The sequence below is a fragment of the Helianthus annuus genome, chromosome 9 (genome assembly GCF_002127325.2).
Source record: "Helianthus annuus cultivar XRQ/B chromosome 9, HanXRQr2.0-SUNRISE, whole genome shotgun sequence".
Taxonomy (NCBI): domain Eukaryota; kingdom Viridiplantae; phylum Streptophyta; class Magnoliopsida; order Asterales; family Asteraceae; genus Helianthus; species Helianthus annuus.
Genome location: NC_035441.2, coordinates 4,184,265 through 4,256,353, shown reverse-complemented (window position 1 = coordinate 4,256,353; position 72,089 = coordinate 4,184,265). Strand labels below are relative to the sequence as shown.

Below are 72,089 nucleotides of genomic sequence, written 5' to 3'. Positions count from 1 at the left end.
GTTATAGTGTTATATTTGTCTAATAGCATGTCTATGATAGATGTATAGTGTTATCTATTGTTATATAGTGTTACATGGTGTTTTATGGTGTTATATGGTGTTATATAATGTTATATGATAGATGTATAGTGTTATATATTTCTTGTAGCAGTTACACATTTCTGGATTTTTTAGATTGTTCGAATTTTAAAATAAGTTTAAAATTGATCGCTAGAATTTAGGAGTGAATCGCTAGAATTTAGGAGGAGTTACCTAATTTGAAACATATACAAAGACACTATTACCCCTACAATTTTCAAATCAGTACAAATATATAATTAAAACACAATTTACAATTTGGTCCCTATTGATCTCAACCATTAGATCAAAGATCTAATGGTTTAAAACACTTCTCACACTTTTGAATTAATGTACACTATCCCTACCCTATATATAGTGGAAGGTTCAAATGAGAAGAACTTTTTTGTAAGAAGAAAAAAGAATAAGTTTCAACCAATAAAAATGTTTTATTTTACTTCATTTAATATTTGCATTTAATTTTAATGTTAGGGTATATTTGTAAACTTACATAGATCATTAATTTCTAGTCTTCCTTTTTAATAGCTAACTACATTAATTTTGTAATTTATTTTCAATATATATATATATATTTTTTCAAAAACTAAAAAAAAATAAGAGTTAATTGCTCGGATGGTCCCTGTGGTTTCAACTTTTTTCACGTTTAGTCCCCACCTTTTGAAAATAGCAGGTATGCTCCCTATGGTTTGTCATTTTGTTACTCGGATAGTCCCTGAGTAGATGTCAGTTAGTTTGAAAATAGCAGGTATGCTCCCTATGGTTTGTCATTTTGTTACTCGGATAGTCCCCAGAGTAAATGTTGGGGGACTATCCGAGTAACAAAATGATAAACCATAGGGAGCATACATGCTATTTTCAAAATGTGGGGACTAAACGTGAAAAAACGTGAAACCACAGGGACCATCCGAGCAATTAACTCAAAAAATAATTTAGAGTGTAAGACAAATTACTAGGTGTATAGGATAAATTATGAGTTGTGTAGGATAAATTTAAGTATGTGTAGGATAATTTTCGAAATGTGTAGCATAACTTTTTATGTGTGTAGGCAATGAAAATTAGTGTAGAGAATAATAGTCTTTATGAGTAATTAATTACTTAAAGATTGTAATAAATGAGATGAAAGAATAACTACTTAATATTTTACAATTATACCCTTTGTTTCTTTTTCATCTCAATTAAATTTTCTTCTCAAATGAATGTCCCTCTATATATATATATATATATATATATATATATATATATATATATATATATATATATATATATATATAATAATAATAATAATAATAATAATAATAATAATAATAATAATAATAATAATAATAATAATAATAATAATAATAATAATAATAATAATACCAATACCAACATAATGAAGTTGGGTTTTATATTTATCTAGGAGACTATTTAAAAGGATAGTTTTCCAAATTAGAAAAAAATAGTAAAGTACAAGTTTTGTCTTTTGTCGTAAAAGTTCACAAGTGTTGTACTTAATGTTTCAAAATATTGCTTGTTAATAGTTCAATCGCAAAATTTGTCGCAAACAGATTCGGTGAATACTTGTGGTCACGATTGTGGTCGCTAACAGTTCGGTCGAAAAACTGGTTGCAAAAAGTTCGGTCACAATCCCAATCGCTAAATGTTCGGTCACAAAATTGGTCGCAAAAATGATTCCGTCACAACCTTTGTCACAAATTTGCCACCAAATGTCTAGTCGCAAAATCGGTCACAACAATATTTCGGTCGCAAAAGATGGTCACAAAATAATTACCGACCAAGTATAACGAACCACCGAAACCAGTCGCAAAGCGGTCGTAAAAGGGCATTTGTGACCATTTTGCAACCATTTTGACAGTCGCAAATGGTCTTTTTTGTAGTAGTGACGAGTCATATGTACCTTCAATATATAACCTATAGGTTTTCTGCCATCAAAATCTTTTCATGAGGAGGAATATCTACCGAGATATCACAAATATATTTACTTCTTCTTCTTATGAATTTTGGTTAAATTAAAGTGAAAACTTATTTTTCTTAATTGTTTTGTTTTAAAAAGACAATATTTGTTTCAGTTTCGTGAATCAATACATATTTGCTTCCTTAATTTGTATTGGTTATATTACTTTTGATCTCAGGTATAAGTGTTTTTACATTATATATATAGCTTATCTCTTAGTTATATAACGTTTCTATTTAATGTCTTTGTGAAATATACAGAGTATGTATTTTATGTTTCGTATACAATATTTCTTGCAAACGTACTTAAAAAAACTGGAGTTTCACCGATGCATTATTCCGTCGGAAAACAAACGGTGAATGCCATCACTAATCAGCAAAATTTCATCGGTGAAGGTCATAGGTAATGCTACCAGTGGAAAACTGGCTGATAATTTCGACGGAATCATACGGCAGAAATTTATGCTCTCCAACCAACGGCATAAATTTATGCTTTCCAACCAATGGTTGACTCTTACCAATGAACAATTCTCCAACCATGTAATGATTATCGACGGGTTTCCCATCCGTAATTCATCGGTAAGTATCTTTTTACCTATAAAATTAAATACAAATAATTTAGAATTACAAATCGTGGAATATTATTACTGACTCTTAAATTACATATTACAAATTAGAAATTACAAACTACATACCATGAAATTACATATTACAATATAATGTTACAAATCACGGAATTACAACCACATTATTGTGGGCCTAAATTGTTTGATCAAAGTTTGATTAGAAGATACGGGTCAAAAGTGTAAATAGTTTAAAGTTAGTTTAGATGGCGGTTACAAAATACGGGGACTAAAGGTGGCAAACCAGAAGATGATAACCACCACCCCAAGGGTTGCGAAACCCCTTGGGTCGCACCTGTTGGATCGGGGATAAGGAGGAGACACAACGGTTTGAACTTGTGGACAAGAGTCAACAAACTCCTTCATATTCAATTACAACCGCAAGATCCTAGAGACGCGACTATTCGAGAAAGGACACCTCTCTACACTCACACCTATTGAAGTCTATAAATAGATTAGGTCTTCAGTTTGTATATTGTATCTTGAAACAATCAGATTCAATTGTTCAGTTTATTAATACAATCGTGTATTAGGGTTAATCCCTCTCTTCTTGATCTTGTTATTTTTGTTCTTGATTGATGGGTTGAATTATAGAGCCAAGGCTCAAAGAATCAAGATCATGGGTTTAATTCTTCAATCAAGGCAAGGGTTTTACGGTTCAGAAGAATCATCTGAGGGAAGGCAGGAAATCGTACACGCAGGGGGAGACATCCTTCGTTCATGGAAATAACCACTTAACAAGTCTCCTGAGAAGTGATTCCAAATTCGCATATAGTTAAAGACATTGGGTTCAGAGATTGCCCAAGAAGGAGAAAAAGATACAAAGAAGGAAGGGAGGATAACATCACAAAGGTCAATCGCAAGAAATGGTGTTCGCGTTGGAATCGCCTAAGGACTTGCAGGGTTGAAGATTGTTGATGGAATCATATAGGGAACATAATGGTTTGCATAGTCATATGCAGACATGGATGAGGCCGCACAGTTTTTGGTGTAGTGTATGACGAAGGTTGAAGACACCAGGATTATAGTTTGCCTAGCAAGAAGCATTCAATGTTCAAGACTCAAATTTGGATCAACAATTAGGGGGGGGGGGTGAATGTTGGCCTTAATTGTTTGATCAAAGTTTGACTAGTTGATACGAGTCAGAAGTGTAAATAGTTTAAAGTTAGTTTAGATGGCGGTTACAAAAAATACAGGGACTAAAGGTGGCAAACTAGAAGATGATAATCACCACCCCAAGGGTTGTGAAACTCCTTGGGTCGCACCTGTGGGATTGTCAGCTTCAAGGGGAAAAGGAAGAGACACGTCGGTTTGAACTTGTGGACAAGAATCAACATACCTCTTCATATTCAATTACACCACAAGATCCTAGAGACGCGACTATTCGTGAAAGGACACATCTCTACAATCACACCCATTGAAGTCTATAAATAGATTAGGTTTTCAGTTTGTATATTGTATCTTGAAACAATCAGATTCAGTTGTTCAGTTTATTAATACAATCATGTATTAGGGTTAATCCCTCTCTTCTTGTTCTTGTTATTTTATTCTTGATTGATGGGTTGAATTCATGGTCTCATGGGATCTATAATTATCACATTCTTTATGGTATATGTAATGTAGAGACTTCATACCCATCACCCCAATCTTGTAGAAAATAAGCCGGTCATTATAGTTGAACAAGATGTTGTAGGCTCTTGTCATCATTCAGTGTCTTTGATTCCATAATTGGAAGCTCTATCTGTGAAAAAAAATTCTCACTGAGAACCGTTTAGCTTCTTCATATGGCTCATAAAGATACCTTGACTAGGTTGTGTATACCCCCCAATACTAAACCTTAGAATCATTGTAGAAATCTATTAAAGAAAGGTTTAAGTTGGATAATTAAATTATTAAACAATGACTTGTAATAATTAAATGAAACTAGATATACTACCCGTCGCGATGCGGCGGGATGCGACGTTAATTACATTTGTATTTAGGGTTATTGGATTTTATCACCCTCAATTATCGGCCTTTGGTCGTTGCCACCCGCAACTAACACTTTGACACACGGCACCCCCAACTTGACTTTTTGTTTGCACTGGAACCACTCAGTTAAATCTGCTCTAACTTGGTTAGTCTTTTGTTTGACGTGGCACCATTTCGCTGATGTGTACATGATGATGTGGCTGATGATGTGTTATATCTCACCTCCCTTCTCTCGTTTTTGACACAGACACCCAAAAAAACCCTATCTAATTGTGTCTAACAAAACCCAAATTTTCAACATAAAAATTCAATCTTTTCACAATATTATCATTAGAAACATCAAGAAAGTATAAAAAAATTAATAATAATAATCTTTACGCTTCAAGTTCTTGAACTTGTTGAGGAGTATGACGGTGGTATCTTTTTTTTCTCGGTGGTTTTCCGTCATCACCGTCAGGATCGTCATCGGAGCAACCACCGTCCATGTTATCACTACCGGATTTACTCTCATGCTCCTCTTCACGGCTCCGTCTACCGCCGCCACCATCGCCGGTCTCGTAACTTTCCGGCATTCTTCCAAGCTCACCAGAGCAAGTGAAAGACCTGGGGAAGAGAACATTGATTTGGAGAACATGTTATAGGGAATATCGGCGACGATTCTGGCACCGGAACCACCGCCGTTGCCGCCGTGACTGTTATCAAGAAAACCCCCAAAACTCATGAAATTTCACTTTACTATTTTTTTTTAAATAAAGGAACTGAGTGTATGATTCAAGAACCTAAACCCACTTCAAAGATTGAATCTTTTTTTGAAATTGTTGAACAGATGCATCAAAAAGATGATCTAGGGTTTTCAAGATATGAAGTGAAAGCAAGAAAAATGACAAGAAAATTAGATATAACACATCATCACCACCTAATCATGTACACATCAGCGAAATGGTGCCACGTCGGACAAAAGACTAACCAAGTTAGAGCAGATTTAACTGAGTGGTGCCAGTGCAAACAAAAAATCAAGTTGGGGGTGCCGGGTGTCAAAGTGTTAGTTGCGGGTGGCAACGGCCAAAGGCCGAAAGTTGGGGGTGATAAGATCCAATAACCCTTCCCTTGTATTTATACAAAACTAGATGTTTGGCGTGTCATAGTTACATTCACATCTAAAACTCGAAATCCCCCTCCAGGAATTACATTCACATCTAAAACCATGTCATATATAAAAACAATCGCGTCATATATCAAATAAACCATGGCAAAGTTACATTCACATCTAATACCGTGTCATATATCAAATAAACCAGGAGGTGAGAACATACTTACACAACAACAGTAACATGAGCTTTGGCTATATCAGTCTTGAAATCCGTATCAGCGGGCGTGCCGAATAGGACTACGCGTGCCCCGAGCAGAGTCCAAAAGTTGAACTTGTACCCTACATCAAAACCAAATTACCACTAATTGCAAAAAAACTGTAAAAAATTCACTTTTTTATAGTTGCTCATAAAATTCATCATAAAATCACTTTCTATTCATGTCATCATATTTTGGGCATCTCTATAGCCTATATGTCATCATATCTCATGTCGTTCAAACGCCAACAAATGGTATGTCAGCCGATGTAGACATATCACCCAAAGAAGCACAGATTTAAAGCAACACAAACCTTCATTTACACTACATCACAATATGATGTATTTTAAGATAAACAAATACCCATTAAAATATCAGACTTAAAGTACATAAACTGAATATTAATCTAACCGCTACAAAGAATTAGATCTATGGAGATGGAAAAAATACCTCTATATATAGCGACGGCATGTCGTGGCTATAGGCTGTGCCGAACAGTAATCTAACGTATACTTGGGCACACCACAGATGACAGATGATAATCTAATTTATACTAAGGTCAAGTCAGCTATATAAGTCTAAGTAATGAGAAAGATCGTGGATAATAATATAATAAATAACTGAAATACTATATCATGGAGTTCAAATAGCTTATTAGGAGCTCAAAGAGCAAAATGAAGATGCGAACATGTTAAAATATATTTCTAGGGGTTTTTTACATGTATTAGGCTCCATCACCGATCAATTTTCCAACACCATTGTCACAAATGACAAAGTCGCTGCACTAATTCCATGACAGTCTTACATCTCAATCAAACTCATACTCACAAACAAACACTAGTTACGTGACGGGCTTTCCAACATCTTCATTGTCCAGTTCAAGAGATTTCACAATTTCACAGTTTTTATTTCTGGGCAGCTTATCTTTGCATTCGTTGAACTGAACCATGAAGCTGTCATAAAGTATCTCATGGAATTAGTGCTTATTTGTGATTATGAGTCTGTTTGAGATCTAAGTACAAATAAATTATCAGCAACCTAACATTTAGATTTAGTAACAAAACGAAGACTATAAAAAGCCACTTTTGTGTTCTAAATAAATCTTGAAATTTATACCAACATCTATTTACTTTGGTTTTGTTCTCCTATGCACTAATGATGGGTGTCTAATCCAGCAAATAAATTTATAATTGTGAACTTAGTACGTTACACACTAATATGGATAGTATGAGTGGAAGTAAGGTTCGTGTCCACAGGGAATGCAGATTAACAGTCTTATAGTCAAGGACGATTTAGAACGGGTATTCGTAACAGGAGGGGGGGGGGTTGATTAATTAACTAAAAATTAAGTAAGTGCAAACTAATTAGCAGTAACATAAATAATTGAACAACATAAATAATTGACGATGTATTAAGAAATAAAGCGATAAATGTAAGGAAATTAGATTTAGTAAAATAGTTTCAACACATAGGATGTTTCGTATTTTAATTCGATTTAGGATCAATAATAATTATGGTGCAATGATTCTTTTTATTAAAAGGTTTGTATCAATACTAAACGTCACGTCGTTCGGACGTTCCCTCCATCTATGTCTAACCAATCGCAGTTCGTTGATTAGAGCCAACTCGCTACTTTTAGCTCACGCCGTTCGGATCTTAATGTGCGAGTTGCATGTGATGAAAGTATTAGTTATGATTTACTATTCACGGTGTTTGGAATACTAAAACACATTGTATAATTTCTTTAACGAAATTGAATTCATACACAAACACAAAACCGTTAATTGTTCCTCTGGTATCAAGATTAAAATTATAGACACATTTTTATTTTGAAGAACGTCATTAGTGTATTAACAAAATGATCAAGTTCATTAACAAACTAATTTGAATCATTGACAAAGTCTCAGATTTAAAGTACGAGAAATTATACAAACGAAACCGTTCAACAATAAAATCACATAATTATTTCACAATATTCGAATCAAAGGTACAAAACAGAGCCTAAGCGTTGAAACTAATATTTAATTAGCCTAACATACAAATTAACATAACAAACATAATGAAAGTAAACTTACAAAGTTGAGTCATAAGACTCGTACGTCGTTCGGGAAGTATTTCGGAACTCCCGAGGTGTGTTAGAACATCCACAAGACTCTTAGGACATCCCTAATGACTTATTAAGTGAAAGGAGGCAGAAAATTAAGAAAAAAAATGAAGAGATCGTGTGCTTTTTGCTGAAATCCGGGGCTGCTATTTATAGGCAAACATCTGGTATCCTTTACGGGTCGTAAGTATTTTTTACAACCCATAAAGGTTGCTTTTTCAGAGATCTTGACTTTTTTCCGGATTTTAAGGGGATTTGCCTGCCACCGACAACCTTTATGGGTTGTAAGTATTAGTTACGCCCCCGTAAAGGTTATTTTATTCAGATTTTGTCATCTTGAGTCCAGGTTTTTCGGGAGTTGTTGGCGTCGACAAAGACTTTTTGTCCACCGACAAACTTTTATGGGTCGTAAGTTTTCTTTGTGACCCGTAAGGATCTAGTCTATGCTCCATAGGTGTCAGGCCTACTCTGATTCTTGTGTCGATTCATTAATGACTTTGTCTGGCTGTTTTTATGGGCTGTAAGTGTTGTTTACGACCCACAAGGTTTGTCAGGATCTTTTAATTCTTTTTATTTTCTTGTCTTGTCTTGGCTTTTGACCCGTACTCTTTTCTTCTTCGTTTTTCTTTTGTTCACTTCACATTTCTTTTTCGGACCTTGTTACTTCATTCCCTTATCGAACCTCGTTGCTTCATCCCTTTATTGGACCTGGTGCTTCATTCCAGTTTTGTTTGGATTCTGAATTGTGCATGTTTTGTCGGCATTTTTCGTTTGTTTGGACCAATTCATCGTTCAAACCTACAAATCCATATTAAGAATAATTAAGTATCAAACCGAATGGATTTGTTATAAAAATTGTATTAAGTTGAGGATAATTGATTTAAATAATGTGTATAATTTTGCACGCATCAAATATCCTCACACTTAAACATTTGCTTGTCCTCAAGCAATGCTTTCAACTGTAAAAACTGACATTTGAATGGTTATCTGAAACGGACAAATTATTAACAAACATGAAGATTAATGTACATACATGATTTAAAATTAGCTAATAATGATATAAATGAGTAAACAAATGTGAGTTGTTTGTTTCAAAATGGAGCTTTATCACCAATTACTCACTTACTTGTATCTCTGATTCTCACAATTGGCTTGCTTGAATAAACTAGCAAAATGTGTGCTAGTATTTTTTTCTATTATCGCACAGAAGCCGGGCCGTAATGTAACTTTATCATAAGCTTGTAAAGGAATCTCATCTCTACCGGTTAACATGTAAAAATCATATAAATCAAGAGGACTTTGTTATAGGTTGTAATGGGGCTAGGGGTTAAGGGTAGGGATACATGGGAATTTACTGGCTAAAGTGTTGTAATCTGCTCTAGCTAATTATCCTAACAATCCTTACACTAAATGGAAATAAACGACTAAATCCTTTTTTTTTTTACAAACCAAGTGACTCTTTTAAGGTCAGATCGTCAAGACCAGTTTTCTCCAAGATGTGAATTAAGTCTTCCTCAATCCTATAGTGAACATTACTTCCAACTCTAATGGACTGTTCGGCATCGAGCGTAATAGCCCCCAAGCGTATACTCATATTGGGATTCAGTTTGACCTCTTTTACACCTTCCTGTATGAGACCCATTTCCACAGCCCATGCATTTTTCATATCGTTTTGCTCTTCTTTTCATAGCACTTTTGGATGTCCCACAAAATGGTGGCTTTTGTTCTTGCTGGCGCCACTTTTTTCTCACCTTATTGCTTAGGAGAAAAATTTTCTCCCTAAGTTCTGTAGGCAATCTTGGTTTCACGAATTGTAGACAGCAAAGTAAATTGAAATCGAAGGAATGCATTTCCAGTTCTTTAGGGTCTGCCGGTAAAAGACCATAACTGAATTTTCATGAAAGGAAAATTAACCTAAACCAGATTTCACACGTGGGTTGAAATAGGTTAAAAAGGCTTGCAGGGTTAAACAGTGTGGGTTAAAACAAATGAAGTGGGAAAAGGCTCAACTTGGTTTACTAATGGATAACATTTAGGTTTGGAATTTAAACAGAAAGGTGAAACAATTAGGTGTATGCTATTACCTCTATCATTTTTATATAATTTTACAGTTTATGATTTTGACGAGTATATCTGTGACAAGTTCTGAATTGTGTACAATTTACGGCACACTCATAATCAAACGAAGTCTTAAGCACAATATGATGAATGCTCAAGAAAGGCTCAAAACTCACAAAGGTTTTAGGTGGGTGTTTTAGATGCAAATTTATGAATAATTGGTAAATATTTCCATTTATGACAAATACTTTCTGATTTTCTCATCTGTAACATTATTGGATAAAAATAATTCATCTATGTATAAAAATCTATAAGTTGCAAAAATTTGTCCTTTTTTTCATGTTTTTCTATTCCCTGTTTCCCATCCCCACACTTAAAATACACATTGTCCTCAATGTGTGAGAATGACGGTAATATCGAGTTGAAAGGAACTGAAAAACTCCCCTGATTGGACTGTCTAGGATTCGTATGGATTTGGGTGGTTGAGATTGTTACAATTTGCTCTTGCTAGTCGAGTGTTTCCAAGGCATTCAATTACAAGCCTAAGCCTAAAATCTACTTCGTAGGTATAACCTGTATGGATCAGTGTCTAGAAAACCAAATTAGCAAGAGTTACGAGTCGTAAACCTCAAAGCTTCGAAGTATACGACCCGTAAGTATACATGACCGTTGTATAACGGTTATGTACAACGGTTATATAACCATTGTAAAACGGTTATATTTCACCCATATAAATAACCAATCAACAATCTCATTTTATTCACAACAAAACACTCTTCCTTCTTACTTTCTTCAAGGTTTCTGAAAATAATATTTAGGAAGATGCATCTGGTTCTGGTGTTTGCTGGTATGATGCTCGTGATATTGCTCTTTTTAATTTTTAGCCTTCCACCAGAAGATATTGGTCATTTCTTATTCCTGTATTGTTTTGTTGCTTTACCGTTGTATTTTATTTCAATTGCTATGAGTGTATAATTTATCGCGTTTATTGTACTCATTTCAGAAATAAAATTTTAATGTCTTGCAAAGTGTATCGTGTTATCAAAAGAATGAGTAAAACAATTTAAGATACCGTTCGCGAGTTTCCATGAGTACTTCCCTTTCTTGCGGTATTTTCTATTTCTGCCATACTCAATGAATTCATAAGTAAAAGCAACCAAACACAACCAAATAACCATAAGTATCAAAACATAAACCAAGGTTAGGACAGTAATGATGCATACGAGAAAAAGCAAATAAGTTTAAACATCCAAATAACAAAACATAATAATAACCAACTGGTGTTTACTCGGTAGCATCACCTGCATCTGATGGTAGACTGTCACTAGGCTGTTGTCCCTACCTCTGTGGATCTTGCTCAGGAGCGGTTGCAGTGTGGCTCGGTGGAGGAGTGGTTAATGGTGGAACTGGGGGTGCCTCAATCTGGATGTTGGCCTGTTGTGCCAACCTTGTCATAACCTGACCCATCCACTGAGAATATTGCTCTAGGTATATCAAACGTGCATCCATTCATGTAAGAACGTCGTCTGCTGGGGACTGTGGACGAGGTGGCTGCCTGATAACAAAACGGGTGGATCGTTGCTGATCTAATGTAGCCGGCGGTAGTGTGCGGTGCTGGCGTGGTTGTATCTCTGGTGGTGGCTGCTGATTGAGCTGTCATGGGAGGTGCAGTTGTCCGTGAGAGGCCGTAAGTCGTAACCTACCATTAACTTTAGATGCCATACCCATGGCTACGGCTGATTGTCTGCTCAAGATATCCGCCTGAACCCTGCCGGTTAGCCCGGTTGCGGTGTCTTCTGTAGGAATGCCAAAAGACTCTGCAAGTCTGGTAATATAAGCTCCACCGAAGATGCTAGTGGCATCTCTACGGGTCCTATAGGAGTCGAAGTATCTAGGTAATGTGTTATCTGGCAAATACCGGGACCAAGAATACAGTACAAAAAGAGAAGGTTGTGTCTCATCACTCGCTCGGTGCTCTCGCCTCGGGCAGCAATTGTTCCTGACACCATCCGATGTATGTACCTGTGGAGTGGGTCGCGGAGGTGGGACTCGCGACTCGTGATGGTAAAACGTATGTATGCGACTGTGCTCCACCAAGCATCCAAACCCTCGACATGGTGAGGCTCAGCAGTGGTAGCCTCAAGGAATATGTCAGGCTCAACTTGAGCATCTGTGTAAATGCCCAATCGTGTGGCGAATTGTGCCATTGTCAATGACCGGTCCACGCACCCAAGCCGAAAGTGTATGCATGGCTCGGAGGGGTCCTCGAGTACTGTATAGCGAAAAGTGATGAGGAACTCCAGAGTTAATTCCTTATAACTAGGAAGTAAGATATCGAAATATTTACGCCAAGGAGTACCAGCACCCAGATATGCCTCTGCTCTATCCTTTTCCCTTACGTTAGTTAGGAAAGTCCAGCTAATGGTGCAGATGGGGTTAATAGGCATACCTTTCAATCTCTCAAACCGCTCAATGTATACTTGCTCTGTGAAGTGAAGGAACAGGTGTAGCTGGGCTCATCGGTTTCTGAGGTGTTTCGATCAGCCTGTTCTTTTTGTATTTCATCCTCTTCATGTGGTGGCAAAGGGTTTTGAGACGAGCTCTAATGTGCACAAAATGCAACATATAAATTACATCAATTGTGGCATAAAACTAACCCTTTCCTAAGCAAAACAAGAAGACAGAAGACTGAACACCCCCTGTGCTCAGTGAGCACGGGGGCGTGCCCAAGTGTCAGCAGAAAAGACAAAGTGGTAGAAGCTTCTATTGCCCACCACGGGGCCGTGCTCAGCGGACACGGGGCTGTGGTCAACTATAAGATTCGCAACATCCAGGCAAATCTTGATAGTACAGATATGCTTCTGCACACGGGGTCGTGCTCAGCGGACACGGGGGCGTGGTCAACTAATGCAGACAAAAATGCATTTAATGAAATTGCATTTAATGAAGAAAGAGAGTAGGATGGGCACGGGGCCATGCCCGAGCTTATGTTCAGCTTATAAATAGGAGTGCTTGAAGCTCTTGCAACTCATCCCTTGGCACACCACCTCTCTCACACTTCACCCACCACCCATCACAACATCATCATCCACCACCATCATCCATTGTCCATCATAGAGTGTGTGAGTCGTCTCGGGATCCAAGATTGATCGTAAGAGTTCTTGACAATCAAAAGCCATGTTTGCCTAAGTCTCTTACATCACTTGGTGAAGACAAGTGTTTAGTGTAATACTTTTTATTTTTAATCTTTTGCACTTTTTAATTGGTTTTGTATTAATGACTTTAATTACTAGTTTCTTATGTTAAAGGTGATTCTTCCTTATCGTTTATCCGTGGTGTCTTGGCATTATTTTACTGTCTATATAAAATAAAAGATTTTCACCATTCATATCTCCACGGTCTATATGGAGGTATGTTGGCTACCTGATCGGGGGTTAAGGGAACGGTTTGGTAAGAGTCTTGCCATTGTTCAGTGTATTGATCTTGCAAAGGACCTTGGTCAAATTTAGTAGGACCTCCTTCAATGCCCAACGATATTGGATGGCGGGGGTCCAAACTCTTCGATCCCCTCATAAGTTAAACTACTATTAAAACTTTAACCCGGCTACTTAGGACTGTATCCCTGCTGACTCAGACTACTTAGCCGAGGGTAACGTCGCCTTCAAAAGAGGGGCCTACCACATTATGCATTAATAGCTTAATTAATTATCTTTCAATAATCCGACCCTTTAGTATTGTATCCTTGCTGACTCAAACTACTGGGTTAAGGGTAACGTCGCCTTCAAAAGAGGGGCCTACTACAATAACTAAGATAATCTCTTAAACAAGTGCAAAAGTGCGAAAATAATCAAAGGTTACACTACACACGAGTCGGATCCAAGTGATTCATCTTGTCTATCTGTTTTTATTTTTATTTTATTTTCAGCATTTTAGTTAGTTTTATTTTTCTAGTTTAAACACCTTTTTCTAACATTTTGATTTGATTACACGTTGAGGATAAACCGGTACTAAAAGCTCTTGTGTCCTTGGACGACCTCGGTATCTTACCAACACTATACTACGTCCACGACGGGTGCACTTGCCCATATGTGTGTTTAGTGTTAGTGAATATCGTGTTTATAAATTTAAAACTTGGCTAAAAAGTGTAAAAATGGCTTAAAATATACACTTAAAATATATTACACTACACACGCATCAAGTTTTTGGCGCCGTTGCCGGGGACACATGGATTTTAAGAAAGTTAGGAATCAGCGGCCTAATCATTTTTTCTATTATATTTTTATTTTTTTAGGATTTTCTTAATTGTTCAGCTTCTGCAGAACTCAGCACGGGTCGTGCCCGCTGAACATGCCCCGTGCCCAATCATTGGAACTGCCAATCCTGTTTTAAGTCAGACGGTACGCTGAACACGGGGTCGTGCCCACTAAACACGCCCCCGTGCCTAAGATTCAGCTACTGAAAACAGAACCGTAAGATCCCGACGGTTGGTAATTTCTGACACAAACATGAGTGATAATGATACTTTTTACTTTCGGCACTCTTATGGTACGTGGTGTCAATTATGTGGTGGCCGTCATAAGGAATTAGAATGTTATTTTCTAAATTATTAGCCCCATTATATCGACCCATCGTTTTCCGGTAGCCTTAAGAGGGGCGAACGTAAATATAATCCCTATCTCTCCCCCGAATACGCCCAACCAGATATCCTAGGAGAAATGCTCCTCGACGAACTATTTCAATTAGAAGATCTAGTTCTTAATTGGTTAAAAGAACTTAAGATGGATTTTCTTAATTCATCTCAAGACAATGACCAAGAAGAATGTTGGGGTTGTATTCAAATGAAAACAACCTCGTTGTTCCCGACCTTACCTTCAACTCTAGCGAAGACTTGGACGATAGTCGTCCCTGTGCCGATTGTGCCGTGAAGGACTCTCCATCGACTTCGTTCGATGCATACATAGACCTGAGCGATTCGGCATACACCTTCTGTAACGAGAGCCCGGAAAAGGGTTGGACTTGTCCACCTACATTTAGCATAGGAATCACCCTCACCGACAACCTCTTGCGTTCTCGTCTTAATCTAGAGCATTTAAGGTATCTTAGGCACTTTGGGGTTGTTCCATCCAGTAAGGAACCGCCCGATCCGGATAAGTTCCTTGAAAATAGACAATCTTCATAATCAGCCTTTCGACACGGGGCCGTGCCCAGCCAACACGCCCCCGTGTCCACCAAAAGATTCCCTTTTGACTTTACGTCAGAATATGGTCAAAATGTGTCAGGATCTTGCCTGCACACGGGGCCGTGTCCAGCATGCTGTTGTTTTCTATAAATGCAGCCAAGAATCCTGCACATTTGGACCATCCAGGGACAGAGATTTGAAGGGATCTTCTCTCCTACTATCCTAGGTATGTTCTAAAAGAAGGTTCCAACAACCATCTTGTCCTTTCCTCTTTTATCCATTTCCTTCTTCTTCATCTTTCTCCCAAAACCTCCATTAAAGCTTGAGATATCAAGCTTTATTGAAAGGATTATTGAGTTTTGTTCAAGGAATCCTGTTAAAAATAAGTTGCACAACGTTGTTTTAAGTTATTGTTACTCAAAAAGGCTTCACAAAATGGAAAAATAACTTAAAACTTCGAGATTCCTTGATCCAAAATTCTGCAGAAAGGTGAACACGGGGCCGTGCTCATTGAGCACGGGGCCGTGTCCAAGGTACTGTTTCATTAAAATAAGTTATTTTCGGTTTGTTTTCGTAGAATGTCAAGTCAAAATAGTGGGACATCTTCTGTGCATTCAAGAAACAGTCGAAGAGGGAGAAGGCCTTCCATTGAAGCTACCATTGTACACTACGTCATGGCACTAAGGGAAGCTCTTAATGAAATGACCTCGGTGGAGGAGGTCCTAATAGACCGTATAAATTATCTTACGGTGGGGCTGGAAAATAGTTTTCAAGAAATTAACCTCTTGCACCAGAGATTAAATATTCTTGTAACACCTCCCGTGGAACCAATCCTCCCTCAAGAGGATTGGAACCTAGCACTTGGAGTCAACAACCCTACCGGATGGGATGACATTCCAGCGGATCCTCCCCTTGAAGATCTACAAGAAGTCCCGGTGGAAGTTATACCTCCTCAAACCGACGCCAACGAGCCCGCCTTCCTCCTCCCAAGGGAGATAGAGGAGTGGCTCGCCGACGTGTGAGGAACCCATGCCCAGAGAAAAGGAGTTCTTTGAAGCCACATCTAACCGAGAGAATTATCTCTTCGGAAATTTTGCTAATTAGAATAACTTTTAGGCTAGAACTCCTTGGTTTAGGCTTCTTGTGCTCACTTATCTAAAATATTAACTACCTAGGATTATGTATTTCTCTCTATGACTTCAATGAAATGATGGTTTTAATGTTTGGATGGTGTTGTAATGAATAAAACACACTCGGGATGGTAAAGGATAACAAGGGAAACGAGAAACATCACCCCATGCACGAAAACAGGGTCATCCGACAAAAATTTCTTCATTATAGCAAGTTCAGCACGGGCCGTGTCCGCCCAACACGGCCCCGTGCTCCACAATCTGCAGAAAACGCCCAGTTCAGGTAACTGGACACGGGCCGTGTTCACTGAACACGCCCCCGTGTCCAGGCTTCTGTTTCTCTTTACTAAATCTTGTTACTGGCACCTGAACACGGGGCCGTACCTGGTCACCACGGGACCGTGTCCAAAATGCCAGTAACATAAAATTTTGTTGTTTAACACCCTATTACACATTCAATCAACCTAAAAACTTATTTTTGGGACACATTGTGGACAATGTGTAATTTAAGTGTGTGGGGGGGGGGATGCTAAAACTTTGAATCTTGCAAGTCCTAATTAACAAGCCTTACACAAAACTCTATTGGAACCGCTAATCACCCCAAATTTTTTTCAAAAATTTTGATTTTCTTTTTACTTGTCTAGGTTTAAGTTGGGAATTTCAAGTTCTAACAAGGTTATATTTTTACAAGTTTACAACCGATAGCGTCGTGATAAAAAGAACCAACATAAGAAAATTATGAAACGGCATGACAAGCTTAGTTAAAATTTGATTATATATACTTGATCACATAAAAACCCATTCCCACAAAAGTGAGTTTTGAGCCTTTATTGAGCATATAAATACATATCTTTACACTAAATGCTCATTTTTCGTTTCTTGTGTGAATAGCCGTTTGGTTCTTACGACTCTAGAACTTGCCAGTTGCCACAACGATGCATTCCCGGTCCTTACCAACTTAAACCCGAGTAAGTAAATGATGGAGGCATTAGGACTAATCCTTTTTCTTTCTACACCATTATTTTTCATTTTTTTACCACCTACCCAAAATCCCCCTAGTTAACCCCTTTGAGCCTACACCTTTTCATTTCTTAACCCAAAACAATCACCCCTTTTATCACCTAAATATTTTTATTTTAACCCTTTCTTTTAGCAACAAAGCTCGGTTTTTCTTATGACTTCCAAAAAAAAATGATGACGACGAAACCAAATAAACAAACAAGTTCATCAAAAAATAACTTTGTTTGAAAGAAATGGTTCATCAAAATAAAATAAATTGTGGAAAATAAAAAGTCTTTCAAAAAACCGATGCTTTTTACGCTTTTCGCCCTTTTACAAACCACTAACCCAACCACCCACCTTTAGCCCAAGCCTAACCCTTCACCCAAAAAGTCCTCTTGATAATTGCTATGGTATATAGTTAAAAAGGAGGAGGATTGATTGCTTGGCAAGCTTATGGTAGGAGTAAGTTCCATGCCGCTCTCGAGTGATTCACTAAAAAAATACACCTTCGGCCGAGTGTTGAGTGATCCCCCGTGAGGTATGTGAACTTGTATATAAATGTAATTTTAAAAAGGTGTGTTATGCCCTAATAAGTAATTTATCTTATGAAACGTTTTTAATAAATCATGACGAATAGGATTGTAAATAAATAAAAATAAAACTTAATAAAGAATCTTGGAAATCCCGACACTTTATGACAAGCCCAAAAACCTTCTCTTCTACCCATTTCTTTTGGGAGTGAAAAAGCCACATTATAAAGAATTTTGCTTGAGGACAAGCAAAGATTCAAGTGTGGGGGTATTTGATGTGCACAAAATGCAACATATAAATTCATCAATTGTGGCATAAAACTAACCATTTTTTAGTACTAATATTGGAAAAGGTGTGCTTTTGTCTTCCTTTTGTAGTTTCAGGATTAAATGAGCTCAAATAAACAAAAGAAGCAAAAAGACAACTAAATCTAACATAAATACAAGAAAAGGAACAAACGTGGCATGCCCGACCTCCCGAAAACATCTTCCCAAGCAAAACAAGAAGACAGAAGACTGAACACGCCCCGTGCTCAGTGAGCACGGGGGCGTGCCCAAGTGTCAGCAGAAAAGACAAAGTGGTAGAAGCTTCTATTGCCCACCACGGGGCCGTGCTCAGCGGACACGGGGCCGTGGTCAACTATAAGATTCGCAAAATCCAGGCAAATCTTGATAGTACAGATATGCTTCTTCACACGGGGTCGTGCTCAGTGGACAGGGGGCGTGGTCAACTAATGCAGACAAAAGTGCATTTAATGAAGAAAGAGAGTAGGATGGGCACGGGGCCGTGCCCGAGCTTCTGTTCAGCCTATATATAGGAGTGCTTACAGCTCTTGCAACTCATCCCTTGGCACACCACCTCTCTCACACTTCACCCACCACCCACACCCACCACCATCACAACACCATCATCCACCACCATCATCCATTGTCCATCATAGAGTGTGTGAGTCGTCTCGGGATCCAAGATTGATCCTAAGAGTTCTTGACAATCAAAGGCCATGTTTGCCTAAGTCTCTTACATCACTTGGTGAAGACAAGTGTTTAGTGTAATACTTTTTATTTTTAATCTTTTGCACTTTTTAATTGGTTTTGTATTAATGACTTTAATTATTAGTTTCTTATGTTGAAGATGATTCTTCCTTATCGTTTGTCCGTGGTGTCTTGGCATTATTTTACTGTCTATATAAAATAAAAGATTTTCACCATTCATATCTCCACGGTCTATATGGAGGTATGTTGGCTACCTGATCGGGGGTTAAGGGAACGGTTTGGTAAGAGTCTTGCCATTGTTCAGTGTATAGATCCTGCAAAGGACCAGGGTCAAATTTAGTAGGACCTCCTTCAATGCCCAACGGTATTGGATGGCGGGGTCCAAAATCTTTGATCCCCTCATAAGTTAAACTACTATTAAAACTTTAACCCGACTACTTAGGACTGTATCCCTGCTGACTCAGACTACTTAGCCGAGGGTAACGTCGCCTTCAAAAGAGGGGCCTACCACATTATGCATTAATAACTTAATTAATTATCTTTCAATTATCCGACCCTTTAGGATTGTATCCCTGCTGACTGAAACTACTGGGTTGAGGGTAACATCGCCTTCAAAAGAGGGGTCTACTACAATAACTAAGATAATCTCTTAAACAAGTGCAAAAGTGCGAAAATAATCAAAGGTTACACTACACACGAGTCGGATCCAAGTGATTCATCTTGTCTATCTGTTTTTTTATTTTATTTTCAGCATTTTAGTTAGTTTTATTTTTCTAGTTTAAAAACCTTTTTCTAACATTTTGATTTGATTAGACGTTGAGGATAAACCGGTACTAAAAGCTCTTGTGTCCTTGGACGACCTCGGTATCTTACCAACTCTATACTACGTCTACGATCGGTGCACTTGCCCATATGTGTGTTTAGTGTTAGTGAATATCGTGTTTATAAATTTAAAACTTGGCTAAAAAGTGTAAAAAGGGCTTAAAATATACACCTAAAATAAATTACACACATACACGCATCAAGCTCCCTCGTCTACGTGATCCAACCCTTCCCCTTTTCGATGGTCTCTCGTTATTTCTCCGTGAAGACATCTCTGCCGTGAAGTGAGAAATTAGTCCGTCTTTTTTTTTATTATCAGCATGAAAAAAAGAAAAGAAAGAAAAAAAATGAATTGAAATCGAAATCTAAACAAAATTTGACAGATACCATCCAGGGAATTCTTACGGGTCGTAACAATAGAGTTGCCAATACTTACAACCTATAAAGTTTGACAGAATACCATCCAGGGAACTCTTACGGGTCGTAACAATAGAGATGCCAATACTTACGGCGCCCGACCCGGTTTGACCCGTTTTAGGAGCCGCGGGACAGAAATCCCGTGATATTTATTTATTTGGGTTTAGCAGCGGAATTTTAACATCAGGATCGTTTTAAAGCTAAAAAAAACTTTTCCCGATTATTTTATTTCACAATTCGGGATAAAACCCCGATAATTTACAATACATAAGATTTTACTGATAAATCTTTATTTCAAAACATATTTCTTTATTTTAAACTGAGCCACTATCGTAAGCTTGAAATGCTCCTCGGCACTTTTCCTGAATTACAGTAGATCACCTGAAACATGTTTGAAAAAGTTTTGTTAGCGGGGAAATACTCAGTGAATCATTCTATTTACTGAAAATGACACATTTGTTATAATTCACAGTACTAAGAGTTTTTACATATGTTTATTATCTACCAACTACCCACAGTATTTGTCACTCGACCGGATCTGTGACTGTGGTCATATCACCATTGGCTGCCCCAATGAATGACGTATATCACTTAATTTTAGGTTCGCCCACCTAATGTGATTAAAACAGTAGTAATGTGCACAATACCCCACATACTGGCTGTAATTTGGTGATTACATAAACTTAATCACTGTAATTATAACTTTTGGAAAATAATTTGGAGTATTGTAAAACAGTTGATAAAAAGAAGAATGACTCACAACTGTGAGAAAAGAGTTTATAAAAGGAGAATGACTCACATTGCAGATTTAATACGGACAGAATATGATTTAGCCTTGTTAACCTAATTTCAATAATAATGCACACAAAACCGGGTTAGTGATCAATACAGCAGTCACGATAACTCACGAGATCAAATTCTCACAACGAACGACAAAGTGCAATACTTAAACATTCATCGATTTAACGACGAACGACAAAGTATAACCCTATGTGGGCGGCACTTAAACATCCATTGGATATATTGATCTCGGAAAATGAATCGTAATAGCGATCGAGTGATTACCCTGTTTTGCGGCAGCAATTCGAAAGCAGTGTGTGTGTTTAATTATAGTATAAGTGTGATAACTCGATGTACAGAAAGCGTTTGGCCGTCGTTTCAACTTCCAGATTCAAGTCCCAAGGCCCTCTATTTATACTGAAAATTTGCATCTCCCGCGTATCGCGGAAGAATTCGTGGCACCTCCCGCGTATCGCCTGGGATGTCAATTTAGGGTAGGGTAGGTTTCGTGTCCAGTAGCTTGGGTGAGTTGACAGTTTTGTTTAATTCAATTCAGACAACGAATTCAGAGGATAATATCGATTAGGGTTTAACCCCCCTGAGTTTTAGGGGCCCTGATCATGATTCCGATTGTTTCGAAAATTTTAGGGTTAGTGCAGATTTACTTGGGTGTCTCAATTAGGATTTCCTTATTGAGTAATCATTATTCTAATTACGGATTTTAATGAGAGTTGTTACAAAGAGTGCTAACAAAGTTAGACCCATAAAGTTTGACAGCCAGGGAACTCTTACGGGTCGTAACTATAGAGATGCCAATACTTACGACCCATAAAGTTCCCCTGTTGACAAATACTGCTAACAGAAACCCTAGATGGCTTATTTCAGCAAAACCGACTCATCAGATTACGTGGAAAATCACATATTATAGATAAAAACATGATAGACAACCTTTGATTAAGTGCTGGTAGTTGGAATCGAATTTTGGAAGAGGGTTTTATGCTTGGTTCAGTTGAATGTGTGTGAAATAGGGTGCAAAGTGGTGCTGAAAGAAAACCCTTCACTTATGTGAAGGCTTTCTCTATTATTTTTCTCTTTTGTTTTTATAGGTCATAAATTGTCAAGTAACCTGTTGTAAATCCCATTACTTTTTTTTATTTTTTTTGAAATCTCATTATATTGGTTAAGGTCTGCAATCCATCATCCCCACATTTATATTTGACGACCCATGTTTTTTAAAAATCTAAAATGTTGCTGGCCTATTTCCTGACACATTTGACGCTTTTCGATTCTCAACTTTGGAACTAATGGATAAAGGTTAATATAACATTTCACGCAAAAAATAAATAAAATAAACTAAAACTGTACAATGCCCTTCTTTAATGTCTTTGGCTAGACGTAGCCACGCTTTTAGTCAGTTCGTATATGTCGGGTTTTCCAGTTCCATCACATCATTGTTTACTTTTTGGAACCCTTCATAAAATAACTTCAAACGATGCCCGTTCACCTTGAATGTTTTCCCTGTTTTCTCACTTGTAATTTCTACTGAACCAAAGGGAAAAACATTAGTAACAACAAACAGCCCGACCCATCTGGACCGTAATTTTCCAGGAAACAACTTAAGTTTAGACGAGAATAACAAAACCTTTTGACCTACAGTGAACGTTTTTCGTGTGTTTGCCCTATCATGAAATGCTTTGGTTTTGTCTTTGTAAATTCGGGAGTTTTCATAAGCATCGTTACGAATTTCCTCTAACTCTTGAAGTTGCAACTTACGATGAACTCCTGCTTCGTCCATCTTCATGTTGAATTGTTTGACGGCCCAAAATGCTATGTGCTCTAATTCAACAGGAAGATGACAAGCTTTTCCAAATACAAGGCGATAGGGTGACATACCTATTGGTGTTTTGTAAGCAGTGCGGTATGCCCACAGTGCATCTTCTAATCGTAGACTCCAATCCTTTCGGTTTGGATTCACTGTCTTTTCTAGGATTGATTTGATTTCTCGATTTGATACCTCCTCTTGTCGATTTGTTTGTGGATGGTAAACTGTAGATGTGCAACCCCATATTTCTTGAAAAGGGCTTCAATTGTTCGGTTACGAAAATGTGTTCCTCTATCACTGATAAATGCTTCTGGCATTCCGAATCTGCTAAAAATGTTAGATTTGATAAAATCTGCAACAAATCTAGCATCGTTAGTTTTCGTGGCCATTGCTTCTACCCATTTAGAAACGTAATCCACTGCCAAAAGTATGTAAGTGTTACCAAATGAAGATGGGAAGGGGCCCATGAAGTCCATGCCCCACACATCAAAAATTTCACACACCAAGATGGGCGTGAGAGGCATTTGATCTTTTGATCTTAAATTCCCAGTCTTTTGACACTTTTCACAAGATTTGAAAAACATATATGCATCCAAAAATACACTAGGCCAATAAAAACTAGATTCAAGTACTTTATATGCTGTACGTCTTGGACCAAAATGTCCTCCACAAGCTTGTGTGTGGCAAAAATCTAAAATAGAAGGTACCTCGCTCATGTCGACGCATCTTCTGATTACCTGATCAGCACCATATTTCCAAAGGAATGGCTCATCCCAAACATAATATTTCAACTCCTTCTTGATTTTTTCCTTTTGAGCACGAGACAAATCGAAGGGAAAAGAGCCCGTGATCAGGTAATTGACGATGTCAGCATACCATGGTGTGGCCACATGAGCATCAAACAAATTCTCATCGGGAAATGAGTCATTCAAAGGCATTGGCTCCTCATTGTTGATGATCCTACTTAGGTGATCGGCTACAAGATTCTGTTTTCCACTTTTGTCTCTGTTTTCCAAATCGAATTCTTGGAGTAAAAGTACCCATCGAATGAGTCTCGATTTCGCATCCTTCTTTGTCATGAGATATCTTATAGCTGCATGATCAGAATAAACAATTAATTTAGTACTCAATAAGTATTGTCTAAACTTTTCCAAAGCGAAGACAATAGCTAAAAACCCTTTTTGGTAGTCGAGTAATTGCGTTGAGCTGGGTCAAGGATCTTCGAGGCATAGTAGATCACATGTGGCACTTTGTCTTTCCTTTGACCTAACACTTCTCCTACTGCATGATTTCTTGCATCACACATGACTTCAAATGGTAGGCTCCAATCTGGTGGTTGGATTATAGGTGCGGTAATCAACAAATTCTTCAGAGTGTCAAAGGCTTGCTTGCATTCTTCAGAGAACACGAACTCGACATCTTTTTGCAAAAGTTCACACATCGGTCGACTTATCTTGGAAAAATCTTTGATAAACCTTCGGTAGAACCCTGCATGGCCAAGAAAAGAGCGTACCTCACGGACACTATTAGGGTAAGGTAGAGACTTAATTATATCAATTTTTGTCTTTGTCTACCTCAAGACGTTTTGAAGAAACAACGTGACCTAAAATGATGCCTTGATCAACCATACAATGACATTTTTCATAGTTAAAAAAAGGTTTGTTTCAATGCATCTTTCTAGAATTTTGTCAGATTTCTTGCAATCATTAAAGGAATTACCATAAACCGTAAAATCATCCATGAAAACTTCAATTATTTCCTCAACATAATCTGAAAATATGCTTACCATGCACCTTTGAAAGGTGGCAGGTGCATTGCAAAGACCGAATGGCATACGCCGGTACGCAAATGTGCCAAGAGGGCACGTGAATGTAGTCTTCTCTTGGTGTCCCGGTGCAATGGGTATTTGGTGGAAGCCAGAATATCCGTCTAAGCAATAGTAATGAGTCTTACCTGCTAATCTTTCTAGCATTTGATCAATGAATGGTAAGGGGAAGTGATCTTTTCGGGTGGAAGCATTCAACTTCCTGTAGTCAATACATACCCTCCACCCATTTTGAACACGAGTGGGGATCAGTTCACCTTGATCATTTTGAGTAACAGTAATACCCGTCTTTTTGGGCACAACTTGAACCAGACTTACCCATTTGCTGTCAGAGATTGGGTAAATCATACCTGCATCGAGTAATTTCAGAATTTCCTTCTTCACAACTTCCATCATGGGAGGGTTCAATCTTCGTTGAGCTTCACGTATAGGCTTGTAATCATCCTCCATGAGGATCTTATGCATACAGAGTGATGGACTCAATCCTTTAATGTCAGCAATGGTCCACCCAATTGCTTCCTTATATTGCTTGAGCATGTTGACGAGTTCATCCTCTTGATCCTTTGACAGTTTGTTGGATATCATTACTGGAAACGTGTCATCATCCCCAAGATATGCATACTTGAGATGGTCAGGGAAGGTTTTCAACTCTAGCTCAGGTGCTTGCATGATAGATGGTATGAGTTTTTGATTAGTAACTGGTATCTGGAGCTTCTGTATTTCATGATTGGTTGGTGTATCCATGAGTGATACCAACTCTATCAGTTCATCCTTAATTTGGAACTTCTCAGCGAGTTCTTTTGTTGATTCTTTGTCGAGACTTTTGTTTAAAACTAGTGCTAGAGAATTGCGGTTAGATAATTCGAAATAATCACCGGTTAAAGGATCGATTACATCTAACCAGTTCACAGATGAGAAATCGCTTGGATATCGCATCGCATCATAAATGTTGAAATTTATGATCTCACCATCAAATTCCATGGTAAGGGTGCCGCTATAAACGTCAATCTTTGTTTTAGTGATTTTCAGGAATGGCCTTCCTAACAAAATGGAACTTGAGTCCGAAGTGTCGCCATCCTCCATGTCCAAGACATAGAAGTCAACAGGAAACACTAGTTCATTCACTTGTACTAACACATCCTCTAATACACCTTTTGGGTGGACCGTGGATTTGTCAGCCAATTGAATTACTACTCCTGTCCTTTTTAATGGTCCTACGTTAAGGGTTTTAAAAATGGAATATGGTAGGACATTAATGGATGCTCCAAGGTCAAGCATAGCTCGTGGTATGCTAAGATTCCCCAGTTTACAAGGAACAGTGAAAACACCGGGATCCTTGCACTTTGGTGGAAGTCTCTTTTGTAAGACAGCAGAAACATTCTCATTGACCTTGACGGTTTCATTCCCTTTAAGCTTTTTCTTTGAAGTGCAAATTTCTTTTAAGACCTTAGCATATCGAGGGACTTGTTTGATTGCATCAAGGAGGGGAATATTTACTTCTACTTTTCGAAAAGTTTCCATGATTTCTTGATCTTCTCTCTCTTTCTTTGTGCTTTGAAATCTTGATAGGAATGGAGGAGGGGTAGTAAATTTTGGTTTTGCTTTGCTTGGTTTGGAGGTGTTTTTCCTTTCTTCAGTCTTCCTTTCAACAGTGACCTCTTGCTCTTGTTCTTGCAATTCTGGGCCATCGTATTTCCTTCCACTTCTCAAGGTAATGGCACAAGCATTGTGCTTGGGATTTGTCTCTGTCTGTATGGGTATCTTTCCTTGAGATTCGAGTTTGCTCACTGAGGTGGCCAGGTGAGTCACCTGCTGCTCCAGATTCTTGATGCTGGCCTTTGTTTCTTGCTAGAATGTTTGAGTGCTGGTAGCCAAATTCTTCACGATATCCTCCAAAGACACTCCAAAGTTGCTTGGTTGTTGTGCTAATGGTTGTTGTTGTTGACGATGTTGGAAATTTTGTTGGTTTGGAAATGGTGGGCGTGGTTGATATTGAGGTGGTCTTTGTTGGTATCCGAAGTTGGGAGGGTGTCCTCAGTTTTGATTTCCTCGTGGTTGGTCGTACTGTCTTGTGTTTTGTCCTGGGTATCCGCCAATTGCTTTTGCTTCTTCAGTATATTCTTGCAGCATTGAGCATATATCAGTGGAATGTCCCGTTTGTTGGCATATTCCATAAGCTCGAAGGGTTGCTTCAGTTCCTTTGTCTTTCGTAAGCATCATAACTTCCTTTGTTAGCTCAGCGAGTTGAGTCTCAATGTGAGGGGTGCTCACTTCTTTCACTTCATGTGGTATATCTATATACCATTCTTCTTCGTGTGCTGAGTGTTTGGTGTCTTCTGCTATTGAATTGATTAGGGATCTGATTTGAGTTGGAGTCTTATCGATTAGAGATCCTACACTAGAGGCATTTAGCAGACGTCTCTCTATTGGCGATAATCCTTCACAGAAGTATTGAAGTAATTGATGCTCTGAGATACCATGTTGAGGGCGTCTGGCGCACAGCTTCGTGAACCTTTCCCAGTAAGCATGTAGAGGCTCTCTTTTTGCTTGTTTGATTCCTATGATTTCTCTACGAAGAATTGACGCTTTTACTTCAGGGAAGTATTTGTCAAGGAATAACCTTGCAAGATCATTCCAGGTTGTCACAGACCCTGGGGGTAAGTAGTACAACCATTCTTTGGTTGAATCTTGCAAAGCGAAGGGGAATGCCCTAAGTTTTATTTGATCTTCTGTGACATTGTGTGGTTTCATTCCAGAATAAATAACGTGGAATTCTTTGAGAAATTTGTGTGGATCTTCATTTTCTAGGCCTCGAAAAGTTGGTAATAAATGGATAAGGCCTGATTTTAGCTCAAAATTCTCCATATCAAGAAAACTGATACAAAGGGGTTGTTGGGTTACATCATGGGTCGCCCATTGTCGAAAGGTTCGTTCGTTTTGGTTTGTGAGCACCATTGGGTTTTGGGTGGAATGTGATGAAGACGAGTTAGGTGTTTTGGGGGTAGAAGATGATTCGGTTTCGGAATCGCTTGACAAGGAAATGCTTTCCCAAATGTCAATAACCGGTGGTGATTGGTTAGAGCTTGAAGGATTTGCTAGCTTCGTGGTTTACCAGTTCTTAAGGATCTTGGCATAAAAAGTTAAATTTTTTCCGCAACTCCCCGGAAACGGCGCCAATTTGATAGGTGTCAAATCCAGCAAATAAATTTATATTTGTGAACTTACTACGTTAGACACTAATATGGATAGTATGAGTGGAAGTAAGGTTCGTGTCCAAAGGGAATGCGGATTAACAGTCTTATAGCCAAGGACGATTTAGAACGGGTATTCGTAACAGGAGGGGGATGATTAATTAACTAAAAATTAAGTAAGTGCAAACTAGTTAGCAGTAACATAAATAATTGAACAACATAAATAATTGACGATGGATTAAGAAATAAAGCGATAAATGTAAAGAAATTAGATTTAGTAAAATAGTTTCAACACATATGATGTTTCGTATTTTAATTCGATTTATGATCATTAATAATTATGGTGCAATGATTCTTTTTATTAAATGGTTTGTATCAATACTAAACGTCACGCCGTTCGGACGTTCCCTCCATCTGTGTCTAACCAATCGCAGTTCGTTGATTAGAGCCAACTCGCTACTTTAAGCTCACGCCATTCGGATCTTAATGTGCGAGTTGCATGTGATGAAACTATTAGTTATGATTTACTATTCACGTTGTTCGGAATACTAAAACACATTGTATAATTTCTTTAACGAAATTGAATTCATAGACAAACACAAAACCGTTAATGGTTCCTCTGGTATCAAGATTAAATTATAGACACACTTTTATCTTGAAGAACGTCATTAGTGTATTAACAAAATGATCAAGTTCATTAACAAACTAATTTGAATCATTGACAAAGTCTTAGATTTAAAGTTCGAGAAATTATACAAACGAAACCGTTCAACAATAAAATCCCATAATTATTTCACAATATTCAAATCAAAGGTACAAAACAGAGCCTAAGCGTTGAAACTAATATTTAATTAGCCTAACATACTAATTAACATAACAAACATAATGAAAGTAAACTTACAAAGTTGAGTCATAAGACTCGTACGTCGTTCGGGAAGTATTTTGGAACTCCCGAGGTGTGTTAGAACATCCTCAAGACTCTTAGGACATCCCTAATGACTTATTAAGTGAAAAGGGGCAGAAAATTAAGAAAAGAAATGAAGAGATCGTGTGCTTTTTGCTGAAATCCCCGGGGCTGCTATTTATAGGCAAACATCTGGGATCCTTTACGGGTCGTAAGTATTTTTACAAGCCATAAAGGTTGCTTTTTTAGAGATCTTGACTTTTTTCTGGATTTTATGGGGATTTGCCTGCCACCGACAACCTTTATGGGTCGTAAGTATTAATTATGCCCCGTAAAGGTTATTTTATTCAGATTTCGTCATCCTGAGCCTGGGTTTTTCGGGAGTTGTTGGCGCCGACAAAGACTTTTTTGTCCACCGACAAACTTTTATGGGTCGTAAGTTTTCTTTATGACCCGTAAGGATCTAGTCTATGCTCCATAGGTGTCAGGCCTACTCTGATTCTTGTGTCGATTCATTGTCTGGCTGTCTTTATGGGCTGTAAGTGTTGTTTACAACCCATAAGGTTTGTCAGGATCTTTTAATTCTTTTTATTTTCTTGTCTTGTCTTGGCTTTTGACCCGTACTCTTTTCTTCTTCGTTTTTCTTTTGTTCACTTAACATTTCTTTTTCGGACCTTGTTACTTCATTCCCTTATCGGACCTCGTTGCTTCATCCCTTTATCGGACCTGGTGCTTCATTCCAGTTTTGTTTGGATTCTGAATTGTGCATGTTTTCTCGACATTTTTCGTTTGTTTGGACCAATTCATCGTTCAAACCTACAAATCCATGTTAAGAATAATTAAGTATCAAACCGAATGGATTTGTTATAAAAATTGTATTAGTTGAGGAAAATTGATATAAATAATGTGTATAATTTTGCACACATCAACTAATTTCACAAGTCCTGTGTGATAATGAAAAAATAATAAACAACACAATCCAGAAAGGCCAAAAAAACCATGAAATAATTTTAATATGATCAAATTTGTAGTAGCTTCTTCACAAGTTCGTACATTTTTTTCTCTTTAACAGTTTTCAAGTTATCCCCATGATTTTCTATTGGAAATTAACCATGATGTCCATATTACATAAACAATAACTCCTATATGAAATTAACCCTTATGTTTATATAATTTTTTATGACGCTAAATAGATCACACACAAAAACTGTTTCATAAATTTATTAAATTTTATACAACCATGACATTTTTTTCTTGACACACATTTAAATATCATAAAATAAGCGTGTGTCATTAATCGCATGTCAAAATAGATCTTATTTTTTTATGACGCTAAAACGATGACACACAAAAAAATGTGTCATAAATATAGTGAATTTACCTTTCAAAAAAAATATATTGAATTTAGTAAAAGCATGACATTTTTTTTCTTGACAGCCACTTTTGCATGTCATAAATGAGCGTGTGTCATTATTTGAGTGTCAAAATAAATCTTGTTTTTGTTATGACGCTAAAAACATGACACACAAAAAAGAATGTCATGGATTTATTAAATTTTGTAAACCATGACATTTTTTCTTGACATACGCTTTTGAATGTCATAAAATATGTGCGTGTCATTGTTCGCGTGTCAAGAGGAGTGTATTTCCTAGTAGTGACAACTCGTGTAATTCTCTCTCTCTCTCTCTCTCTCTAAAAACTCATTTAAATAAGAAAACTAAAAAACCTAAAAAAACACCAGTTTTTTTTTTTTATTTCTACAAACTTTTGCTGTTTTTAATGTATAAAAAACTTTTTTTTCAAAAAAAAAGTCATTAATACGAAAAAACCTAACACCCCCCACCCCCAACTAATAAAAAAGGCTAAAAAACACCAGTTTTTTTTTTTTTATTTCTACAAACTTTTGTTGTTTTTAATGTATAATAAGACTATTTAAAAAAACAAAATCAGTTCTACACATATGTATTAATACGAAAAAACCTAAACCCCTTCACTGCCAAAAAACCTAATTGCATGTGCAACATATACATATAATGCAATATATTTAAGAATATAATTTTAGAACACATTATTTATTTTTCTATTCGTGTTATAAGATACATACTTATTTTACAAACTAACACGTACACACATAAAAATAAGCTACACTTATATACATATTAACACGTCATATTTCAAAAGCACGTACATTGTAAACTAAAACAACTAACATAACTTATGATAATTAGGTAACAACATTTTCAAATGGGGTAAACTTAAAATAGATTAAATTTAATTGGCACGTTGAATTGTTAATGAACTATGTTGGTAATCACAATAACTTGTTAAGATATATGAGTCGCTAGGTGTCCATGGGTAAGCTCAAACAAAAAGAAATATTACGCTCGTTTGTGGACTATTTAACTTCCTTTTCATATGTGAACTTCTTTGCCTGTGTGGGTAAGCTCAAACAAAAACGAAGATTCCAGAGACCACCTTAACACTGCATCTTTGTTTCCTAGGTGATTTACGGTGTATAAACAGCAAAACTAGGTGTGTAAATAACCCTAGACTCAAGAACTACAGATGATCGGCTCGGTTAAAAACTCAACTGATCCGAGTCTTAACGAGCGCGAGCTCGAGCCTGAAATAGAGCTGGTTTTGTTATCGAGCCCGAACTCGAACCTGAAATACAAAGCTCGTTTAGACTCGCGAGCCTAAACGAACATACAAAATTTTAGTTTTTTTTTCAACTATATAATAATGATGATAACAGTAATGAGCCGAGCTCAAGCCGAGCTTTGGCTCGTTTAAGTAAGCTCTAGCCGAACTTTAAGTTTGTTTAAGGTTGTTCTCAAAATAGTTCGAACCGAACTCAAGCTTAAAGAATTAGGCTCGAACCGAGCCGAGCTCGAGCTTCATAAAAACATAACGAGCTGAGCTCGAGCCTAATCGTGCTCAAGCTCAGCCCGGCTCGTTTACACCCCTCACAAAACAAAGTAGTATTTTTATTTCGGAGACCAGTACCTGTTTGATCAGTTCTGTTTAAACATAATGGAAAACATGAATAACATACCTGTTACAGCAGACAGGCCGGTAGAGAATCCAGTCAGAGATGCAGCCATAGAGTTCGACATAATTGTCAGGATGATCTGATCTAGTTCCTCCTTAGGGTGTAAGGTGATGATGGTCAAGAACCGAAAGTACGGTTGATTTCGGTTATGGGGAGAGAGACGAAAATTGATGTTATGAGGGTTTTTGATTGTGTAATTTGTGTAACCCTTAAACTCTCTAATAATCCCCTTATTTATACACCCAAGAGGAAACCTAATTAGTTAATAAGGGTAATATGGTCCATCAACAATTACCAACTAATTATTAATAGGTTATTAATATATTTTGATATAATATAATATAAATGATTATAAAGGCTACAAGATTAAATATTACATTAATAATATATTTAATCTCACATTCTTCCACTTAGCCGAGTAATAATTTATCATGTGTATTAGGTAAGCCTGGCCAGGAGTTAACACTCATTTTAGCTTTAAACCAAGAACTATAGCAGAGAAATACAGCCGTTGAATCATTATTCGACTCAGGACCCCCATTAGTCATACTATAGCCTCAATTTAAAACCTAATAGTTACGATCAAAATATGTATAAGCCCTTTAGCGTCTGATTTGTATTTATATTTGTCTATATGTCATTACATCGGCAGAACATATGTTAGAGACATACAAAATCAAACTGAGGAAATTTTATTAATTAAAACATAAGCCAGTACAATATGCTATTAAATAAGGTCTTTAGTAAGTCCCATATTCGATACATGTTCTTCGAAAACTTTAGGTGGGAGACCTTTAGTCATCGGATCCGCAAGCATATCTTTAGTACTAATATACTCAATACAAAGATTATTTTCCTCAACTCGTTCACGTACGAACAAATATTTTGTATCGAGATATAAACCAGCTCCAGTCGAACTGTTACTGTTCGAGAAACTAACGACAGCTGAGTTATCACAGTAAAGCTTCAATGGTCTAGAAATGGAATTAACGATTTTGAGTCCAGTGATCAGATTTCTAAGCAACATTCCATGACAGGTTGCGTTGTAAACAGCGATGTATTCTGCCATCATTGTGGAAGTTGTAGTTAACTGTTGTTTATGACTCTTCCATGAGATAGGTCCGCCTGCTAACATAAAGATGTAGCCCGAAGTGGATTTCTTGGCATCTTTGCATTTGGCAAAGTCAGAATCAGAATAACCTACCACTTCTAAATGATCACTTCTTCTATAAGTCAGTTTATAGTCTTTCGTCCCTTGCAGATATCTGAGGACCTTCTTAGCTGCTTTCCAGTGATCTAGGCCAGGATTAGTCTGATAACGGCCTAGCATTCCAGCAATATAAGCGATATCTGGGCGAGTACAGACTTGAGCATACATCAGGCTCCCGACTACTGACGCGTAAGGTATCTGGCTCATTTGCTCCTTTTCAACCTCTGTTGTCGGACACTGGAATGAACCGAAAACATCTCCCTTAACTACTGGAGCGACGGAGGGTTTGCACTGTTGCATGTTGTAACGTGTAAGGACGCGATCTATGTAAGTCTTTTGAGACAATCCTAAGATCCCTTTGTGTCTATCTCGGTGAATTTCGATGCCAATGACGTAAGAAGCATCTCCGAGATCCTTCATGTCGAAGTTATGCGAGAGTAACCGCTTCGACTCATGCAACATGTCTAAACTATTACTTGCCAATAGAATATCATCTACGTAAAGGACAAGTATAGTAAAGTTACTCCCACTCATCTTGAGGTAGGTGCATTGATCTACTTGATTCTTCATAAAACCTTGCCTCTTCATGACTTCATCAAACTTGAGATACCGTTGACGTGATGCTTGTTTTAACCCGTAAATGGATTTCTTCAACTTACAGACTAGATGCTCCTGACCTTCAGGTTTAAAGCCTTCAGGTTGTTTCATGTAAACATCTTCGTCTAAGTCTACGTTAAGGAAATCAGTTTTGACGTCCATCTGATGTAGCTCTAAATCAAAATGAGCTACTAGGGCCATAACGATCCTTAATGAATCTTTACGAGAGACAGGTGAGAACGTCTCTTGATAATCAATTCCCTCTTTCTGAGTGTAGCCCTTTGCAACAATCTCGCTTTATAGCGTTCAACGTTCCCATTCGGATCCAGTTTTGTTTTGAACACCCATTTACAACCTACAGGTTTGACACCGTTGGGTAATTCTACCAAATCCCAAACGTCATTTTTCTTCATGGATTCAAGCTCATCAATCATTGCTTTGTTCCATTCAGAAGACTGATCACTGCTAATGGCTTCATTATAAGAGATAGGATGATTGAGCTTTCCAGCATCCATTTCGGTCAGGTAGGTAACGTAATCATCCCAATTAGTAGCCCGTCTCTGCCTAGATGACCTCCTGAGTTGATTTTCGGGTTCAGCGTTGTCTTGGTTTTGAGCGTTTGATGTGCCTTCGTTATGAGGTATAATGGGTTTTGGTAGTGGAGATGGAGTTTGTGCAGTGGCTTCAGGTGCAGTTGCATGGGGTACAAGAGGAGTAAACGGAGTAATGGTAAGCGACGAGTCTCTCCCCCCCGCGTCTTGTACTTCTTGCAATTCTTCGTAAGGGTTGGTACTGCTCCCACTGACTTTGAAATCCTCCTGGAACGCAGCACGCTTGGTTTCAACAATACGGGTGACATGGGAAGGACAATAGAAACGATAACCCTTTGAATGATCAGGATACCCGATAAAGAAGCAGGTAACTGTTTTAGGGTCAAGTTTCCTTAGGAAAGGATTATAGAGTTTTGCTTCAGCAATGCAGCCCCATACTTTCATATATTTAAGACTCGGTTTCCTTCCTGTCCAAAGTTCATAAGGAGTTTTAGGGAAAGACTTAGAAGGAACTCTATTGAGTATATGAACAACTACTTTTAACGCTTCTGTCCAGAGGAATAATGGTAAATTAGTGTTGGCTAACATACAGCGCACCATGTTCATAAGGGTACGATTTCTTCGTTCAGTGACACCATTCTGCTGAGGTGTACCAGGCATGGTGTATTGGTTCACAATCCCCTGGCCCTTACAAAACTCATAAAATGGACCAGGAGCTTGACCCACATCAGTATGTCTTCCATAATATTCACCGCCTCTGTCTGATCTCACAACTTTAATCTGACGATCTAATTGCTTTTCAACTTCAGCTTTATAATCTTTAAAAGTTGTAAGAGATTCAGACTTTTCCTTTATAAGATACAAGTACATGTAATGAGAATAATCATCAATGAAAGTGATAAATGAAGTATGTCCTGTGATGCCAGCGATTTGATAGGGACCACTAATGTCAGTGTGAATGAGTTCTAATAAATTAGAGCTCCTAGTGGCACCTTTCTTATTCGCTGATGTCATTTTGCCTTTAAGACATTTGACACATGTTCCAAAATCAGTGAAATCGAGAGGAGGTAAGACTTCATCCTTTATGAGATGATTTAATCGTTCTCTTGAGATGTGGCCTAAACGTTGATGCCACAGATGAAGTCTCTAAGTCTCGAATTTGTTTCTTTTCCATCTTTCTGAGTGATTCATTTATATTATATGACAACAAAGATTTGGAAAAATTATCAACTAGTTCTAATATATAAAGACCACCATCCAGAATGCCAGTACCATAAACAACGGAATCTTAGAGAATAGAGAGTTTGCGATGACCATGAGAAACGACAAAACCGTCCATGTCTAACTTTGGTCCTGATACAAGGTTCCGAGTTACCTTAGGAACATATAAGGTATCATAAAGTTTAATACATAAACCAGTTTTCAAAAATAATTGTAATGTTCCTATGGCCTTCACTTCTAACTCCCGATCATCCCCAACTTTAAGTGTTCTTTGGTTTCTTCCCAGCTTCCGGATTGTAAGGAAACCCCGAAGTGAATTGGTAACATGAACCATAGAACCAGAATCAAACCACCAAGAATTAGCCGGAACATTTAAATTAAAGGACTCAAGTATCATGAAAAAATCATTACCTTTCTTAGCCAGCCACTCCTTGAAGTCAGGGCATTCCTTTTGCTTATGTCCTGCCTTTTTACAGAACTTGCAATAGGGTTTTCCTAAGGAGCTCTTAGAGCTGGAAGGTGCACTTGTATTAGGATTTGGATTTGGCTTTTGAACCTTAGAAGCATCCTTTCTTTGATAATTGTGCTTCCTCTTCTTTGAGCTGGAGGTGGTGAAGTTTGCAACATCAGTAGTGCGATCCATCTTCATACGCTCTTCCTCCTGCACGCACATAGTGATCAGCTCACTCATCGTCCATTTGTCCTTCTGAGTGTTGTAATTGATCTTGAATGCTTCATAGGACGAAGGAAGCGAAGTGATGATGAAGTGAACAAGAAAACCATCACTGATCTCCATTTCTAGGCCCTTCAGCTTATTGGCCATGTCATGCATCATCATGATGTGCTCGCGAATGCCGCTCCTCCCATCATACTTAGTTGTCACCAGCTTGAGGATAAGAGTGCTAGCGTGTGCTTTTGATGTTCCCTTGAATTGATCCTCCACGGAAGCCAAATAGGTTTTAGCATCTTCAGAATCAGGAATGGCTCCTCTGATTGAGTTATGAATGGACTGCTTCATGAACATGAGAGACATGCGGTTACACCTAGTCCATTTATCATGGACTATCTGCTCAGCAGCAGTACTTGTAGCGGTAAGGTCCGCTGGCTTATTCTCTCTTAAAGCATAATCAAAGTCCAGCAGCCCAAGCGTAAGCATGAGAGCATCCTTCCATGCAGCAAAGTTATCACCAGTCAAAGGTGGAATGCCGCAATTGGGTGCTGATAGTGGAAATAAGATGAGCAAGTTATGATACTAAGAAAGAAGTCCTAATGTGATCTAATGGGCTTGTGATACTAAGGCAGGCATAAATAATGACCATTTTAATTATGAAGCTGTGATAATGTCTATTACTAACATCAAAATAATAGACTTAGTTAAAAATTCTACTTAAACAAAGACAAATCAGCTTTGGCCAGAAGTGTAATCATTCAAGTATGTGTGCAAAGTAATGTGACAAATCAGCTTTGGCCAGAAATGAGACAATCACTTTAGTTATGCACTTGTCAAGCATGCTAAACATAAATGAATTAAATCAGCTTTGGCCAGAATTAAGACATTTCACGTTTGTAATGCATACTCAACATAGCTTTCATAATACTTGAACAATAAATAGATGTATTAAATCAGCTTTGGCCAGAACTAATACATCAGAAGCTCATTCAAGCAAAGCTATTTTGGTTTTGTAAAAATTATCTGATTCTGATTAATTAATTAAGTGTTAACAAAACCAAGTATTTAATAGCAAACCACCTGTTAGCGCGGATCGAACTAACAGCCTAAGGTGATGAGGTCTCGAGTGAGGTCTCGAGTGAGGTCTCGAGTCATGGTCTCGAGTTAGGTCTCGACTGAGTTTTGAGATCTCGATTTAATTATGAGGTCTCGAGTCTCAACCTTAGTCTCGAGTTGTAGCTTTATGGTCTCGAGTCGCAACCTTATGGTCTCGAGTTATGACCTTATGGTCTCGAGTCGCAACCTTGGTCTCGAGTTGTAGCTTTATGGTCTCGAGTCGCAACCTTAAGGTCTCGAGTCGAGACCCTTGTCTCGAGTTGTAAAGATTTGAGAGCCTTTATGATTTTGAGTCGAGACCTTGTGGTCTCGAGTCGAGATCTGATGATCTCGATTCGCAGTCTGATGGTCTCGAATCCCTGTTAACAGCTGTTTTGTGATGATAACTGAAAACTCGAAGTTTTAGGGATTGTGGGATAGTGTTTCCTGTTTTATTGCTGATCTAAATTATCAAAAGATTTCGTAAATAATAACTGATTATCTCTTTAACAGTTTTTGAAAACTTTAATAGATAAAATTAAGATCAAAACAGTAAAAACACCCACTTATCTGAATTATATTCCAAAATTTAGGGAATTTTCGAGTTTTATCTTAGAACATTATGATGAACCCTAAAAAAAATAAAACATGATTCTGGGTTCCGAAATCTAAATTTTATGATCTCAGTTAACAGATTTCGGATATTATTATCCCATTTATGGTTTCGAGTCAAAAAATTATTAAACATATTTTTCCGAAAACAGTGATTTCGGCTCATTAGAACTCGAAAACAGTTTTGATTTTAAAGCTTAAAAAAAACTTCCGTTTTCCAGATTTTTGATCCCAGAATAATGGATACAAAACCAGAACTGATTTATCAACATATGCTCTGATACCACATGTTGGATCAGTTCTGTTTAAACATAATGGAAAACATGAATAACATACCTGTTACAGCAGACAGGCCGGTAGAGAATCCAGTCAGAGATGCAGCCATAGAGTTCGACATAATTGTCAGGATGATCTGGTTCCTCCTTAGGGTGTAAGGTGATGATGGTGAAGAACCGAAAGTAGGGTTGATTTCGGTTATGGGGAGAGAGACGAAAATTGATGTTATGTGGGTTTTTGATTGTGTAATTTGTGTAACCCTTAAACTCTCTAATAATACCCTTATTTATACACCCAAGAGGAAACCTAATTAGTTAATAAGGGTAATATGGTCCATCAACAATTACCAACTAATTATTAATAGGTTATTAATATATTTTGATCTAATATAATATAAATGATTATAAAGGCTACAAGATTAAATATTACATTAATAATATATTTAATCTCACAGTACCAACATTTACCACCAAAAGAACATGTAGGTCTATAAAATGAACCATTGGCGGGGGATGTAAACGTAACAAAAACAAATGAAAATTTAGACACTACTTTTAACGGGAATTCATTGGACAAAGCAAGCAACAACTTCTTGCCTGCTTCAGGAAAGTAAACTATTATCGAATAAGAAATTGTACGGTTCCGTTGGATACTCCATCGGAAATCACTAGTTCGGAAATAAAACCTGAAAAGCATGATCGAGACACTTATCCTGACAAGCTAGATCGCCGTTGAAGATTTCCGACGGAGCCCTGATGGTCGAACTGGTGTATAATTCTTTTAGTTGGTCGTCTTCAAATCTTTTTTTTTTTTTTCAAACATCAAAAACTGTATATAACCAAACAGGAGGTATAACAAGAAAATATTCCAAATTAAGACATAAGTTATGCACCGAAGATATTACAACTTGTGTTATTATTGTATTTAGTTTCTTTCGTATTGTAATTTTCCTAGGCACTTTTGTAATTTATTTTCTATAAACAAATTGATTGATATCATAAGGTACTAAATCCTTTGTGTAGATCCATCATTAAGATTTCATATTGAAGATACATATCCGGGTCCGGACATGATCCTTATGGATGGACCGAACCACATCAAGACGGACATTCTGAAGGTCTCCGTTCCCCATATCGCCGAGGACGGACATCCGTTCAAGTGCGTCTGGACGAATGACGTCATCACAGTTGACCACTATAAATACCCCGTTCAACGTACATTGCCAAGTACGATTTTCTGAACCTTCGTCCTTACTTTCTCTCTCTATTTTCTCTCTCTACCAGTGCCTATCCTCACGCCGTAGGGTGGTCGCAGAGGGGCCCTCTCATCTCTGCGACGAGCCTAACAGTTTGTTGTTTTGCAGGTGGAGGTTCTCTTCTCCTATAAGATCCAATTCCCCCCAGTTTTACAGGCTCCGACCCCAATCCCATTTTTGGATCTTCAATTGGCGCCATCCGATTTCATAGCTCATAATCCTTCACTCTAGTGAATTTCTTGAGCAACGAAATAAACTGATCTATGGCAGCCTTGGGTTCTTTGAATTCGGGATCCATAGCTGCTAGTACACAAACTACAGCTCCAACAAGCATTACCTCTACGGCTTCAGCTCCTTTGAGCTCAGGACCAGGTACAACTCTGCCATTCATTCTGATGCCTACTTCGCAGACGTCAGAATTCGATGTGGAATTTCTTTCCAAAAATGCAAGCCTCTTACGACGCTTAAAAGCTCAGCAAGCTAGAGATGAACAACTCCTCGGTTTACGAACCAGGCTTTTTCATGATGAAACTCCGGTAAGGGCTATGGGTCCTGTAATCTCCCTTCTCCTACTTTCTCCACAATTATTACTTCGGAAGCTTATTACAATTACGTGCAGGTCTCATCCGGACCATCTCCAGCAATCATGATACGCTCTGACCCTCAAATAGAAGTAGTCAATGATCCAGATCTCACAAAGCCGTATCATCCGGTCTCAATGACAGCCAAGTCCAAATTCAGTGCCCGCATCACGCATGCTAAGCTTCCTCCGAAGCTCAAGATGCCAACTACAGTAAAGAAATACGACGGAACCACGGATCCGGATGATCACATGTTTGATTTCGACGGGGCCGCACGTGTTGAGCAATGGCCGATGCCCGCCTGGTGTTTTATGTTTGCACAAACATTAACCGGGGTTGTACGAGTATGGTTTGACGCTTTGAATGAAGGAGAAATCAATGATTTTGAGGAATTCCGAAGGTTGTTCGTTCAGAACTTCAGCCAACAAAGGCACTACTCCAAAGAAATCACCGAAGTACATAACATCCGGAGAAAAGATGGTGAATCTTTGGATAGCTTCATCGACCGATTCAATCGAGAAAGTATGCATATCTGCGGGGTAGTGGATCAACTAAGAATATCCGGATTTTGTCACGGTGTCCGGAATAACGAGTTGGTGGAGAAGTTGCACGAAAATCTCCCGAAGACAATGGAAGTGCTCATGGAGCGAGCCAGAGCCTTCGCTCGTGGAAAAAAACGTATGTAATCCGGCACCGGAGTCAAATCAGAAAATGTCTTCTTGGAAGAAGAATGGTGGGTCCGTATTTGACAAAACTCCATCCGGAAGTAGGGGACGATCTCACCCTTATAGCAGAAACGATCGACCTCAACGAGGAAGAAGTTCTGGGTCAAGGTTTTATAACCTATCGGACCTTTTCAAAACTTCTAATGAGATCCTCAGTGCCGAAGGGCAAACTTTCCCACACCTCCGAAACTTCGGAATCCGGGAGACAAAAACTCCAAGAAATACTGCGACTACCACCATGCACGAGGCCATAACAAGGACGGTTGCTGGTCTCTAAAGCAGGAAATTGAGAAAGCAGTCCGGTCCGGCAAGCTGTCACATCTGGTGAAAGAAGTAAAGGAAGGAAAATATTCTGGCAATTCGGTGGATAATCCGAATAACCAGTCAGCAATTTGCATGATAAGAAGAATGAATAACCAAGGCATTAAAACGGACCAATCATCATATGGCCGCTTGGATGCATCAACCGACCGCTTTCCCTCCAATCACTCCAGGAGAAATCAATGATGGACCAATCATTGTGTCTGCGGTAATAGCAGGACACAAGGTCCGGAGAGTTTATGTCGACAGCGGAAGTGCTTCAGAAATCATGTATCTGCAGTGTTTCCAACAGCTAGCTCCGCAAACCAAGGCAAAGTTGATACAAGTATCTATGCCGTTGGTAAGTTTCTCCGGAGAAGTGGTCCAGCCGATTGGACAAATCACATTACTGACCACGTTGGGTACCGGAAGCCTGGTTAGAACTGTCAACATAACATATCTAGTGGTAGAAGAAAGATCCGTTCATAATGTCATATTAGGGAGACCGGGGATGTGTGCTTTCGGCATTATCAGCTCCACCATTCATGGATCGCTAAAATATCCCACCGAAGCTGGTGTAGCAACTTTGCATTCTGAGTCCACCTTAGGCGTAGCTGAAGTACGACAAAGTGAAGGAAGTAGTGCACAGCCTTGTCTCTCCTTACGGAGGAATGGGCTATTCACCCACATTTTCCGGAACAAAAGATTGCTATCGGAGCTCAACTTCCCGAACGAACCAAGAAACGACTATGGAAACTGTTGTCCAGCTCCCTTGATGTATTCGCCTGGAAAACATCCGATATGTTTGGGGTCCCTCGCTCCTTGGCTGAGCACAAGTTGAAAGTATCGCATTCGGTAAAACCGATCGCTCAGAGGAAGAAAAACATGGCTCCGGCTCATCACAAAGCCATCGCCGAGGATGTACGTAAGTTGCTAAACGGCGAAATTATCGGGGAGGTGCGGTATCAAACCTGGGTTTCCAACCCTTTCATGGTTACCAAAAAAGACGGCACCTGGAGGATGTGTGTTGATTTCTCCGACCTTAATAATGCATGCCCGAAGGATTGTTACCCTCTTCCGGAGATTGATTTAAAAATTGATTCCTTGGCAAGCTTTCGTCTTAAATGCTTCCAGGACGTATAGAAGGGCTACCATCAGATTCAAATGGCTCTGGGAGATGAAGACAAGACAGCATTCGTGACAAATAAGGGCCTCTTTTGTTACACCAAAATGCCATTCGGACTGAAGAATGCCGGAGCTACATACCAGAGGCTGATGGATAAAGCATTCAAGGGTCAAATCGGAAGAAACTTGGAAATTTACGTAGATGATCTGGTCATCAAAAGCGAAGCCGAAGATAACATGATTGACGACATACTCGAAACCTTCACTAGGCTTTGGAGTATCAATCTCAAATTGAACCCTAAAAAATGTTCCTTCGGTCTAGAGGAAGGCAAGTTTCTAGGTTTATGGATAACTCAATCCGGAATCCAGGCGCATCCAGATAAAATTCAAGCCGTAATCTCCATGCAACCTCCGAAAACGGTGAAAGAAATCCAATCTCTGAATGGTAAACTTGTGGTTCTTTACCGTTTCATTTCTAAGGCGGCTGACCGTACCATTCCTTTCATGAACGTGCTAAAAAAGCGTACCGGTAAGGGTCAAATAGAGTGGACGACAGAAGCCGATTCAGCATTTCAGGAGTTAAAAGTTTGTCTCGGGTCCTTACCCACGTTAACCGCACCAATCACAGGGGAAACCGCCACTGTATACCTCTCCGTTTCTCATTTTGCCATCAGCGCAGTACTCGTGATGCACCGAAACCAAGCACAAATACCGGTTTACTATCTGAGCCGCGTTTTAAAAGATTATGAAACCCGGTACCCAATGATAGAAAAATTAGCGCTCGCCTTGGTACATGCATCTAGACGACTCCGAAGGTACTTTCAGGCCTTCAACATAGAGGTGCAAACTAACCTCCAAATCCAGCAAATCCTAAGAAAACCGGAGGTCTCCGAGCGACTCACCAAGTGGGCAATTGAGCTCAGTGCTTTCGACATTACCTACCGGACCCGAGGTCCGGTAAAAGGCCAAGCAGTCGCAAATTTTCTTACGGAGGTTCCTACCAGAGAAAGCACCAAGGAAAAGCCCAGTCTTCCAAAAGTTTGGAATCTATACACAGACGGAGCTTCAAGCAAGGAAGGGTCTGGAGCTGGTTAAATCTTGATAGATCTGGAGGGGATAGAGTACACTTACGCTCTGCGTTTTGAGTTCAAGACCTCAAACAATGAAGCGGAGTATGAAGCCCTTTTAGCCGGACTCCAAACAGTAGCCAAAGCCGGCGCAAGCTCCGTCCTAGCTCATGTTGATTCACTACTGGTCGCCAATCAAGTCAATGGAGAGTACGAGGCACGAGAAGAAAACATGGTTGGGTATTTAAATCAAGTCAATAGTCTGATGTCCACGTTCGATTCATGCAAAATAGTCCACATCCCAAGAAGTAAGAACAAAAAAGCTGATGCTCTGAGTAAACTTGCATCCGTCATGTTCTGTCATTTGTCCAAAGAAGTGCTAGTTGAAACTCTGTAAGCTCCGGCCATCAACCAAGCGGAGGCCGTAATGTCAATCTCCATACAGGAAAAATCATGGATGAGTCCGATCCTAGACTATCTGAAAGACGGTACACTCCTAGAGGATAAAGCTCACGCACAAAAGATGAAGGTAAAAGCACTTCAGTACCAATCTCATGATGGAAAACTTTACCGAAGAACGTTCTTGGGTCCGCTCCTGAGATGCCCAACTCCGGAGGAAGCCAGCTATGTCATAAGGTAAATCCATTGGGGGATTTGTGGCATCCACTCCAGGCCAAGGATGGTCATAGCCAAACCAATGAACGCTGAGTATTTTTGGTCGGGGATGCATCAGAGTGCTGTTAATGAGTTGCAAGCATGTGAAGACTGTCAGCGACACGCCCCCATCAGCCATCGAGCTAAAAACGACCTCGTCCCCGTAACTTCGGCCTGGCCATTTCAGAAGTGGGGAATCAATATCGTTGGTCCTTTCCCCGTCTCCACGGGAGGAGTGAGATTTTTGCTGGTAGCAATCGACTACTTTACAAAATGGATTGAAGCCAAACCTCTCCGAACCATTACCAGAGATCAGATACTGAGGTTCGTATGGGAAAACATAGTATGCAGATATGGAATGCCACTATGCATCGTAAGTGACAATGGCAAGCAGTTCGCTGAAAAGCCATTTAAAACATGGTGCGAAAGGATGCACATGGAACAGAACTTCGCTTCGGTCGCCCACCCCCAGGCTAACGGGCAGGTGGAAAGAGCTAATCGCAGCATTGTGGAGGGTATCGAAAAGCGACTAGGGAAAGAAGGAGTCTCCTGGTTAGAGGAACTTCCGCATGTCCTGTAGGCACATTGGAGATGCCGAAAACAAGTACAAGGTAAACTCCCTTCAGTCTGACATACGGATCGGTGGGAGTCATTCCCGCCGAAGTTGGCATCCCTACCCCTCGTATGCACCAAAGTCAGGAAGAGAATGAACAACAACTCCGGTTGAACCTCGACCTAGCCGAAGAGCGAAGAGAACTCGCGGCCATCCGAGAAGCAAAATACAAAAAAAAGTTGGAAAAACATTACAACTCAAAAATCAAAGAGGTCCGGTTCAAAGAAGGAGATTATGTTATGAGAAGAAACGATGCAAGCTTGGCCGAAGGGACACGAAAAATGGCTCCGAAATGGGAGGGGCCCTACATAATAAAAACCTCCGGAAAGAATGGTACCTACACACTCACCAAGATGGATGGAACTCCCGTTCGTCGTACCTGGAACGGGATGCACCTCAAAAGATGCTTCCTTTGAAGAACTTTAAGAATATTTTAAAATAAATTTGTAATGTGGAGGCTACGGCCCGCATCATTTTCTACTTTCTTTGTACTGCGGCGGGTATTACCCGCACCCGTCTTTATTTTTTCCCATGAATTGCGGAGGGTATTACCCGCACTTAGTAAACGTTTTTACCGACATGTATTATCCGGAGAATATACTCCGGAATAATTAAATAGAATACATGAATTTTCTATCATTAACAAGTTACAAATTATCATCAGCCGAATCGGGGACGCTAACCCTAAAACGTAAGGACGGGCTGGCATCGTTCGTGTCTCTACTTTCACTTAAAAGTTATCCTAAGAAAACAAGACGGATCCGCACACCATAAAGAACGTTCTAAAAGAAAAAAGAGAAAATGTAAACATAAAAAGCATGGACGCATGTAAAATAAAGTGATTACATAAAAAATAACCGGATTAAAGCAACCGGAAGTCATTCAAGTCATTTAAAAAATAAAGGATAATTGTTATACAGAAACGGTAAGAACGAGATCATTACAGTACTTCCGAATCAAATAAGGTGCATATCCCAACTTGCCAGATATGTCCACCTTCCAAACTGTTAACCAACTGAAAATTTACAAAGTGCATACCCCAAAAAGTCGGGTATGTCCACCTCATCCTGTCGAAGATTCCCTACCAGCAAAGCGAATAGCATCTTTGATTCTTGACAGTGGTTCATGAATGAGCTTAAGAAGATCATCCACCACCGGGAAATTTAAATATTCGTAAGAAACTTGGCCGTTTTTAAGTCAGCTTCAGCATTACGGTTCAACAAGGGGACCTCAGCAAAAGGCGTCTTCTTCTTAAGCGCATGAACGTAACCCTGATGAAGACCGAAATTGACTCCAATAGGGCTCATAGCATTGTTCACTGCGGCCACTGCTGCTGTCATTTCCGGTCCTCGATGAACATTTTTTGCTAACAATTGCGCTCCCTCCGAAAGAAGCCAAGCCTTGGTCGCCTGCAAATCTTGCACCTTCTTTGTCAAATCAGCACTCTCCAGCTTCAGCTCCTCAATCTCTGCCTTATGGTGATTTTTCATTTCGTCCATCCGGGCCTTTAAGTCGGCCTCCCCTGTTTTGAGGGCATCACGCTCTGACCAAAATGTTTGAAAATTTTTAAAGATATGAAGAAATTAAATCAAGTAAAGGACGAACCTGCGATCATATTCTCATACGCCGTACGAACGTTCGAAATAGACTCTTCCATCTTGGCCAGGACTTCCTTATGCTCCTCATCCTTCTTCTTAGAAGACTCAGCAAAACTCCGCAACTCCGATGTAATTTTGTCCCGCTCCTCCGCAGCAGAGGCAGCCGCGAACCGGGAAGATTGATTTTGAGTAGTCAGAGTTTTGACCTTCTCCTTCTGAGCTTGAAGGTCCTGAGAGAGTAGAGCAAGCTTCTTCTCAACATCCGGAGTCTTTTGCCTTTTACGTTTCAAGGAAAGAGTTTCCTTCTCCAGATTCTCTTTCACCGACCCCGCTTCGACCCACCTGCGGTACTGGTTTGATAGAACCGCCACACCTAAATCTGAATTCTTCATCTTCCTGCTCCGAATGTGATCTAATGGGGTGCTGATGTTAAAAATAAATGTTCTAGCAACAAGGTCAACCATCACCGAGTCCTTGTTCCGAATATCCCACTCCGGAGCAAACTTCTCATCAGCTGTCGCCGGATCGATTTCTATATCATCCGCAAACACATCTGCATAGCGAAAAAAGGACATCAACTCGGGTCCGAACCAGGATAGAGAAAGAGAAGATACTTGATCTTCCTCATCATCAATAAAACAGTCCGGACCCAAAGATGAGTCCAATATTGTACCTGAAAAGGTCACCGTCTTCGGTTCACTATGAGTTTTTCCGTCCCCTTTTCTCGTGATTACCGGATTATCCACTTACATGCTTTCTACTTCATTAACAGGAAGAAAACCTCTAGAAAAAGTAGGGGTGGGTGCAGAACGAGCCCGGGAAGCCTCCTCTCTAGATGATTTGCCCGCCAGAAAGGTGTTCATCCAATTCAATCATCACGTCACCACCAGATTGGGAAGAACCCTTCTTATTTTTTCTTCACCTTCGGCATGGGCAGGGGGTCGGATGAGCGAATTTAGGGAACTTCACATTTTTGCTTACGAACCAGACCCTTCAGCTCTACATCAGGAACTGATGTGCACAAAATGCAACATATAAATTACATCAATTGTGGAATAAAACTAACCCTTTTTAGTACTAATGTTGGAAAAAGTGTGCTTTTGTCTTTTGTATTTTCAGGATTAAATGAGCTCAAATGAACAAAAGAAGCAAAGACAGCTAAATCTAACATAAATACAAGAAAAGGAACAAACGTGGCATGCCCGACCTCTCGACAGCATCTTCCCAAGCAAAACAAGAAGACAGAAGACTGAACACGCCCCGTGCTCAGTGAGCATGGGGCCGTGCCCAAGTGTCAGCAGAAAAGACAAAGTGGTAGAAGCTTCTATTGCCCACCACGGGGCCGTGCTCAGTGGACACGGGGCCGTGGTCAACTATAAGATTCGCAAAATCCAGGCTAATCTTGATAGTACAGATATGCTTCTGCACACGGGGTCGTGCTCAGCGGACACAGGGGCGTGGTCAACTAATGTAGACAAAAATGCATTTAATGAAATTGCATTTAATGAAGAAAGAGAGTAGGATGGGCACGGGGCCGTGCCTAGTGGACACGGGGCCGTGCCCGAGCTTCTGTTCAGGCTAAAAATAGGAGTGCTTGGAGCTCTTGCAACTCATCCCTTGGCACACCACCTCTCTCACACTTCACCCACCACCCACCACCATCACAACACCATCATCCACCACCATCATCCATTATCCATCATAGAGTGTGTGAGTCATCTCGGGATCTAAGATTGATCGTAAGAGTTCTTGACAATCAAAGGCTATGTTTGCCTAAGTCTCTTACATCACTTGGTGAAGACAAGTGTTTAGTGTAGTACTTTTTATTTTTAATCTTTTGCACTTTTTAATTGGTTTTGTATTAATGACTTTAATTACTAGTTTCTTATGTTGAAGGTGATTCTTCCTTATCGTTTGTCCGTGGTGTCTTGGCATTATTTTACTGACTATATAAAATAAAAGATTTTCACCGTTCATATCTCCACGGTCTATATGGAGGTATGTTGGCTACCTGGTCGGGGGTTAAGGGAACGGTTTGGTAAGAGTCTTGCCATTGTTCAGTGTATAGATCCTGCAAAGGACCTGAGTCAAATTTAGTAGGACCTCCTTCAATGCCCAACGGTATTGGACGGCGGGGGTCCAAACTCTTTGATCCCCTCATAAGTTAAACTACTATTAAAACTTTAACCCGGCTACTTAGTACTGTATCCCTGCTGACTCAGACTACTTAGCCGAGGGTAACGTCGCCTTCAAAAGAGGGGCCTACCACATTATGCATTTATAACTTAATTAATTATCTTTCAATAATCTGACCCTTTAGGATTGTATCCTTGCTGATTCAAACTACTGGGTTGAGGGTAACGTCGCCTTCAAAAGAGGGGCCTACTACAATAACTAAGATAATCTCTTAAACAAGTGCAAAAGTGCAAAAATAATCAAAGGTTACACTACACACGAATCGGATCCAAGTGATCCATCTTGTCTATCTGTTTTTATTTTTATTTTTTTTCAGCATTTTAGTTAGTTTTATTTTTCTAATTTAAAGACCTTTTTCTAATTTTTGATTTGATTACACGATGAGGATAAACCGGTACTAAAAGCTCTTGTGTCCTTGGACGACCTCGGTATCTTACCAACACTATACTACGTCCACGATGGGTGCACTTGCCTATATGTGTGTTTAGTGTTAGTGAATATCGTGTTTATAAATTTAAAACTTGGCTAAAAAGTGTAAAAAGGGCTTAAAAAATACACCTAAAATATATTACACTACACATGCATCAATAATAGTGCCTTTACTTTTGTATGAGGCAGAAGGACGATACTGGAGGGCCTCATCCAAACTCCTTACTTCCGGATCACCGTCCACATCATCTAGAATAGATTACTTCTTTGCTTGAGATCCGGATGATCCAGCAGTACCCTCCATAGGTTTTGGTACGGATGATGTAGCATCAGCAGCAGAAGGTTCTGAAGTGACCTGGTCCAGCGGAGGAATCTCCTGAGCAGCCGAAGCCACTTGTTGCATAATAGGAACTTCGCCTTCAGCCTGTTCGTCAAAGTCAAAATCTAGAATGTTGAAGTTCGGAACCTTCAGCGTATCCCTAAGAGACATCCTAGCTTCTGCATTTCAGAAGAAAAAACAAGTCAGTAACAAAAATAAAAGAAGAAGTGCCGAAGGGAAGGTAAAAGGCCGAAGACTTACTCTCATGCGTTATGCGGATAACCAGCCAGTCCCTATCCCCTCGGCCCCAGGAAAAGCAAACCCGTCCCCACAAAAGAAGATGTTCAGGAAGGGGACGGATGTGGGATTGATTCTCAATTAGGGCTTTGGTTAATGTTGTGTTGAAAACGAAATCATCGCCCAAATCGAAGGACATGGTCTGGTCCTTGAATCTCCACACCATCTCCACCGGAAGACATCGGTTGTCCAACCAGAAAAAGTTATCCTTCCAGTTCTTCAGGCTCGACCTTTCGTCTCCGGAGGCACTGGGGACTCCTTTCCGGTGGGCAAAGGTGTACCAGTCACCGGCCGTAATAAACTCATAGGAATATCTAAAAACGTCAAGGTCTGAATTTTGGTTCAACGCCCTACAGGAGATTTCAAAGTGACTAATGTGGCTTATTCCGAAAGGGTTCACTTGGCAAAGGTGAACCCGGAAGTACCGAAGCACCCTAATTAAAAACTTCGAAAAGGGAACCCTGTAATTGGCAAAGTTGCACACACGGGTGTACAGAGGGAACTTCCCTTGACGAAAAGGATATATAGCTTCGTTCTTCGAAGGAAGGGCCGGGTTGAGATCCAAAGGAATGTTATATTCCCGGACGAATTTGTCCAGTTGGCGTTGGGTAAGAACGCTAAAGCTTTCAGCAAGATTATTCTTGCCAGGAGCCATAGTAGTAGTGAAGGAAAGAACGCACCTTTTAAAGAAGAAGAAGAAGAAGCGGATAAAGAGGGTAACAAGTTGAGAGAAAAAACTCGAGAGCAGGAAAGATGAAAAGTAAAATGTAAAAAGGGGTTTTATAGGAAGTTTTAAGTCCGTTTGGGCCTTGTCAAATCAAACCGTCACCTCAATGGGCGATCGTGGTTCCCGAGACGGGGTTTCATAACCGTCACACGTGGGTGACTGAAGGCCAAATCACTTATATCACCTATGCCACGTCAGCACCTCTTTAATAACGCCACTTAATTCGACCAGATGCGCTCATAAGCATTTTATTAAGTTCTTAACACAAACTTAACAAACTGGAGGACTTGAAGATACATATCCGGGTCCGGACGTGATCCTTATGGACGGACCGAACCACATCAAGAAGGACATTCTGAAGGTCTCTGTTCCCCATATCGCCGAGGACGGACATCTGTTCAAGTGCGTCTGGACGAATGACGTCATCACAGTTGACCACTATAAATACCCCGTTCAAGTACATTGACAAGTACGATTTTCTGAAACTTCGTCCTTACTTTCTCTCTCTATTTTCTCTCTCTACCAATACTTATCCTCACGCCGGCGAGTGGTCGCAGAGGGGCCCTCCCATCTCTGCGACGAGCCTAACGGTTTGCTGTTTTGCATGTGGAGGTTCTCTTTTCCTATAAGATCCAATTCCCCCCAGTTTTACAGGCTCCGACCTCAATCCCATTTTTTGGATCTTCACATATGAAATGATTATGATTCATATGTTGGACAGCAATGTATCTGTGACAACATGAAGATATAAGAGATTAACATATGTCATTTATCAATCTTAAGTGTTCACAAAATCATATGCTCAAAGCTACAATTCAGTCGAACGTCTACCAACAAACCTGATGTTACAAGGTGTAAGTCAGGACAATACTCACCGGATAAGACATTACAATAGGTAAAGAGCTAGATCTTCCAAGACTTGAGTTAGAAGAAGAATTAACTTAATCGAAAATACTAGTGATTTCTCAAGCTAGTTCACGCCTATGCCGTTTGTTCTAACAAATCATTGTTTCTCTTTTAATATTATTTACAACTATTCTCAAATCTCATTACTCAATACAAATTTGTAAATCAATATGTGCATCGAACTCTTGACGATGTTATGGGACTAACAATTTAACATGTCATACGACATAAAAATAAAAATCAGATAAATCTTACTTATATATGTATAAACGTGGTAATACCACACATTGATAATCTTCAACACGGACCCTAAGTTTTTAACTATTCACTTACGTGTCGACACATATTTTAGTCACTTTCACATATGTTTAAAGAAATCAAATCTAGAAATGGTACAAGTGACAAGGTGATATCTCATTTATCTTGTTGTGGATCCTTGTTTGTAGGCTTCGATATGTGCTTTAAGGACAACCATCACCTTTATAATTATAACTTTTTTTTTGTTAGATACATGCTAGGTAAAATGATTTTTTTTTCACATAATGATAAAAGACTTAACTACTCTATTTCTGCGTATTTCAGGAAAAATTTAAATATCCAACATTATCATATATTCATGGCCTATATTTATGTAAAAAATCAAAATTAAAAAGTATATTATTTATTATTATCACTTTTTTTTTTATAAAACTCTAGTAATATTTCTTTTGAAACGGCAAGATTTAATAAAAACACGACCAACAAGAAACTAGACAAAAACAAAACAATATGATTACAAGTTCATCAAAGGGTTTTGTAACCATGCTTCAAAAGTAGAATCTTATAACTTCTATTCCATACCCACAAAAAACGAATAATGAACTATATTATCAAATATTGTAGAACGATTCTTCTTTTTCTATTGAAAGATCAACTCATTTTTAGACCGCTAAAGAACCACCTTTTTTATAGAAGTGTAACGAATCCAACCAAGACATCAATTCATTTGGATGTTACGAATTAGGAAGAGTCAAATCACACCAACCCACAATTACATTCCAAGTTCTCTCTTCTACTTCACAATCGCCCAAGACATGTCAAGGAACCAACCTTGAACAGACGGAGCACTTGACCGAAGGGACATCAAGACCACCAAGACCAAATTAGACCTCGAGTCACACGCCAAGCAAGAAGATTAACTTTCATTGGGACACTTAGATTCCACCTCATAGCCCTATCTCCACCCGGAAGAAGAAAACTACCGATACATTTCCTTGCGTGTTTAATAGAAAACTTAACCCCGCCCCTAACATGGTGACGCCAATTACAACACTAGCCTGAACTATTCCATATATCTTGAGTTGAACAATTTTTATCCAATTCTAAATTATAAAGTCTCGGAAACCTAAAATATAAAGATGAATTTCCTATCCAAAAATCATGCTAGAAATGAGTTGAACGACTGTTACCAATCTTTTTCTTTAAAGTTGAGAGAGGAATAACATATTTTTCACGAAGAACAACAATAGATTGTACAATTAAATGCCAAACTCCATTCCCTCTAGGCAACACGAAACCTTCAAAAATACCCTCTTTAAAACCGTGAATAGATTGGGTGAGTTTAACCTAAGGAAGATTAAAATTATTTACAAATTTCGACCTCCAATTTTGTAATAGAGCATAATTGAACGCTACACTTTCATTTCTAAAGCTTCAGCACCCCAATAGAATTTACGCCAATTTGCCTCCAAAAAGTTCTTAACCTGACACCTAGAGCTCCTAGCACAGACGTTAAGAGCACCATACGACCATCGATAGATAACATGTTAGCCTTCCATCTAGAGAGTCGCTTCTGAAACCGGTCCATAATCATATGCCATCCCTGGATACTAGACATATTGGATCAAACTCGAAGACCCAAATAAAGAAAGGCATCTTATCCAGTTTATTTCCAGATTCAATCACGTATCTCTCAACCACTAAAAAAGCCACCCCAACCCAAATAAATAGACTTATGAAGATTGATCTTCAAACCAGAAGCCATAAAAACATTGTAACGCACTAATAATGTTGACGTCATTATCCAAAGACCATGAGAACAATAACATCATCGGCATAGAATAAATGAGATAGAGACACTATATCTTTACCAATTTGAACCCCCTGAAACGTACATGTGCCAACCATATCTTCAACAAGAGCATTCAATCCTTCCATAACCAAGAATAAAGAAAAGAAAACAGATCTCCCTTTTCTTCTTTACACAATCAACCTAACAAGAAAATAAGAGTGTAAGGAAAGGGAAATGTAAATTAAACTCGATATACAATGGTTCAATTACACTGTTAATAAATTTATAGTACTTTCACTCCTTTAAGAAAAATATTTCTTGTTTATCAATGTGTCTTTAAGGCGACATAGATCATCGATCGTCACAATACCTTACTAAGATGGTAGGAACTGTTTGTTCACCAACTCATTTAACTAAGAGGGTAGTGATATCACTAATACTGAGTCTTTGCAAGTGTTTATGATTTCACAATCTCACTTTTCTTTTTGATATCTTAGATCTTTAATATTAATGATAAAATATGAAAGTAAATATCAATTTAGAGAATGTATTTTATTAGACTTTTGCTTTATAAGACATGAGCATTGAGTGTAGAATTAATAGAGAGTGAAATTAAGGACCAAACCATCAGAGTCGTTCCTACGTTTTTGGAGAACCGAAGCGAACTACGAACTGGAGGCCCTTTTGCAAAATAATCATTTTCAACATATTTAGTAACTTAACTCTCCTTTACCCGGTTTGAGACAGACAATTATAAACTAAAAGTTTTATAATTGGCGTAGTTAAATTGTTTTTTAAAAGTTATATGTTTTCTATAGATACACTGCATGTTTAAATCCTAATTCCCTAAAAACAACTTGAAATCAACAAATAAATTCTAATTCCCTAAACAACAACTTGAAATCATCAAATACTGAAACAAGTATAAGCCCTAAACAACGAATTCAAATATGCAATTATGCAAATACAACCTAAACAGCAAATGAGAATATCTAACCTAAGTCAGTGCCATTGTCTTCCAAGTTCCAAGCCATCCACAAGATTAAATCGCAAAACTGAGTGCCACTGTTTCAAGTTCAAAATAATCAATTCGACAAATCGCAAAATTGATTCAAGCTTATGTTTGAGGGTTTGAGCAATATAAAAATATGCATACTAATTTCTCCCATGATAAGTATAAAAAAATTTAAAAAATAGCTTACCTGTGTGTTCTTCAATTGAGATGATTACCCCCAAATCTGAAATCCCTAAAGACGACTCTACCGTCCTAATCGACGATGATTCGATATCGATAACCAAAAGACGCCGCAATTTACGAGAATCATCATTTCATTCGCACGTCTGAACTCTATAATTCTCCACCCTTTTGGTCTTTCCATGTTTCACCGTTCACGTTTCTCTTTTTCCTGGATCTTGTTTAGCGCCTTAAGGATTATTGCATATGTGATATTGGGACTAGGATATTTCATGTATTAGTGTCTACGTATATGGGTCTATTATGTATAAAACATACCGAAAAATTGTGGCCCTTCAATATTGGTGGCCCTAGGCTTGGGCCTAGGGTCTTATGCTTGTTGGGCCAGCCCTACAAACCATGATAGTGATGTGTCGAGTCATTTTTTCACTTTTTAGTTAAACTATTACACATAGTCACCTTCCTAATCTCACGTTTCCTCTTGACATGGCAAGTCAAATTTTCACTTTTAGTTAAAATTAAGGACCAAAGCGTGGCAGTGACACAGCAAATCATCTATGGCCATGTATCTCAACGCTCAACTTGTCGAAACGTTTCTATCAATTATGTTATGTGGTCGCTCATAATTCTAAACAGAACAAAAATTTGGCTTATTAAGTTTCGTCCTTTACTAGCACAATTTAATCATTAGCGTGTCATCTTCTGGTATCAATATTTAAACACAGTAGATTGATTGATCTAAAAAGAATAATTCTGGTGTACTAAAATGTTGACTTTTATTTGATTGAACTATTTTTAAGGATTGTTTTGGAAGTTCATATATTCAATAAATGAGTGAAAAGAAACGAATAATATTTTGAAATTTTGAAATTTAAAACTCGCGATAAAGAGGATGGCTACGTATGATACCTAGGAATCACACCCTCCAAGACAAAGACCTGGATGGAGCTGCAAATATATTGTAGGATTTGCTTTTCGTATTTTTGTACAGGTCGACCATGTTGTAAAATGATATACATGTTATGTATAAATATAATATAATTTGACAAGGACTACATATAATAATAAAAATATATAGTTCAACTTGTTGGATACAATAGAATTTTTATATTTACCAAAATAAACCATGATGTAGTTAAAATATGTTCGTAATCATTGATGTATTTGAGAAAAGTAAAATAATGTATTATCGTCTTCTGTAGGCATGTCAGTTTAATGAAGTAGCAGGTTAAAAATTACCTGTGGTTAGTATGAACAGAACAACCATGCAAGCTTTTCTTGTTTATTTTAAAAATAGACTACATGCAAAGATTTATTTTTCTTGTTTACTTTAAAAATAGACTACATGCAAAGGTTTAGAAATCATAATACTATTTTTTTTAATTAAATGTTTATTATAAGTACCAAGACTTTGTAATTTTTTAAATATATTGAGAGGCTTTAGTTGGTCTGAATATTGTTTGGCCGAATTTTTTATTGGAGGTACTCATGTATTGTATCAAGGAAATTAAAGCTTATGTATCATCAATGGGAAGTGTGTTATGTCACTCACATAATGCATTCTTTTTTATAATATTAGTCATAGCATTTGCCATTTTTCATATAACAAAAAAACCCAATTACATATTTGTATCTTTGCATGCTTATCTAACTAAAATTACATATATTTCCTTCCTGAGCTAGTAAACTTGTAAATTCATCCGTTTTAATTTATTTTATCAAAAACAGGTTATATAATTATTGTTTTACCCTTAATTTTTACTAAAACTAAAAAAAATGCATATTTACCCATTTCTTACTAGTGTTTTTTTTCTTTTCACCTTTTTTTTTGTTTTTATATTTGTTACGTTTCGCTAGGTAGTTTTTTTTCCTGTCTTGAGTCTTTAATTTTTATTTTTTTTTGCGTTTTTTCATTAGTGTACTTTTATCATAAGCTATTGTAACAATTATAAAAATATGTGTAATAATCATCTAAATGAAAAAAATGTAAAAACTTTAATCCATTACCGTACCAAAAAAATATCCTGAAAAACAACACAAAAAATCCATCACCAAGAATACATATGACCGACCTTTTTTGTTTAGCTACATTATTATCACCACTACTAGAATAAGGTATTTGCTACCACATTTTCGGTCGCAAAACGGTAGCAATTGCTCTTTTGCCATTGTTTTGCTACTAAAAACTCGGTGACAAAAGCAACTTAGCAAATGCCCTATTGCCACCTATTTGCTACGGTTTTATTTTTTGCTACCATTGATTTGCCACCGCTTTTTGTCACCGTTTTGCTACCACATTTTGTTTGTCACCGTTTGCTACCGCTATTTTGTCACCTTTTTGCTACCGCTTTTTGTCACCGTTTTGCTACCACATTTTGTTTTGTCACCATTTTGCTACCGCTATTTTGTCACCTTTTTGCTACCGCTTTATCACATTTTACCACCGTTTTGCTACCATTTATGGTATTCCATTTGCATTCGGTTATTCCATTTCATAAAAACATAACAATTTATAAGCTGTTGTCATTCCATTAAAATGTAAAAATTTATACATCCAATGGTCAGCATAATAAACATCCAAATCAAAGCATCATATAACTCAAATTAAATTATCCAAATCCAAACATCCAAACTAAAAGTGTGTGTTTGTATAAGGGTGATCCATATTTCCCATACAAATGCACTTGATCTGCAAAACATTAATCATGTTTTAGCATAGCTTATGGTGTGATTGTGTTCTATTTAGGGGTGTTCACGGTCCATTTTAGTTGGTTTTGACAAAAATTATGGGCCGAACTGCAAACAACGGTTTTGGGAAATGACACACCAAATTGGTTGGTTCGGCGGTTTTAACTGGCTATTTTTTCTCTTTCCAAATTGTGAATATGTATTAAAATATATAATGATAAAGATGGCTCACGAGTATGGCACATATATACCAAATGGTGTGTTTGATACTTACCTCAAGATACTCATCTAATCCGTATTTAGAACCTTCCCGACCTAAACCAGACTGCTTAACACCTCCAAAGGGTGCTACCTGTGTGTGATCCAAACAAGAAACGAAACTGAATGATGACTTCCGCAATTAAAATGATAATAATACTAATTCATTAATTAACTTAGGGTCTTCTCAGGAAAAAAAGCGGGATATAGAAAGACCGACCCTCTTCTACCTGTGAAAAAGACACATGATTATTTATTCCAACAAGACCATATTCAAGAGCTTCAGACACGCGCCATAAACGCTACGCTGAATATTGTTTGTGAACAAGTAAGCCGCTAATCCTGCACAGTTTATATAAAAAAAAGTTGTCTTAATCTTACCTAGTTAATAAAAAGATGCAAATGATCAGACACCAATATATGGATCATATATAAAATAATAAAAACCTGAATCAGTGTCATTAGCAATCTGTATAGCCTTCTTCTGTTTTAAATCGTATAACAGGTGTAACATGTCCAAATATTTCCCGTATGTAATAGTATATATTGGTGCTAGTCAAATACACATCAACTTACCTACAACATAATATTATAGCCACCTAAATAATAGTAATACCTTCCATATAATTGTTTTGAGATTACCTTGCTATGAGCATCTCATTCTTGACATCACTAATAATTGTAGGCCCATAAAAAGTCAACCATAGGTTATGCCTCTTACCACCCACAACAACTTTTGCTCCTTGTATCAACAGAAATTTTGTAACTAAAAAAATACCAACTATCAAAATTCTACAAGATTTTGAAAATGATAATCAAACCTGTGAGATAGCATCTTGCACTAATGATTCAACCTTCTCTACAACAGCTTCATTAAATTTAGTATAACCCTCAACCACTTGGGAAAGAACACATTCACTACACACCTCGATACCGCTAGTCTACAGGGTTTACTAATGCCCAAATAACAACAAACAAGAGTTAGTAAATCGTCAAAACCAAACTGAAATAAGAACCCAACTTACCCATTATCTATAAGCAACAATTTCAGCAGGAGTATTCTAAGGAGGATAAGACCCCAAAGCCCAAACCGATATGCTTAATTGTTTCAATCTGAACCACTTCATGAGTATTCTCTAGAAGACAATACTCATCCATCATCAATCAACAAACTTTTTCACATTGACACCTGAAATTGCAGGTTTAACAAATAAAATTCTGCCAAAAGGATTCCGAAAAATCTAGTAAGATATTATATTCAGCAGACAAGAGGTATCTTGTCTCTTGTGCAACATAGTATCATAGTATTTATAGTTGAAAGTGGCATCTCCTGCTGTTAGCCTAACAACAAAATATAACAAAGAATACTATTGAATTTGAATGAATAAATCTGAATATTGATTCCATATTTACAGGAATATTGATAAAACATACACGTAAAATATTTCTAAAAATTTCTTCTAGTGTATCGCTAAACTTAGAATAGGAAAAATATCCAAGACCAAGGCACAATGTCTAAACAATGTTATAGTTACAGTCACTTACATTCTCTTTCTTGGTATATTCATTATTCACTTTCTTTAGTTCTTCAGTCAAGCTTCGACAGTCATTCCTACGCTCAAGCTATCACGTTGAACAAAAGCATATTTACCAAGACCAAAGTATCCAATACTACTTACACAATGCAAAATCATAATTTAGATAACTTTTGTAACCTAAAAAAATGCATGATTAGATAGATTAACAAAGAAAAACAAAATTAAATCCACAAACAGCTATGCACTTTCGTAAATTAGATTATTGCAGTCGAACAATCCCTAAATTTCACGAGAATAGAATGATAAACAATAAAAAACGAGATTAAAATCCACAAACAGCGATACAATTTTGTAAATCAGATAATTATAGTCGAATGATACCTAAATTTCACGAGATAATACAGAGAATCGAAAGCAAAATCGTTTTAGCTCATAAAACACACCTGATTTGAGAGTGTTGGCGATGAATTCAACTACTTCTAGCCTCTTGTGTTCGGATTTGCGGATTGAATCTCAAGAGTTTACTGGATGAAATCCTACAAAACAGTTATAAAATTTAGGTTTAGATTTGATTAACCATTTGATCGAATTGTGAGGAGAAGAGAATCGGAGATAACCTAGGGTTTACGATTTGGTGAATAGGATGTATGAGGTGAGCTACGCGTGGGATGTTTAATAAGGGGACACGGTGGAAATAAAATGTAATTTTTGACACTAGTTTGTGATAAAAGAAATAACCTCGATCACGTGGAAAGTTCTTGGTTATTTTGCTACTGTTTTGTTCGGTAGCAAATTATGGTGGCAGTTGCCCTATTTTGCAGTAGTGCACTGACATATCCAACAAGTTAATTATATCATATATGGCATTGCTAAGCCTATGCATGCCTTACTTAAATTAGACTTCTAGGAACTCATTGTCTAGGTTAAATACACTTAACTTTCCTATAATTAGAAAGTACGTAGGTTTGTGAGATGTCCACCGATGTATCACTTGTTAGAATTGATATAACAAGGTTATCAAATATATAGCAGAAAATCATATAAAACTTGTAAGCTAGCGTAGTGATATTATTCGTTTTGCTTGCAAGTCACAACCTAGGCTCACATATTTCGCATAGCCTGTCACAAAACCTAAAGGTGTTTCTAATTATATATGTATCATCTCTTGTAGCATATGATGACATGAAATTTCCAAATCGTCTTAGGGTAAATAATGTACAAGGATGCATACTTGTATTTAGTAAAAATTCAAAAAAATAAACAGAAAGTGATATAAATATAGATATCACTAGAGGAACTTGAGGAGGCACCCTAAGCCGGGTTTAGTTTCTATTGATAAGAGCATATAACGTCGTCACTTTCTTGTTATTGTATTATGGCCTCTAAATAAATGTCTTTTAATTATTATTTTTTTTGGTAGAAGGAGACGACACCCTGGTAAAATAAATATCTTCTGACGTTGATTGAAATGGAATACAATATTTTGAGGTATTTAAACTAAAGGGTAATTCTAAAGTAAATATCCGGAGATGTTGGTTGAAATGAAACATAAAAATATCAGATAAAATATCTTATATTCACTGCTGTAAAACCCGGTTGAAATGGGATTTCAAGTTAACACCTAAGGCCTCAAACTCAAATCTTTACTACTTATCGAATGCCAATTGAGTTATAGCTCATTGGCACCTAATAGAATTTTACTGAACATTTCTTAAATTTACTAGCAATAACATAATAAATCGATGTATATACATAGCGTGGGATTATTGTAAAAAAAAGGGTTTTTTTATAAGAAGTGTAATAAACGTTTTAAACCCTTAGATCTTTTAGTTAATGGTTGAGATCAAAAAAAGTGCTTAAAATGTAAATTATGTTTTAATTTTTTTTACTAATTTGGCTCGATCATGAGTAATAGTGTCTTTTTGTTTAAATAAAGAAACTGTCATCAACCTCAATGCACATGCAACTTCCCCTCGCCTTTTTTAAGCGTCAATAATTTTTCATACGTAATTTTTTTTAAAAAAATTACACCGTAATAACGAGTGTTTTTTATCTTTAATATGAGTAGCATATATCTATACTTATATAGAGAAAAAAATTACGATTCAATCACACGTTTTAGTCCATGGTTATTGTCTATGTTCATGCAATGGTGTTTTAATTGTATTGTGATTCAAGGTGTGATGTTTTAAACATCTGGAAACATTGTATTGATTCAAGTTAGGATGTTTTAACATCTGAAAACTAGAAACATTGTATTGTGATTCAAATCATGGTGTTTTAACATCTGGAATGATTGTATTGCTATTAAATTCATGGTGTTTTAACATCTGAAATAACAATACAATCATCCCCAGATGGTGTTAAAACACCATAACTTGAATAGCAATACAATTATTCCATATGTTAAAACACTACGACTTTATTATGATTCAAGTAATGGTATTTTTTAAATCTTTATGGTGTTTTATTCATATAAAATAACAAAAAACATCCCAAATGTTAAAACAAAATGATTAGTTATTGATACGTAAAAAAAAGAATTATCTCCTAAAATAACTCCTAAAGCGGTTACAATATATTGTATAATTAAATTGGTTTTTCAAATTAATTACCTTATTACCCCTAATCTATAAAATTAAATAATGTCATGTGTCGTTGCCATAATATTTTCACACTTCTCAGAAACTTCACCCTTTTTACAGGAACCTGAACCGATATAGGGGACTGATGTGTGTAAAATGCAACATATAAATTACATCAAATGGGGCATAAAACTAACCCTTTTTTAGTACTAATGTTAGAAAAAGTGTACTTTTGTCTTCGTTTTGTATTTTCAGGATTAAATGAGTGTAAATGAACAAAAGAAACAAAAATGCAGCCAAATCTAATATAAATACAAGGAGAGGAATAAACGTGGCATGCCCGATGTCACACTCCGACCGCGTATAACATGCAACCGCGGCGGAAAACGTCGGGGAGTGTTGTGGATAGAATTAATTGTTATACAACCATGGAAATTAAAGTTACATTTTTATTTATCATCCACGGGTGTTACATTGTCTTAAAAGGAAGTACAAAATTCAAAACATAGTTATACTAGTTCTATCTTCACTTTTAGTCTCTAAGGCACAGGTCCGCCCTAGTATCGTGATCAACATCTTATGGAACAGCTCCTGAAAACACATGTGAAAGTAGGTACGTCAGCATAAAAATGCCTGTGAGATACATAGGTTTTGTGAAAGTGGGATTCATGACTTGAGTTTTAAAGAAATGTTTAATAACAGTCAGTCATGAACCTTGTAACTTGTCTCGCTTTGTAAACCATTTGAAAAACGGTAATATCAGATGATATGTATAGATAAGCGTAAGGTTAAATGAATAACCTAGTAAAAATGAGTTGAATAAGATAAGTTGTCTTGTAAGACAATGTTTTATGAAAAGTATGTTATTTGTATAAAATGTTATATGTCTAAACTGAAATGATTTAGATAACGCTAAGATATGTAATATTATACAAACATTTATATATAGGAAGTACCAGCGGCGTATCCACCATGTTTGCATCATATTACATACTCCATGTTACTCAAACCATTTACCCAAACCATCCACCATGTAAGATTGTTCTTGTATAACTCAATTGCCAAGTGTTATTGTGTAAATCATGTCAAATGTCTATGTTCAATGTAAATCATGTAATGTGTATCCCAAAATGTATCATGTACGGCAAGCGAAATGTATCAACTTAAACCATATGTAAAATGCACAAAACAAGTCGTTGAAGTAAAACGTGGTTTAAATCAACGTTATGTTCTGTGGAAAAATGCATGCTCTATTGATATTAACATTTATGCGGTATTGTGAAATATGCATACATCCAAGCCTTGAGACTGTGGCGATAAACCCTTAAACAAATTAAAGGTTTATCTAAGTTATGTATATCGAATTCGGTCATTCCTTACAATCCTATCAAACCCAGGATTTCAGGAACGGGAGTTGTCAATTCCTATGGTACCACTACCTACTAACGAACGGCGTGATCAATGTTAATGAATGTATTGTCCCATGTTAAACAAACCAAATGTCATAACAAAATGAAGGCATGTGATGTAAACAATTGTACTAAGTATGCTAAGTAAACATACGAAGCAGAAATGTTCATGTAAATCAATGTGTCCATATAATGCAACAGAAATGTTCATGTAAATCAATGTGTCCATATGCTGAGTAAACATATGCAACAGAAATGTTCATGTAAATCAATGTGTCCATATGTTGAGTAAACATATGCAACAGAAATGTTCATGTAAATCAATGTGTCCATATGCTGAGTAAACATATGCAACAGAAATGTAATGTAAATCAATGTACTAAGTACGCACACAATGGGCATACATAGCATGAAATGTAATGAAATCGTGCACTATAATGTACTAACAACATAGCAGGCATATGATGTGAAAACATGGAAAGCATGAAAGTAACAGATAGGCACATGTGTTTCACCCCAAAACAGTTTGTAAAACAGTAGAAAATGGGGTTCTATGTACTCACCTGAGATTGCTTTGGAGTTCTTGTATAATAACCAGATAATGCTAGAGATCACGGAATATACAACGGCACCTAATAGGTAGCTACATTAATATACCGGACCAAAATCGGAAGGATCGGATAGTATGCGGGTTCGTAAACCAAACGAGTATGGAGACTCGTGTAATACGGTTTAACAAAGCCTACATACTAAAATGAAACCTAACCTAAGTGCTTACGGCCCATCACGACCCGTTTAGGTAGCTTATGCTACCCTAACGCCTCGTTCGCGTAGAACGCGTTCGGAACGCCTAACATCGCGACCACAAGGTATAACCTCGAAAGGTTATAGCTATGGTCACCTAATGTGTTTGGTCGGATCCTAATGATAGACCAAATGGGTCGGGTTCGAAAGTATAAGCGACGGTTTAGATCGCTTACCTTACGACCCTATATAAGCACTAATCTAAAAGTGACGAGCTAAGCATGTTAGAACATGCTTAACTAAGTTTAGAAAACAGGTTTGGCATCAAAACAAACGGCTTTGATGCTCACGAGTAGTTTGGTTACAAAATATGCAAGAATGCACATTTTGGCCGAAACTACGACTCGTCACTGAGCCTAGATAACGTGGTAATCAGTAGGTATAGTCACTACGGAATATAACCATCGTGATCACGCTCACGTTATGAAGTTTCATGAACTTCGTGTTGACCATAGGCTGGTCAATGCAGAAAGTCAACAAAACGTTGACTTTCGGACTCGAAACGCGAATAAAAGAACGAAAGAATACTTACGGAGGGTCCCCGAATGCTAATCTAGATCAAAGAGCTCAGGTATGAAGCAATGGCATCAACTTAGAGCATTTTGATCAGATTGTGTGGGTTTTTGGCAACAAGGGGGGGGTATTTATAGGAAAAGTAGAACCGTTAGGATCGTTTCTTGAATATCGTGCCACGATCCTAAGCGTCCACTTGTCAAAATGTTGTGGTTACTGAATAATGGCCCTTGGCTCTTGATTGGGTGAAAGGGCATTGCCCCTTGAAGGAACGAAAGGCCAACTGCAAGTGGATTCAACATTGAATCTGGTCTGATAGTCCCACGCGACCCGCCTCAATATGCAGGCCAAACTCACGCGGGCCGCCTGGCCCCGTCTGATCTGCACATACTTTCAGAATTGGCAGTTTTAGTCCCTGTTGCGTATTTAAGCCATTTCCGACACTTCTAAGGCCCGTAAAGCCATATTTAAGGCCCTAAAATGATGCCTAAACATTGTGGACATGAAACATGCTCAAAAATGTTCCGGATGTTGGTTCGTTTGGCCGTACGATCGCGATGTTCGGTTAATTACGACGGAATGCGCATAAGCGCGAAAAATGATCCAAATGACGCGACAAATGGATTTTTCTTATGCCAAACACTAAGGTATAATATTAGGATGCTTACATAAATTTTTGGATGTCCGGATGTATTCAGAACGTAAGTTATGCGCGAAAGTGCAAACTTGTGCACTTTTTGACACTTTTAGTCCCTGAATGACCCAAAAGTTTGTTTTAGCTTACCAAACCCCTCAAAGCCTATTTCTAAGCTATATAAAGGATATTTATGGAATGTTTAACTTATGGACATGTTCCGGAATGTTCGTTACAGTTCGAATTGGCATACTTTCGCAGTTTGTCAATTTTCGTCCCTGTAAGCGAATTAACTTGTTTTTGCCATACCAAAGCCTTCAAAACTTATTTCTAAGTTATGTAAAGGTTATTTAAGGTATGTTGAGTATATGTTGATGTTCCGGAGTACTTGTCGCATTAAACTGAGCACGTTTAAGCACCAGTTAGCGTATAACTCTCCAGAAAGCGATGTAGAGTTTGAAATTGAACAAAAGTCAAAACATGAAAAATGTAAAACACAACCAAACAAACATTGGGATCAAATAACATTGTTTTATTGATAATTGAACTGTTCATAATGATTACAAGCACAAATGTTACAGTCTCCCCTACTTGTGGAAATTTCGTCCCGAAATTTATTTAGAGGAAACTCGTGGAAAAAGATGCGGATATTTCGCCTTCATTTGATCTTCACATTCCCAAGTAAACTCGGGTCCACGTTTAGATTCCCAGCGAACCTTGACCAAAGGAATGCGCTTGCGTTTAAGCCACTTGACTTCACGTTCCATGATTTCTACCGGTTTCTCAACAAATTTCAGTGTTTTATCAACACGAATCTCGTCAAGCGGTATGTGGAGGTTTTCATCAGCTAAACACCTCTTGAGATTGGACATGTGAAAGGTTGGATGAACATTTCCAAGTTCAGGAGGTAACTCAAGTCTGTAGGCTACCTTACCGATTCTTTCGACGATCTTGAATGGTCCAACGTATCTAGGTGCAAGTTTTCCTTTCTTTCCGAATCTGATCACACCTTTCAAGGTGAGACCTTAAGTAATACACGATCACCGACTTGAAAATCCAAGGGTTTGCGTTTTAGGTCCGCGTAACTCTTTTGACGTCTTCTAGCTGTCTGAAGGTTATCACGAACTTTCTTTACCTTTTCTGTTGTCTCTAAAATGAGGACAGGTCCAGTAAGTTGAGCCTCGCCAATCTCATTCCAGCAGACTGGTGAACGACATTTTCGACCATAGAGAGCCTCGAAAGGAGCCATGTTGATGCTGGAGTGATAACTGTTGTTGTAGGAGAATTCAATCAATGGAAGATGTGAATCCCAACTACCACCAAAATCTATCACACAAGCTCTAAGCATATCCTCCAGTGTCTGGATTGTTCTTTCAGATTGACCATCCGTTTGCGGATGATAAGCTGTGCTCAGATTAAGTTGAGACCCCATAGCAGATTGCATGGTTCTCCAAAAATGAGAAGTGAAACGAGCATCTCTGTCAGAAATGATGTTCAAAGGAACACCATGTCGAGCTACAATTTCATCTACGTAGATTTGAGCAAGTTTGTCAGCCGAAAAATCCTCACGGATTGGCAAGAAATGCGCTGACTTGGTAAGACGATCAACGACTACCCATATGGCATCGTGACCCTTCTTTGTGCGCGGGAGTTTAGTAATGAGATCCATAGTAATGTTTTCCCATTTCCAAACTGGAATCTCTGGTTGCTCCAATAAACCGGAAGGACGCTGATGTTCAGCCTTAACCTTAAGACAAGTAAGGCATTTTGATACGTATAAGGCAATGTCTTTCTTCATACCAGGCCACCAATACTGAATACGAAGATCCTTATACATCTTATCTGAGCCAGGATGTCACACCCCCATTTCCACGTGTCACCGGTGGGCCCGGTGTGGGGTACAGTGACGTAGTTGGCATCGTCATAGACAATCAACACAATATAATAATGCACAGCGGAAGCAGAATAGAAACATTTCAACTTTAAATAAGGTGCAATAATAAATATCACAGTAGTTGAAATGGATCCACAGGCGGATCAAAATAAAAGTAGAAATAAGTAGTTCAACAGATAATTGTCGTCCGAGTTTGCGAGACTATTGTGGACGCTCTCTAGGAAACAGCCAGCCTATTTCCGTATAGTACCTGCACTTAATCTTTTGGGAAAAATACGTCAGTTTACACTGGTAAATACAAATCGACTGACTCATTTTGAAAATGATTGAAAATTTATTTAAATGCACAAGGCATAAATATTTTATTAACTTGGGATAATTATATAATATAAACTTGTGAACGAATTACATGCACTTATATCTCTGGTGGCCCGGGATCTACTGTCCGGGCTAGAGATTTAATTGACACACCACATTAAAGAGTTATACACGACGGGTGTACGCCTACACCCCGTGCTCTGGTCGTGGCCATCTCGTAAGAAAATGCCAAGGATATCCGGGACATGGTCAATAACCCCCCAAAGCCTTTAAGTAAGACAAAACTGTTTAAACGAAATCACACAAGCTATTCAAGACTGTACACCCATAGGGCGCAGGACTTGTGCGCCCGATCAAGCGGTATTTTAAATACCGTACCCCAAGCCCGTATAGGGAAAATAAGTCAAAATGTATTTACCTGAGCAAGTATAAGTCACAAACGATAAGTGTTGATATCTTTTACCGGGCTTCCTAATCTGGAACAAAGGTTTATAATTAACCTATTAGATTCCTAACGGGTCTTTTATTTAAGCCTAAGCTTTGACCGGTTAGTTTTAGGAGTGATACGGTTTACGCACGATTAAGCGAAAGACCGGATAGAATGTGATTTAGACCCGACAAGTTTGAATACTTGTATAATATGGGTATACTAAATACATTCTGGATTTTGAAATAAAAACGATATCGTTTGACCCGTTTTGGTCAATTTACGCAAACTAGTTACGTAAACCGAACCGAACGCAAAAAGGGCGATACGGGTAGACAAATGATTCAAATGCAAGTTCCCTGATATAATATGCTTTAAATATGATATAATATCAGTAAGTTATGTTCTATATTGCCCGGAATACTTTTAAACTCAATTTATGCCTTAGAAGGGCATTTTGGTCATTTAAAAGATAATAAAAGAGTAAAATTAGAAATCTGAGTTTCGGGTCTGGTTCATACAGTAAATATACTTAATATAACATATTATATCAGTAGGGTATGACCCATATACCAAATATATCATTTAAAACCCAACTATGCACCGTAGGGGTATTTTAGTAATTTCACAAGGGCTAAAAATGCCAAAACTGGAAATCTGAGATCATATACTTATCCTTACTGTTTTTATATGAAAATATGCTAAACACATCAGTAGGTATAGGTCTTATATATTTAAAACAAGTATAACGCTTTACTATGCGTTAAAACGCTAAAAATACGATTTAAGGGCGTTTTCGGGTTTTCACAGTAAATCTGAGATTTTTATATTTCCAGAATACTTAAAATAATTTATTCATCATATAAAATCAGTAGAAAAAGGTTTCGGGTCAAAAGGATGTGTAAAACTCATTTTATGGCTAAAACGGTCAAAACCGACATAAGCCGAAATGACTAGGTGACCTAGGATCCGTTCAGCCAAAAATTAATTAAAAATCATCAAAATTCCCAGAATATTATAATACATCAGTTGGTAAAAAGTTTTGTACCAAAACGTGGCCAGAAACGGGTTCTACGCAAAAAGGACCGTTTATGTAAATTTATAATATAGTTTTACGCTAATGGCCATAACTCACAATCTGGACCACCAACTGATCCGAAACTTTCGGTGCAAGTTTATATAATAAAAATAAAGATTTCTATCCTTTTACTTTTCCAAAAATCCCGTTTTAACTCAAAAAGGGCAAAATAGTCAACTTTATGTATAAACCGGAAACATGCATTCGAATAGGCTAAGCATAGACTCAATCAAAGAAAATTCCAGAAAGTTTAACTAAAATAAAAATAGTCAAAAATACTTTCCAATACAGATCTCGAACATGCATGTACGAATCCGAATCGATAGTCTACGAAATAATCGTTTTACGAGACTTTCGGTTCCGATTCGTGTCTACACTATAGATTGTCGAGTTGATGATGATTAAAACACATTCTTATATGTGTTACAAGTTATTTTTAATGATCAATCAGGTTGCATGTCATCTATATCATTAATCATGTCATTTTTCACAAAAATCGCTTCTGTTGACTTTTTAGAAATAGGTTTGACTCGACATTAAGCATGCATGTAGTGGGAATCAGTTAGTACCCTTTTGAGGGTCTGTTTCCCACATAAATACCAATCTATAACAAGTTTCAATTCGAGAAATGACTGAAAGAAATCCGTTTAATCGGAAAGTCAAAGGTTATGAACACCCAGTTTGACTTTTAGCAATAATCAAAGCAAAAATGGATTATAGAACGAATTGAATGCTTACAAGAGTCCTATAGAGGTTTAGTGAACACTAAAAGTCGGCCTTGTTGCTCAGATTTCCTCCAGAAAGCTTGCCTTGAGAGTTCTTGAGAGCTCTTGAGAGAATGTGTTCTTGATCAATTGCAAATGTCCAAGAAATGTGATCAAAACTTGATTTAAATCAGAATTTTCGAGGTTACTGTAGTGGTAGGCATGCATGGCATGTTATTGGGCTAAATGGAGGCAAGTTATAACTGTATCCAACTCAAATTCGGACTCAAATAGACCCAAAATCGAATTTCTGTCGCTGGCAGTCCCACGCGGCCCGCCTGGGCATGTCCAGGCGGGTCGCCTGACCCTCCTGATCAGCCAACAACTTTCATATATTGACAGAAATGGTCCCTGAGCTTGTACGTGATGTTTCGGCTACTTTTCTCGACCCGTAAACCCCCAAACTTGGTTTCTAAGAACCTTAGGACTTTTACCAACATGGTAATGCCCTCGGATAACTTTGCGCTCAACCGAAAAGCCCTGAATTCGACGTTGACGCTTTTAGTCCCTTAAGTACGGTTTTGGCCATAACTTTCTCATACGTTGACGAAACTTCATGAAATTTTTACCACATATTCTAGTGAGTATATTTTAGCTATACAAAGCTTCGGGTCTGCCAAAAGTTCACTCAGAGGTATAAATTAAACATGTTGACACTTTTGGCCCCTATAGTTTACAATACTTCACTTTTGGGCAATTTCCGCGTCGTATGATCCATGAACCATCCGTTTAAGGTTATAAACATTATGTAGGGTTATCATAGAGCCTACTTATCCATTGTTGACACTTTGGACCCTTACGTTCCATATTTTTCACTGTTTGTCACTTTTAGTCCCTCTAAAGTATGTTTTCACATAACGGAACCTTATGACACGTGTCAAGACATTATTGGACGAAATTTTTCGAGGTGTTACATCCTCACCCCCTTAAAAGAAATCTCGACCCCGAGATTTATTCAAACAAATGGGGATATTTTTCTTTCATCGTGGATTCCACTTCCCACGTGTATTCGGGACCTCTACGGGCATCCCATTTGACCTTAACAATAGGCACTTGCTTCCTTCGAAGCTTCTTTACCTGTCGATCCTCAATCGACAAAGGTTTTTCAACAAACTTTAGACTTTCGTCTATGTGTATATCTGTATGCGGTATAACCAGTGAATCGTCAGCGAAACACTTCTTCAAATTACAGATGTGAAACACATTATGAATGGCACTAAGCTCTTCAGGCAAGTTTAACTTGTAAGCGACTGCCCCGACACGTTCGATTATCTCGAAAGGTCCTATATATCTCGGGCTCAGCTTGCCTTTCTTTCCAAATCTCATCACACCTTTCCAAGGTGATACTTTAAGCAACACTTTTTCACCCACATCAAAGTGAAAATCTTTGCGCTTAGGATCCGCATAACTTTTCTGCCTATCCCTGGCAGCTTTCAAACGATCACGGATCTGAACGATCTTGTCTGTCGTCTCAAAGACGATATCTGGTCCAGACAACTGGACATCTCCAACTTCTGCCCAACAAATGGGCGATCTACACTTCCTACCGTATAGGGCCTCAAAAGGCGCGGCCTTTATGCTGGAATGGTAGCTATTGTTGTAGGAGAATTCAATCAGTGGTAGGTGCTTATCCCAACTACCACCTAAGTCGATCGCACATGCTCGAAGCATGTCTTCCAGAGTTTGAATAGTACGCTCACTCTGACCATCAGTCTGAGGATGATAAGCCGTACTAAAACTCAAACGAGTGCCCAACGACTGTTGGAAACTCTTCCAAAAATGTGACGTATATCTAGTATCTCTATCAGAGATAATAGATATAGGTATACCATGTAGCGCTACTATCTTATCGACGTATAATTGGGCTAACATATCTGAGCTATACGTCTCCTTGATGGGTAGAAAAATGAGCTGACTTAGTCAGTCTGTCAACTATGACCCATATGGTATCATTTCCCTTTTTCGTCTTCGGCAACTTGGTGATGAAATCCATTGTCACCATTTCCCACTTCCACTTGGGAATTTCAGGTTGTTGAAGCAAACCTGACGGCTTCTGATGCTCAGCTTTGACTTGCGCACAAGTCAAACATTTGGCCACATACTCGGCCACGGACTTTTTCAAACCAATCCACCAGTAGTTTGACTTCAAATCCTGGTACATCTTATCAGCTCCAGGATGAACGGAATATTTAGAGCTGTGGGCCTCCTGGAGGATGACATCCCGAAGTCCTCCATATACTGGGACCCATATTCGTCCGTTTAGTCGTAGCATTCCATCTTTGTCGTGGGATAACTGCTCCTCAGTTACTCCCAACTTTTCTGCAGGATAGTTAGCCTCTAGCACAGCTTCCTTCTGTGCAGCTAACACCCTTTCATTCAAATTATTCCTTATTTCAATGCGCTTGGCATTGATTCTGATCGGTTTAACCCTTTCCTTTCTACTTAAGGCGTCGGCCACCACATTTGCCTTGCCTGGATGGTATCGTATCTCGCAATCATAGTCATTGAGAGTTTCCATCCATCGCCTTTGTCGCATGTTCAATTCCTTCTGATTGAACAGATGCTGAAGACTCTTGTGATCCGAATAAATGATACACTTGGTTCCATACAAGTAATGTCTCCATAGCTTCAATGCAAATACAACCGCACCCAATTCCAAATCGTGGGTGGTGTAGTTCTTCTCGTGCACTTTGAGCTGTCGAGAAGCGTAGGCAATGACTTTGCCTTTCTGCATGAGTACACAGCCCATGCCAGTATGTGATGCATCACAATACACCACAAATTCATCTACTCCATCAGGCAATGTCAATACTGGCGCATTGCTCAGCTTCTGCTTCAGAATGTCAAAGGATTCCTGCTGCTTAGGGCCCCAATCAAACTTAATCTTCTTACGGGTCAATGAGGTTAGGGGCGCAGCAATCCTTGAGAAGTTCTCGATGAATCGCCTATAATATCCTGCCAATCCGAGGAAACTGCGAATCTCGGTAGGAGTCTTCGGCTCCTGCCAATTCATGACTGCTTCTACTTTAGCGGGATCTACTTGGATGCCACGCTCGCTAACTACATGTCCAAGGAATTGGACTTCTCGAAGCCAAAATTCACACTTCGAAAATTTGGCATAAAGCTTCT

The 72,089-nt window shown here is 38.2% G+C and overlaps 1 protein-coding gene, 1 long non-coding RNA gene and 1 pseudogene across 9 annotated transcripts; all 3 read right to left on the bottom strand.

The window, feature by feature from the left end:
- Nucleotides 1-22,398: 22,398 nt before the first annotated feature.
- LOC110875172 lies at nucleotides 22,399-27,589 on the bottom strand (annotated as a pseudogene).
- A 17,907-nt stretch (nucleotides 27,590-45,496) lies between these two features.
- Nucleotides 45,497-46,506, bottom strand: LOC110875171 (golgin subfamily A member 4-like). Its single transcript, XM_022123371.1, has 2 exons — nucleotides 45,939-46,506; nucleotides 45,497-45,876 (listed from the first exon to the last, which is right to left on the bottom strand). The coding sequence occupies exons 1-2, from the start codon at nucleotides 46,504-46,506 to the stop codon at nucleotides 45,497-45,499; spliced, it is 948 nt and encodes a 315-aa protein (XP_021979063.1).
- Nucleotides 46,507-56,124: 9,618 nt separating this feature from the next.
- LOC118481912 lies at nucleotides 56,125-59,219 on the bottom strand. Of its 8 annotated transcripts, none has more exons than XR_004866343.1 (6): nucleotides 59,152-59,219; nucleotides 58,978-59,070; nucleotides 57,444-58,619; nucleotides 57,227-57,338; nucleotides 57,013-57,090; nucleotides 56,125-56,739 (listed from the first exon to the last, which is right to left on the bottom strand). It is a non-coding gene; the product is annotated as an uncharacterized LOC118481912 (long non-coding RNA). The 8 variants fall into 8 exon arrangements; XR_004866345.1 differs by having other exon boundaries at nucleotides 57,227-57,572; nucleotides 57,639-58,619; XR_004866342.1 differs by having other exon boundaries at nucleotides 57,227-57,738; nucleotides 57,818-58,619.
- Between the last annotated feature and the right edge of the window lie 12,870 nt (nucleotides 59,220-72,089).

What these genes read in the sequence shown, in the direction of transcription:
- LOC110875171 (XM_022123371.1), bottom strand. Translation starts at nt 46,506, where the DNA reads ATGTCCTTTTTTCGCTATGCAGATGTGTTTGCGGATGATATAGAAATC. An exon ending in GTATGAGAATATGATCGCAG is followed by an intron (nt 45,877 to 45,938) that starts GTTCGTCCTTTA and finishes CATTTTGGTCAG; the next exon opens with AGCGTGATGCCCTCAAAACA.